At 28.2% G+C, this 71705-nt stretch overlaps 5 protein-coding genes and 2 pseudogenes across 15 annotated transcripts in view; 3 read left to right on the top strand and 4 right to left on the bottom strand.

Annotated features, from left to right (window-relative positions):
* Positions 1-9115, top strand: part of LOC145184875 (uncharacterized) — an 18476-nt gene extending 9361 nt beyond the window's left edge. For 2 of the 4 annotated variants that reach the window (XM_090077487.1, XM_090077488.1), the window contains 10 exons: positions 418-717; positions 859-909; positions 2506-2610; positions 2701-2790; positions 2899-3048; positions 3152-3215; positions 6632-6773; positions 7206-7411; positions 8307-8363; positions 8680-9115. In XM_090077487.1, the coding sequence (XP_089933613.1) occupies positions 418-717; positions 859-909; positions 2506-2610; positions 2701-2790; positions 2899-3048; positions 3152-3215; positions 6632-6773; positions 7206-7411; positions 8307-8363; positions 8680-8854 (1340 nt within the window). In that variant the 3' untranslated portion in view covers positions 8855-9115. Of the gene's footprint in view, positions 1-417; positions 718-858; positions 910-2505; positions 2611-2700; positions 2791-2898; positions 3075-3151; positions 3216-6631; positions 6774-7205; positions 7412-8306; positions 8364-8679 lie in introns of all 4 variants that reach the window. The other 2 variants (XR_016449541.1, XR_016449540.1) reach the window with 2 other exon arrangements.
* A 1418-nt stretch (positions 9116-10533) lies between these two features.
* LOC145188613 (ras-related protein Rab-21-like) lies at positions 10534-15168 on the top strand. The gene is made up of 8 exons (XM_080065092.2): positions 10534-10899; positions 11031-11090; positions 11272-11327; positions 11427-11478; positions 13551-13614; positions 13721-13775; positions 14206-14294; positions 14469-15168. Exons 1-8 carry the CDS (start codon positions 10771-10773, stop codon positions 14615-14617), a joined length of 654 nt encoding a protein of 217 aa, XP_079921218.2. The 5' UTR covers positions 10534-10770; the 3' UTR covers positions 14618-15168.
* A 3280-nt stretch (positions 15169-18448) lies between these two features.
* Positions 18449-21498, top strand: LOC145184954 (lysosomal acid lipase/cholesteryl ester hydrolase-like). Of its 2 annotated transcripts, none has more exons than XM_090078901.1 (7): positions 18449-18577; positions 18871-19184; positions 19871-20114; positions 20327-20482; positions 20639-20710; positions 20812-20880; positions 20985-21498. In XM_090078901.1, the coding sequence occupies exons 1-7, from the start codon at positions 18488-18490 to the stop codon at positions 21228-21230; spliced, it is 1191 nt and encodes a 396-aa protein (XP_089935027.1). In that variant the 5' UTR covers positions 18449-18487; the 3' UTR covers positions 21231-21498. The 2 variants fall into 2 exon arrangements, with proteins under 2 accessions (XP_089935027.1, XP_089935028.1); XM_090078902.1 differs by having other exon boundaries at positions 18468-18577; positions 18871-19282.
* Positions 21499-26745: 5247 nt separating this feature from the next.
* LOC145180997 (A disintegrin and metalloproteinase with thrombospondin motifs 3-like) lies at positions 26746-45064 on the bottom strand. Of its 4 annotated transcripts, none has more exons than XM_080055977.2 (32): positions 44879-45064; positions 44549-44588; positions 44091-44191; positions 42060-42251; positions 41744-41906; positions 41150-41250; positions 40755-40962; positions 40264-40412; positions 39676-39759; positions 39413-39537; positions 39138-39157; positions 38805-38910; positions 38466-38615; positions 35515-35650; positions 35304-35414; positions 34808-34986; positions 34580-34643; positions 34348-34453; positions 32621-32779; positions 32261-32526; positions 31959-32055; positions 31675-31805; positions 31441-31561; positions 30591-30823; positions 29435-29564; positions 29185-29308; positions 28389-29090; positions 28127-28299; positions 27894-28037; positions 27517-27770; positions 27287-27401; positions 26746-27110 (listed from the first exon to the last, which is right to left on the bottom strand). In XM_080055977.2, exons 1-32 carry the CDS (start codon positions 44945-44947, stop codon positions 26998-27000), a joined length of 4866 nt encoding a protein of 1621 aa, XP_079912103.2. In that variant the 5' UTR covers positions 44948-45064; the 3' UTR covers positions 26746-26997. The 4 variants fall into 4 exon arrangements, 3 of the variants coding, with proteins under 3 accessions (XP_079912103.2, XP_089934484.1, XP_089934485.1); XM_090078358.1 differs by having other exon boundaries at positions 40755-40973; positions 44879-45051; XR_016449740.1 differs by lacking the exons at positions 26746-27110; positions 27287-27401; positions 27517-27770; positions 27894-28037; positions 28127-28299 and having other exon boundaries at positions 28775-29090; positions 31675-31801.
* Positions 45065-47238: 2174 nt separating this feature from the next.
* LOC145190398 (G-patch domain and KOW motifs-containing protein-like) lies at positions 47239-55884 on the bottom strand. 2 transcript variants are annotated; one of them, XR_016449822.1, is made up of 13 exons: positions 55383-55884; positions 52491-52603; positions 52096-52220; positions 51577-51815; positions 51300-51381; positions 50251-50312; positions 49138-49197; positions 48824-48887; positions 48693-48747; positions 48432-48534; positions 48162-48231; positions 47936-48021; positions 47239-47840 (listed from the first exon to the last, which is right to left on the bottom strand). XR_016449822.1 is itself a non-coding variant. In XM_090078798.1 (13 exons), exons 1-13 carry the CDS (start codon positions 55559-55561, stop codon positions 47703-47705), a joined length of 1368 nt encoding a protein of 455 aa, XP_089934924.1. In that variant the 5' UTR covers positions 55562-55884; the 3' UTR covers positions 47239-47702. The 2 variants fall into 2 exon arrangements, 1 of the variants encoding a protein (XP_089934924.1); XM_090078798.1 differs by having other exon boundaries at positions 51585-51815.
* Positions 55885-67638: 11754 nt separating this feature from the next.
* LOC149891817 (uncharacterized) lies at positions 67639-70038 on the bottom strand (annotated as a pseudogene). The gene is made up of 4 exons (XR_016449673.1): positions 69593-70038; positions 69247-69428; positions 68619-69036; positions 67639-68473 (listed from the first exon to the last, which is right to left on the bottom strand). The product of XR_016449673.1 is annotated as an uncharacterized LOC149891817 (transcript).
* A 1127-nt stretch (positions 70039-71165) lies between these two features.
* Positions 71166-71705, bottom strand: part of LOC149891816 (52 kDa repressor of the inhibitor of the protein kinase-like) — a 3711-nt pseudogene continuing 3171 nt past the window's right edge. Inside the window, exon 2 of the transcript XR_016450285.1 lies at positions 71166-71705. This exon is cut by the window's right edge and continues 2489 nt beyond it. The product of XR_016450285.1 is annotated as a 52 kDa repressor of the inhibitor of the protein kinase-like (transcript).

The following is a 71705-nucleotide window of genomic DNA, read 5'->3' as shown; positions in this document are numbered from 1 at the left end:
TAGTAGCTGTATTGTCTGTTTGATGTAAGGTTTTTATTGCAATGGGTATGTTTTTGCCGAAACTGAACATATTACTTAAAAAAGTCACCATGAAAATCTATAAAAGGAAAATTATTTTTAATTAACTTTGTTAATAGATGATCATTGAGATCCTTTTTAACAAATTTATTTAACAAATTAAAACTGTCATATGAAAGTATAACCTTATCAAGTTTAGTAACGAAATTAACAATAATGCTTAAATGTAAATATTACTCCATATATTACTATATATTGTTATATATTACTATATATTGTTCCAAATATTCAAATACTAAATTAATACTTTTACCCCCTTTTTTAAAATATAAGTGTTGATATTTTAATAAACATTTTTGAATTTTTTTTTTTTTTTTTTTTTTTTTTTTTTGAATTTAGTTTCACTTACAATGCAAAAGAAAGATGTTTCTTATAAAGTAGAGGAAGATTGTGTTATGTCCAAAATGAATGATTATGATAAAAAACCAAATGGTGTTTGGTCTGAAAAATCTGTAGTAAAGCTCAAAAGCTTAATTTTAACTGGTGAACCTTTAATGGCTTCTCTGAAATCTTCCAATAAAAATTCAGAGGGTCTTTATGAAGTTTATATTTATGACACAAAAGGTGACAAAGATATTTTTATCAATCAATGTCTTGTAGATGATGGCCTTGTTACTTCAAATGTACTACATAGGAATGGTAATAGATTTTCTTGTATATTTTCTATGCCTACATTTCCATGCCTGAAGAGTTTTTAAAATTTTTTCTGTTAATAATTTTTCTTTATCCTTTTTATTTTTTTATTCATTAATGTTTTTTTTGATGCTTTTTATGTTTTAGCTCCTCAAAATACTTTACAAACTGACACTGGTAGCATTTCAGAAAATTCAGGTGTGCTTTACAGTTTTATAAAATCTTTTAAATTTTCTGCATGCTGTACTATAGTGTGATTTAGATGGTAGCATTAGATGGAGTTTTATTTATTGGTATGAAATGTAAAAACATCTCCATTACCATTTTAAATAATTTCCACCATGAATTAATATTTTCATCCACAGACCTCTGCTACAGGCTGAAGGAAATAATATTTCCTGCAAATTTAGTATCTATTGCATAAAATACTTTTCTAAGCTATACGAGCTATAAAAAATATAAAATTTAGATATATTTTTATTTTCTATTCTATAGTATAGGAAATAAAAATATATCTAAGTTTTATACTTTTATTTCCTAGGATAGGAGATAATTCTCTTTCTACAGGTGTTCTCTTTTTTTTTTAAATATTCTTGTTTATTTTGGTTTTATTTCATTATTTTGATCACTGATTGAAAAAAAAGTGTGATCAGTTTGCACCTGTTTTACTCTATGTAGCTAGTATAGATAAGATTAATATAAATAAGAAGAAAAAAAATTGAAAAATAGATTTCAAAGAATTTTGAAAAATCACTTATTTTCTGCCACCCTGAAAAATCTTCCTATTTCTAAATATTTATATTTTATGAATTTATATTTTTACAATTTTCTCTTGATATTTTGATGTTTTACTGTACAAATTGTTACCATATAAATATCTTATTTATATTACTTTTCAATGTATATGTATCTTATTTATATTACTTTTTAGTAAATAATTTTACATTTTCATATTTTCTTTAAAACAAATAGTATTATTTCATTCAAAAAAATTAACATCAGCAAATGTAAAAGAAATTTAGTTCATTTTGAGAAATCAAAACTGAAAAGAATTTCTTTCTTAAAATAAATAAATCGTTGTCCAAATTGGTCAGAATTCTAAAAAGCCTCTATAGTGCTTAGGAAATTTAGCCAAATTTGAAACAATGATAAATGCCAGATGTAAGATAATTGCAAAAGAATTGATTAATACTTGATTAAAGCTGAGCATTCCTTCTATAATAAACAAGTCAGCCATTTTTTTCAGTTACAGCAAATTTTACACAAACCTTGATGCTATTGCATCTTGTTTTAATTGTTAAATACTATGTTGGCTATAGCAATGTAATATATGTATATTCATAATCTTTGATATTTCTTTTATACTTAACATGATGATCATCTTATTACAAAGTTACTAAAAATATATATACAAAAAACGCCTTTCAGCATAAAAAGTGATAATAAATTATTAGGCTAAAGTGTAATAAGTTAGAAAAGTTAGTCATTAGCTTATATACCAAATTGATTTTTGCACTTCCATAAATAGTGTATTGTTATTAGTATTATAGGTCCTAATTTTATTATAATTTTATTGGTGATTTTTTAAATTTAATGTTTCTTAAAATGTGTTTAGTTAATATAGTACTAAAAAGTTTGGTAGTTAAGTTAGTTAGTACTAAAAAGTTAGTGAACATTATAAAACTAATTGACTTCCTTGGAAGTTTAAATGATGGTTGGTTACATTTTATTTAGATTAATTTCTATTGTTAGCTATTTCTATCATCTCTATTTACTTAAATTTTATCTTTTTAGATGAAGGCATGATAAAATGGGACCCTATGAAAGAGCAATTTAATTCAAACAAAAATGCATATTCTGTTGACACAGATGACCCTGAAGTAGCTATACTTGGTTTTGGTTAGAAAAAAAAATTCTCTTCTATTTTGTAAATGTCTGATATTTTTGTTCCTTGCAAACTGTTACAAGATTTATGTATTTTGGTTTCAGTTAACAAAGGGAAGAAAATGTGCTGTAATTTCTTTAAGTATGGTGACTGCTATCGTGGTAAAGGCTGCCACTACCTTCATGTTGCTCCAGGTAAATTTTTTTTTTTTTGCTATAGTCTTTTTTTCCATCTTTTCACTTTAGATTTTAAATTTTATAGTTTTGCTTAAAGTGTAATTTAATTTTGTTAATTATTTATAGATGACCCAAAACTGAATCAAACTGAGGTGTTTTCCCTTGATAATATTGTTGATCTCCCTGACATTGGTGAATGGGTTGCAATTACTGTGACATCAATTTTTGATCCAACACATTTTTGGGTAACATTCCCATATGGGCTTGATTTGGATGGTTTGTTTTTCCATTTTGTGAAAAAGGTTTTTTTTTTTTACAATATTAATATGTTTGTATTCAGTTTTGAATAACATTTATAAGAAAAAATTTTTACCTTTAGGTGTTCCAAAAACTAAAACTTCTGGTAACCTGGAAGCTCTAAATGCTCTCAATAAAGATATGAAGTATTACTTGTATTTACACTTGTTAAATATTTTTTCTGAAGTATATATATAAACATCAGAAGAAATATTTAAAACTATATAGCACATAGATGTTTATAAGTAAATGCTAATATGTGTGTGTCTCTCCCCATCAATATCTTTATCTTAAGATTTTATGCAAAAATCTTGCTGCATAGTGAAATTGGTTTAAACTTAATATGTTTTGCCAGTTTATCACAGTTCTATACTTTTAAACTTTAAACTAAAGTTTAAGGACTTGAATCCAAACAATTAGAGGAAATAACTCAAATAAAGTAATTCTACAATAAATTCATCCAGATGAAATACTCAGCGTTTTGTGAACAGCAACATTAGATATTCCTCTTTCTTTCAAATTTTTACCTAATTCTTCAGTAGTAAAGTTTTTACAACTTAAAATAGCAAGTTTATAACCATTTTGCTTGAAATTTCACAAGTTGTAGGTTCTGGGATTGGCAAATCAGTAAATGGGTAGATGGTGTAAATGACTGCACATTCAGATATTTTCAAGTTTCAGGTATAAAATATTGCCTGAATGGTTTAAGAAATGTAGTCTCAATATTTATTTTTGCAGGCCCACTTTTGTTGATACATTTTGTCCACACTTCCTTACTCTTCCAAACTGGTGAGAAGTCTATGACATCAAAGAAAAATCCAGAAAAAAAGAACGTTTCAAGCTTATAGACTGGACACATTTTTTTGAGCTGATTTTTACCTTGCTTTAACAACAGAAGAAGTAAAACAGATAATAGTTGAATCTTTAAAATTCCAAGCTAACCTTTTCTTAGAACCAAGAGACAAAGCAATAAACAAAGTTTACTCACAAAAAAGGGAAGATTTTATCAGAGGTCAAAAAAAAAGGTTATCAAGAAAGTTATTGTAATTTTTCAAGCTAAGATTTTATTAAGATGATAAAAATGGTAAAAATGTAGGCATCACAGGTCTGACAAAGCAAACCTTATAGTTGTGCTTGCTATAGACATTTAAAAGTATTTTGTTTTTGTTAGGAAATAATAGTAAAATAAAAATTTTGGTTCTCAAAATTAAAAAAGTGCTTGAAAGATTCAGCTGGTTGATACAACACTTAAGCCAGCAGACTAATATCCATAAATCAAAAATGGTAACTTTTAAGTAAAAGGAAAAACAAAAAACTTGAACAAATCTAAAGTCGATCAGAAGTAAAAACTTACTTTCTTATCCTATTTACCCCACTTTATGATTATATTACCTCCTTTCAAAAAAAAAAATTTTTATAAATTATTCTTTCATTACCATCCTTAAAACAATACCTACTTTTTTTACAAATCTTAAATTGAAGTGATTTAAACTCCTTTTACACCATTGTAGCAATAATTAAAAGAAAAAAAGTCAGTAAATGCAACAAAAATAGCACAACTATTTTTATATTAAAATATTTACATCTTTTCTAAGCAAAAAGCGGCAGTAGCAGATTTCAATCGTTTAGTATAATCTTTATATTCAATCCTTCAATTGTATTGAGAACAATTTGTTTTAAAGGCATAATAAACAACTTCTCAATTCTGTTCAGCATACAATCCCAGAGAACAATAGTTAACCTTCACAAATGGGAGAATATGACAGACAACTATATGGACTTTCCAGGTAACTTTCAGCTCTGCATTTAAATGTATCCTTGCACAATGCTGTAGGTCACAAAATGATACTTTGAACTCTTCAATAACTGAAGAAAAATTCGTATCCAAAGGTGCATTCTCTAAACTGCAAAAAATTTCTTTGGAAACTTTCAAAAACTTTCTGAGGCAATGAACTACTGGTATTAATCTGTTTGAGATGCTAACACATCTCTCTTTAAAATATCTACTTTTGTAATAATTTAATTAGTATGATGTCATCATACTAATTACATAATTCTCCACAGCAGACTTGATATCAATTTTTTTGTTTTATTTTTTTTGTCAATTCCAGTATAGAAGTTAATTCCATCGCTGTTTGAAATAATATCCGATTAAAAACCTTTCTAGAAGATTTACTGTCTTTAGTTCTAACAGTTAAAGTTAACGGATTTCCACCTTAAAGATAAAGTATAATTAATTTTACGTCTCTTTAATCTACTCCTACTTTAAGTTTAGAATGCAAACATTTTGAAAAAGTTGGTAGCAACCTAAAGAATTGCTTAGTTAAAAGCCTCATATCCACTGAGTGTTTTATGTGCATTTAAGTTTTATATGAACATATAAACCCTTTTTTAATTATTTAAAAATGACAATAAAAACTGACATACCTCAAGATATTTTAGACATACCTTTAGATATTTTAGAGAGCTGGCCTCTCTGGATGCCTTCTTGTTCTATCTTGTTTTTTATTATGCCTGAAGCAACTTACTCACATGATGTGGTATCAAGGGATACTGACAAATTAACTAAATTCAAAACAGCCTGACTAGAATAACATTTGTTATGACATCCTGAAAAATAAGATTTACTCTTGAATTAATATACACCTTAAAGTTTTCTATAGAAGTTTAAAATGAATATTCGATAGCTTTTAATTTCTTATCAAGTAACTTATTTTTTATTCTTTAAGCTTTTGCAAGGAGAGTAAAGCAGCAGCACATATTGTTTTTCAGAGATTTAGCATCTTTGTTTTAACATGAGATAATTGTATAATATCACAGTTCAGTTCTACATCTAATTCTTGGTCTGTTTACCTAATTCAAAAAAAGTACTTTATAAAAAATTTATACTTTTATCTCTATTAATCATTTATCTCTATTAATCATTTATCTCTATTAATCATTTATCTCTATTAATCATTTAACTTAAGTAAATTTTAACTCATATACTTCAGAAATTTTACTCCAGCTTGAAAGATAAGTGGTTGATCCCATCTTTTCTAGCAAAAAAACATCTTTTCCAGCAAAAAGATGTTTCTTCTACAACTTGAACAAACCAGCCATCTTTACCTTATGATGTTTTTTTTACTTTAATCATTTCAAAACTATTAAAGAAAAAGAAGCCAAGTATGGTGGATTGCATTATTTTTGAGACTAAATTTTTAGGTTTTTTTATTTTTTTAAAACTTAAAATACTGATCAACTTTAGATTTGTTCTGCACTTGAAAAAGACTTGCACAAACTGCATTTACTTTTTAAAAAAAATTAATTCAGAGTTGGGGAGAAGTCAAACCTGGCAGTCTTTATGGTCTACAGTGGCACATTAGTTGTGTATTTACAAAATTTAAATAATTGCAATTATAATAAAAGTCTGCTAATCCTAGATATATATTCTTTAAAAACCCTAGATGTATGCTTTTTACAATAACAGATATATATACAGGCCTTGTATTTGCAATGAAAGGCCTGTATTATGATATTAAAATCATCTTTAGAAATATCATCATATTATAATTTTCTGTAGAGAATACTATTCACACATGAAACGCAATGATAAAACAGATCTTGTTGCACTTGCTGAATGTGAATTAATTGCTTCAAAATTTTATGAAGATGATTGTTGGTATAGGTCAAAAGTGTTAAATTATGCCGATGGCTTGGTGCAGGTAGAAAATTACAAAGTTTTTATATTATAGTGAATTTTGTAAAGGATTCCATAGGCATTATGTTTTTAGCATTAGTAAGTCAAAAGTGGATAATCAACTTTATTAACAATTTTTTCCAAGGGAAGAATTTGTTTTGTGTAATTTGCAATATTCAAAAGATAAATTGTAGCATAAATGATTTAAATTATTGAGGTTTCTCCAACTTGATCATCCTGTTAGATAGAACTAGGCAAGAATATGTGTGTATTGTTACATAAGTATTAACTCTAAAGGTGTGTCTGTTAAACTAAAATTTAAAAAAAAAAATACATTTTTTCTACATTGTGTTCAGTCAATAAAATTGTTTTATGAAAGTCTTAAGTTTTTCCTATTCTTTTCTAATTTTATGCTTACTGAACACAGTTACATAGTTTATGTTTTTTTATGTTTAAGGTTTTTTTTGTTGATTATGGTAATACTGCTGTTGTGAAGGAGCAAGATACTCGCAAACTTTCTCCAGCTTTTTTGCATTTACCATTTCAAGCTGTTGAATGTTTTCTTAACGATGCAATGGTATCCTATGAAAACTTTACCCAACCATTTGAAAGTATGCAGCATGAGAATACGTTATGTGAAGACACAAAGTTAAAACAGTTAATGTATGATCCGTTTTTGCTAATTATTTTTTATTAACTTGTTCTATTAATAGAAAAATTTATTAGAAATAATCGTAATAAGTTTTTATCTACAAAAATTTGAAGTACATCATCATGAAGTACATCATCTGTTATATTTCTAAAACCATTACCATTTTAGCACTTAGCTCATTAAAAAGATTTTTTTCTTTTAAATTTTGTGTGCAAAATGTAGAAATAATTCACTTTAAAAAGTCATTGCTAACACCCTACAATGGACCAAAGTAACAAGACTGTGAACCTGGTGTTATTGAATAATACCTTTTTTCTATAAGAATTCTAGTCATCTTTTTACACAGACAGACAGACAGACAGACAGACAGACAGACAGACAGACAGACAGACAGACAGACAGACAGACAGACAGACAGACAGACAGACACCACACACATATACACATTCAAAAAAAATTTATGCATAATTATTATAAATAATTATAATAATGATTATTTAAGAATTATAACTGTCACTATTTAATCCAATAATTCTAAGATTTTTACGTCTGATTAATCTGTGGCTAAATCTAGAAATTATGTTAATGAAACTTGCACATAAGAGGAAAAATTGTTTTTGATGAGTCAGGTTCTTTTTTCATACAATATCTTTTATACAACTTGATTCTAATGGGCAAACCATAAAATTTTTAAACTAAAACATTCAAGTTTAAATAACTTCATTATTAAATATGATTACTACACAACGATAAAAACTATTATAGGTTACAAGTAGTGAAGGTGAAGTTTTTACACAAATTCTTGTCAAAATGTCCCTAAAGTTGTGTAAATCTTTAGAGTTTTTACTAAAAGTTGTTCAAAGCATTTGCGAACTTGTGATTGGTGTAAAAACTATTTTATTGTAGAGAAAAGTTTCAAACTTTGTATGCTGATAAAGTTCTAATGGCACGAGTACTTTCTAGGTAAGTGATGCTTTCTGGCGACCTATTTATGCTACATATGGTACTTGTGAAAGCTGAAACAAATTATACCTTTTTTAAAAACAGAATGTAGTTTTAAGTTTTTGTAGACATACAATTAAGTTCAATGTATTTTGATGGAAATTTGTGCCATTTTGTATTGTCATTTTTTAATTTGTTTTAAAAGGTGTTCCAAGTGCCCAAATTCTTAAAATACAGCTTAAAATGTTCTACAAACATCAACTTCGTCAAGTTTTATTTTTCCTTTTTTTTTAATCGTCATATTCATCTAAAGCAAATTCATCATTTTTTTATTTAGGTATCCAAATAGCATTATTGTAGTTGATCTATATGATACCTCCACACAACCACACACGCATGTTAATGAATTTATACGCAAGTGGGAAGGTATCGTTCCTGCTAAACGAAAAAGTAGTAAACTAAATCTTGATAGAATTAAGGAAGAAGCAGAAATTAACTATATACCAGGATAAATTTCTTCTGCGAAACTTCCAATGGCAACGAAAGCAGGGTTTCTATCCCAGTTCTAAAAATCCACAATTCTGTTATAAAATCCTTGTGTTACTTTATTATTTTAACCTAAAAGTTAGTTTTTCGATATGTACAAAAATAGCAGATTGTTCTTTTTTGCTAAATCTTGTTCTGTGCTTTACTGCTTAACTAGCCGTAACATCAGTTGCATTGTTTACATTGTATTGTGTTAAAACGTTTTATAAATAAACTTGCAAATAATCGATGTTATCATTTCATGTTCTAAAATTAACGTGGAACATTTATATTTCATAAAGGTGTGAAAAAAGACCAACAAAGACTAAAAATTTTGGCTTATAGCAAAATTGAATCACAACTTTCCATCACCAATATTAATGATCCTTTTAAGATTGGATTTTTATTAACTTTATTTTAGACTTGATCTTGTTAAATTTACTTGAAACTTGATTTTTTTAAAGAATTCATGTAACTAAAATGATAGAAATGCATCATTTCAAATCATTATCCGCATGTCACTCACAGTCACGAAATAACGCTTGGTTAATCTCTATTGGTTACAAAGACCGCTCGATGTTTTGTTTGGATTACCAAAATCCGCCCTTATTTTATTTAATTACAAATAATACTAAGATAATATTTCTGTTAAGGAGTCTTAGAATTGGTATCACTAGTTTTGGTGTCGAGAAATCCATGTTGAGCTCACATTCAAAACCTATGAAATGTGTTTCTTTAACATTACGTGCCAATGGGAGAAAAAGCCCATGCGAGAATTAGTTAAAAGAATTAAATGATATAATTCATTTTTGAATAATGCAACTGTATTCCACTTGAAAACCTGGTTCTTTATATAAATTGTAGTAACTATGTAAGTTATATAAATAATTACATTTAGGCGAAAATATTGAAGAGGCGGGATTATTTTCATTTAACCGCAATACTCTCGCAGCAAAAACTGACACAATAAGAAAAACGTAGAAAGTTTAAAGTAAATGCGGTAGGGACTTAATTATTAGAAATCGCTGATTTTAACAAAAAAAACTAAGCGAGAGAAAAAACTAGTGGAAAATTTTAGATAATACCAGACTTAAATATAGAATTTTTCTTCGCTCATTTTAATTCTTAAAAAGTGACTTACACAAAAATCTTGTGAGATCTTAAAAGACTTTGACAATAAAGCAGCCAAATGGATGAAAGGAAAACCTGTGAATAGACAGAAAAGTTAAGAAAAAACAACCCAATACTTAAATGAAGTTCTCTTACAGGACACCTTATACTGTTATCAAAAAATTGACAGAAATAAATCTGTAGATAACAGGTTCTACTCATAATGTTTTTAAACATAGTTAAGCATATATTTTTTGTATAACATGTAGAAGCAAAAGTCAATACAAGTCTTTAAAAAATGATGAATTGAATATGGTAGGCATATTTACACCCTTAACTAGCAAAAAATATACGATTTGGTGAATTCCAGGAACTAGGTTAGGATTAGGGTTAGGACGAAAAAAATCTTTTTCCATTGTCTATCATTAAATATCTGTCCGCAACTTTGCGGACTTATGAGAAATTATAAAACTTCTTTTTAAGTTCGACCATCGTTCCTACCAGCAATCACCGGTACCGGAACATCAATGTTTAGGTTTTGCAAGCATACTTTTTTACAAATAACGGATAGGTTCTCTTAAGTTGCGTGCTTCTGATTAAATTGAAACATAATATACAGTTTGTACAATTCAAGATTTTTAAACCCGTTAAGAAATATCTGGAATATGTTTTTTAACGAATAGTTTATTTCATATGAAAATACGGAATAGTTAATTTCTAGCTATTTCTTAATAGGTTTTGAATTAATTCAAATTTTAAGCAGTAATATGAAAATACTTAAATAGTTGCCTGTATGGCTTCAGCAAATCGAAAAAATCATTTCAAGGTTGTATTACTGGGAGAGGGTTGTGTTGGAAAAACAAGTCTTGTATTACGTTACTGCCAAGATAAATTCAATGACAAACATTTAACTACTTTACAGGTAAGTTTTATTAGACTAGGTATTTATTCATTTAAATGTAGCTAAAAATACTTACATGCATAGTAACAGGTATTTTTTTCTATTTGTGATATTGTTAATAGTATTGTTAATATTTTTCTATTTATTTTAAGGCTGCATTTTTAAATCGGCGATTGAATATCGATTCAAAAAGAATAAATCTATCTATTTGGGTAAATGTAGTTATATCTTTATAGTGTGTGCATTCTATTTTTCAGATAAAAAATAAATTGAAATTGCAAGTTTATCACTTACATAAATTGTGTTTAGAATAATAAAAAAGCCATGAAAAAGCCATCTTTTTAAGCTAATTATATTTGGTTATTGTTTAAATAGCATTATTCTTCCTAATAGGACACTGCTGGTCAGGAGCGTTTTCATGCTCTTGGTCCTATCTACTATAGAGATAGGTAAATAGGGTAAATTTTTCAGTTTAAATATTTAATTCTTTCTAATTTATAACTAATTCTTAAGTCTTAGAAATTAATTTAAAAGATTTTAAATTATAGTCATGGCGCTATCTTAGTTTACGATATTACTGATGAGGACTCTTTTCAAAAGGTAATATTTTTATTAGAGTTTATTACCTTATAATAGTTGTTTACCTTGTATAAAAACTCACCCATATTTTTTTAATAGTTTTCTTTCTGGCATCTATTATTGTTTGCAGTATAGCTTCCTTAGATCCAAACTGCATCTTTTTATTTACTATACTTTTGGTAAAGTTTTCATATTCTCTTTCTCAATCAATCTTTACACACTATTGATACTATGTCATCAATCACCAATCAATTATTGACCAATAGCAATACAAAATCTTTTATTGATATTAAGAAGTTAACATATCTTAACATAATAAGCTGATATTATCAGGTGTTGAGATATTATCTTAATTTTGAACAAAATTTGATTGGCGACAGGGTCATGTAAGTTCCTCATCTAGTATTTTTTTTGTCCAATTGAGTGGTTTTAGCTAACTCCTTTTTTAATTCTTGGTAAATAAAAAAAAAATTAAAACATTAGGTTTTAAATATACAACTTTTAATGTTTTTACATTTATTTAGTACTACTTAAGATAGCACATTTGGCAACTTTCTCCTATTTAAATTGCCTGTAAACTCATTAATGTTTTCTGTTTCCAATGTATTATCGTAATATTGAATCATGCAGATATGCAAAACTTTAAAAGAAAAACAGACAGGGTTTTACATCCTTAAAATTTTACAAAATATCCTCTTGATACATAAGGGTGTCTCATTCTTAACACTTTAATTAATGTTGATTAAAGAAAGAACTGTCTTGTTGCTATTCAAAAATTTTGATTCCCACTTCTCAATAAAACCTTTTAACTATTTCAAGTAAAATGGTGTGTCAGTTTGTTCAATTACACCTGTATTTGGTCTTTTTTTAAAGATACACAACTATAGCTTGCAATTCATGGATAACAATGCATCCTGGTTCAACAAATCACAAATTTGCAATATAATAGGCATTGTGAGTAATTGATTTCCACTGGCATGTACTTTAAACAATATCAAAGCTAGAAAAGTTTAGTGTTAAGTGTAAATAATGTTACTCATGTTGACTTTAGAATATCATAGAAAAACAAGTCAGAAGCAAATTGCTCAAAAGATTTAGAGCTATATTGCCATATTTTGTCTTGAACTTAGCGCAGATGAGCTAACTGCAATTCTAACTCCCAATAGGGTTTAAGAATGTTAAAAAAGGCTGAAGTACTTTTTTTTAAAAAAAACAAGGGCAACAATTTTAAATAAAAAGGGGAAGCACAATAATATTAACAATTCGCCATGAGTTTTTTTAAAAGTAGACAAAGAATCTGCAAAGAAGAAAAAGGTAGATATAGAAGAAAAAACAAGAGAGAAAAGTTTGATAAATTTAAAATTGAGATGATTAAAAAGCCAACTAGTAAAAAAAGTATATAACTAATGAAAAAGTCTAAATCAAAAAGATACCTTTAATAATGAGGAATTTTTTTTTCGGTATGTTTTGGAACCTTTTCTAAAAGTAAACCTCAGGAAATCTGGGCTCAGTGCACTAAATGTCACTTTAGGGCTCAATCCTGTATAATTGGAAGTGCATTTTACATTCATGACAACTGTAATGATGATGACTAGTAGTATAATTGTTACTATTCTTGTTATGTAACAAATACGTTTGCTTTAAATTTTGTTTTGTGCTTACTTTTTTTTCTTTATATTTACTTTTTTGTTCTAAATATTTCATTGGCTAAAGTGCAAAAAAATGTTATCTTTCCCTAAGGGTATAGAAAACTTACCTTTGGATGGGTAAGTTTGCACACTTTTTTTCTTTTTCAGAGATCATTTTCTCCAAAATACTTTTCATAATGGTTAATACTTGAACATGCTTGCAAAATTCATATCCTATTAAACTGCAGTTTGATTAAAAAAAAATCCCCTAAAAATGCACAGAGCTCTAAAACTAGTGCCTCTCTCTCTCCTCTCTCTCCTCTCTCTCTCTCTCTCTCTCTCTCTCTCTCTCTCTTTCTCTGTATATATATATATATATATATATATATATATATATATATATATATATATATATACCTGTGTGTAAATTGTATTTAGTTTTATATACACTATGTATATATGTAGGTAAAGAATTGGGTGAAAGAATTACGTAAAATGTTGGGTGAAGAAATTTGCTTGTGTATAGCAGGTATTTTATGTTTCCTGAAGATATTTATTGTTAGCTGATAATTTCTGTTTTGTTGATAATATATCTGTAAATGTTAATTTTTTTTTTTTTTTTTTTTTTTTTTTAGGAAATAAAATTGATTTAGAAAAGGACAGACATGTACAGGTTACAGAAGCAGAAGAGTAGGTTTATATCAAAGTTGTTATTGTTTTTATGAATTTAAATTAATTCACTTTTCTACTGCATTAAATAGTTGAACCAAATTTTTAAAAACTTAGAGAAAGAAGGCTTTTGTCAGTCTTTTACTGTTTTCCTAACTAAAAAATAAACTTTTCCTAACTTTTTCTAAACTTAAAAAATTCATTTATTTATTTTGGATCTTTGTTTAACCTATTTTTTTTTTTAATTAAAGAATTAAAATAGATAATTGGTCAAAAAGATATTATTAGTAAAATTATCAGCCAATGTATCTTATTTCATAAGTTAATTGTTTGTTATCTTTCAAAATATTAAAAAACATTTAATATTCCAAAACTCATGAATTGATTCTTTTGATGAGTTTTATTGTATTGTTTTCTAGTTTCTAAAAAGTTACTAATCTTCTTTTAAAAGGTATGCTAGATCTGTTGGTGCTAAGCACTATCACACTTCAGCAAAACTAAATCGTGGAATCGAAGATCTGTTCCTTGACCTAACAAAGCGTATGTATTTTAACTTTGTTAAGTATTAATTTAACTTGTAAGTTAACTTGAGTATACATAAATATGTAATATAAATTTTTTATTTTATATTTTATTTTGAATAAAAATGAAAAAAATTGAAGTTGCAATCTGATTTTTAGTCCTGAAATCAAACACTCATTTTTCATTTTTCAGGGATGATCGAAAAGCAAACTCTGGAAGAGGCTGAAATACAATCGAATCCAAACTCTGCGAAAGCTAGAGAGCAGTCGTTGCGTAAAAAAAACGTTGTAATAGTTGAAGAGGAGCCTCAAAAAAAGACTGGATGTTGCTCATCAAGTTAGAAAAAATTCTAGAATATACTATCTAGATTATTATAAATCTAGAATGAGCCGTCTATGTAAGGGTTATTCTATGTAAAGTGCAATAAACCCTTGTGATGATGATTTAAGATCTGCGTTAAAGGAAATCAAATGAATTGCTTGGTAGCAAAGTTATTCTACTCTTGATGGTTGTGTTATTTGTTAATGTGATGTTAAGTGTTGCTGTGCAACAGCATAAAAAGGTATAATGTCTTTTAAAAATATGATTTTTAACCAAATGTGTTCCAGTGCTTTTCTGAAATGGGAAATTGTGCTTCGTATTCAACCAGTTACAACACCATTTTTGAGTTCCTTTTCTTGTTTTGTTGTTTATTGCACATCCTTTGAAAAAAATTGCAAACGATTCTTTGGTTCTTATTTTGTTAAATATTTGTTTTTTGTTATCGTTTTTGTTATTTTTTAGATAGCAATCAAATCTCTGTATAATAATTTTACAACATTAATGGGAATGACATTTATATTAGAATTTGATGCGATTGTGTTGCATTTGAAAAGTTTTGGGATGTAGAAAATGTTGCCGGTTCTTCTAGTCTCTTATTAAAAGAAAAGCAACCTTCACAAAACTTAGTGATATCATTTGGCTTAAGCTCATCTTAAGCTTTCAAACGCTTTTAATAGAGTGTTTCAAATTAACTGGAAATCATTTTCATTTTAGTTAACTACAATTCCTCATTTCTACAGCAAAAGTTTTTGAACTAAAGTTTGTCAACTAAGAAACCAAATAAATGCTCCATAGCGAAATATGGTCTAACCTGTCATTTGCGGTAGGAAGTGTGTTTACATATAACATGATTACAGACAAATTAATTCCACTCATTAACTAAATAAGCTCAGGTTTATTCAGTTTTATTTGTGTGATTTTTCCCCCACAACTCGCGTTATGATGAAAGTTTCCGTTCCGTGTAAATATTAACAAAACCTTTTGATTTTGCCAGGGTTTTATTTTACCATAAAGATACAAGCTTTATATATCTCAAATATCTATGAGAATAAAAATTAAAGCAGCAGCATGTAAAAAGCTTTTTAAAATTACAATTTAGAATAAACTTTAACTTCTGCAAAATTTAGCAACACAACAACAATATTTAGCAACAATATTTAGTATGTAATAACTAGATCCACTCCTGATAATAAAAAATATATAAAAAAATAAAGTAGGTTAAAAACTGATTGAATAAAATGACTAAACAGTTTTAATGATAAACTTAAAGAATTAAAAACATTTAAAGACACAACTGTAAAAGTAACATTAACTTCAATTTCCAAACGTGTCAGTAAATTTTCCATTACAACTCAGTTTTAACCTTGTATCTCCTGTGAGAGACGTTACAAGTCTCAGTAGGTTTCGTCCGTTTGTTCCCATCAGTGTAATAGTACAATATAAAAGTGTAATATATTTGTAACTTTCTCAATTTATTTTTGCATAAAACTTCCTCTGAAATGCAGTCTGTAAAAATCGATTTGTCTTGTGCTACGAAACTACTGGATATCCCATATAACGAACTACTATCACATTATAACGAACTAGAGTTTTTACGTGGCTCTTGTGCTACGAAACTACTATCCCATTATAACGAACTACTATCACGTTATAACGAACTACTATCACATTATAACGAACTACTATCACGTTATAACGAACTACTATCACGTTATAACGAACTACTACCACGTTATAACGAACTATTATCACGTTATAACGAACTACTATCACATTATAACGAGTTTTTAACGTGTTTAACGAGTTTTGACGTGGCTCTTGGCAAAGTGTGCGATTAACCTCGAAAGCCCTATCAGAACAATCCAACATAGACTCAATGTTTACTGCAATCCAAATAAAAACAACAATAAAAGTTTTTAATGAACTTGCTTCCGATGAACGATTGTATAAGCTAGAAAAATAATTTCAAACAAATATTTTCAATGTTATGACGGCTTTGAAGAAATTGAAGGTCGGTTTTGAGGGACAGAAGTTTTAGACTCAGTTTCATGTTTATTTCCAAACTATATGTAGTTATATTGATAATGTATTGTCCAGTTTTCTGAATGATATTTTCAAATTGTTATCATAATGATGTAAGTGAAGGCCTGATATTTGAAGTAAGATCGTTTCATCATGAATTTTCAAATGAACTTCAACAGTTTCATGCATTTGTTATTATCTTGAAATTCTCTGCTAGAGAAAAAATGATATTATCTTTTTCAGAATTAGAAACTGCTTGGGTGCTATAACTTTTCCTGTAACCATGTGTAGAACGGACATTTTCAGAACTAAAAATGATAACAACTTACCTCTAATCGTCACAGCACAAATGGATTATAATTATTTGCCTATTGAAAGTAACGAAGCCAAAAAAATGGAAACTGAAAAACTTATCATGAATTTTGCCAATTTAAAAGAAAAAAAAAAATGAACAGTTTTTTTCCCAAACATTATGTTTGTTTTTTGTTGTACTTAATGATGTAGCATCAGTTTCAAAGAAAACATCATATTAAAATATTAAAAAAAAGTTCTTAAGTAATCGTTTAGATAAGACAAATTGAATAAATTGCGACTCATTTTTGTAAACTGGTGAAAATGTTTCAAGCATATAAAAATCGTAAACTTTTGTTAATAAATTTTTAAATATGAAAAAGGTTTAAAACTTAAATTCAAATATTAACAATCAAGTTATCTGTTTTCAAAAGAAAACAGATAACTTGGATTTGTGTCGCGTTTTTAAGTTGAAAATGGAGTATCTTAAAAATTTAATTCGCCAACGCGAAATTAAATCATGGCAAAGTTATGTTAATTTGGTTGAAAAAGAAATTCACCACTCTCAGAAGAAATTTTCTTACTTGTATATTCGGTCAAAAAGCTTTACCATGTCTAATTATTTCAATATATTTAGATTAGGATCTGTATAATTATGTCGAGTTCTTCTTTAGAATCTGCAAAAACGAAAATGTTTTTCTATAGATAAAAAACTTAAATTGCATTTTTAAAAGGATTTTGGCACCTTGCAAATACAACATTTAGAATAAGTTTATCGAAGAGTTTTGTTTTGCTTAGATATTATCCGCCAAATGAGAAAACGTAAAAAAAGTTCTATTTACTGATAAATGAGCCTTTTTTAACGTCGAAGGTTGAACCGAACGCTGCAATTACTTTGCTGTAGACGCAACATTATAACTTTCATCTATTTTCACAGATTGTTTTAAAAAAGAACTTGAGAACAAAGAAACTCATTACTGGTAAGCCCTTCTAAAAATTTTTTTTTTTTTAGATATACTTGATACCTTTCCCTTAGAGGAATGAGTCTATTTCACCTATATAGTCTATTGTTGTCCTTCCCACGGCCAATTCCTGTTTATCTCCATATTTTTAATATTATTTTGTCTGAAAGGAATCCTTTTACTTGTAATGATCAAAATAATAAAATATTTAGAATGAAAGAAATATTTAGAAAAATTATTTCTCAAAGATACGCACTTTTTTCTCTTAAAACAACGCATTAAGAACTTCGTCACGCATTAAGAACTTCGAACTTGAAAAAACGAAGTGGCACCATTAAAAAATTAAACGTACCATGTTGTACCAAAGTGGTACCATAGGGACATAAATTCCATTCTATTAAACTATGAGATTTATTTATTTCTGTGATATAGAACAATTAAGTCCTTCTATCTTACAAATATCGTTATAGTTAAAGCCATAAGTGTAATAGTATATAAACATATATAATATTTTGTAATAATAATTATATATATATATATATGTAATGATAAATAAAAAAAAATAGGTCATTATTTGTTTCCACTTTCTTTTTTTAGACTCGGGAATATTATATAATGATTCTTGGTTTAAATCTAGGTGTCTTTTTTGTTTTGACTTGGACTTTTTGTAACGCAAAGAATAATCCGGAAATAGATTTTTCAGTGGTAAGTTTATATAATGGTTAGAAATAAAATTACTTAGAAAAGCTTATTACTGTCTATATCATTTCGCATTAAAAGCTTACTTATAGTAAACATTTTAAATAAAATGTGCAAACTAATAAGAACATACAAATGATTAGGCATATGAGACTTTTATCAGTCATTAATTATTAATCAAAACGTGAAGTTTGTTTAGTGTTTCTCAATGTTGTTTTGCACTTTTGAAATGATAAATCTTTTTTTTTGGAAAATAAAAAAAATTTACATTTTATAATAAATATTCATTTTTTTTAAAGCCAGAAATTATCTCCTATTATGGATATCCATCTGAGTCCCATTTAGTTACAACAGAGGATGGATATATTTTAACACTTCATCGTATCCCTCATGGTAGAAAGGTTCAGCCATCTTATAAGCAACCTGTAATATTTCTTCAGCATGGTCTCTTGTGCTCCAGTGCAGATTGGGTTATGAATATGCCAAATGGGAGTTTGGGGTTCCTGCTAGCTGACGCTGGTTTTGATGTATGGTTGGGTAACAGTAGAGGAAACAAATACTCCACAATGCATAAAGTACTAAGTGTAAAATCTGATGATTATTGGAAGTTCAGGTGCACCAGTTATACTTATGAGAAATGCTACTAATAGTTACACTGCAAATATAGAAAATATTTACAAGATTATAACATGTTCATGCCAACTTACAAAAGTATGCCATAAAATTATATAATCTGAAATATAAATCTTAAAGTTATAAAAAGTATACAATCTGAAAAAAAGACAAAAAAAAAACAAAAAAAAAAACAACTCCTTTCCACTTCATTAGATAATTTTATATTAATCTGAATTTAAATTTCCCTCACAATCAGTTAACTGTTCAATTGTTTATACTAAAATCAAATGCTAGTTTATTTATGCACAACATAGATTAAAATTCTTATTCTAAAATATTTCTTTTCTAATTGAAAAGCTATGTTTGTAGTTTTAGTGTATTATCTGTCATTAAAAAAATGATTTTTTTCCCCCCTTTTCATTCTGCTCTAAACATCACCAAAAAACTTATATATAGTTTTCTTGGTTAATGTTAAAAAGTAATATTTGAAAGAAAGTAAAAAAAAAGATAAAACACTTCTTGAACAAATTGATTTTACAGTGTTGTTTGTTTCAATTTGCTAAACTACTTTTAAACCTCTGTTTGATTTGACCAGGTTTTTCGTTTTTCTTTTCAGCATTTTATCTAATTTTATGCATGCTACTTTTTTAGCATTTTATCTAATTTTGCATGCTACTTTTTTAGCTGGGATGAAATGGCCAGCCAGGATTTGCCTGCATTTGTAAACTACATCACAAATATTACTAAACAGCAACAAATTTATTATGCTGGACATTCTCAAGGGACCATGATGGCATTTGCTGAATTTTCACACAATGAACTTCTAGCCAGAAAAATTAAAAGATTTTATGCTCTCGCACCAGTAGCATTTCTAGGTTCAATGACAAGTCCTTTGAAATATTTAGCTCCTTTTGTTCCAGAAATTGAGGTTGATTAAAACTTGTTTCAAGTTTTAATATTTTATCAATCCTAACCAGAGATAATAATCATACAATAAATTGTTAATTAATTGTTAAATTAGCTCTTATTATCTAGTTAGAAGTTTTAAATAATTTAAAGTAACACAATAATGTAAAAGTAATATAGATGTTAATAGTTTAGTTTCATGCTCATTTAAAGAAAAATAATTTAACTATTCAGTGGCTGTTCAAGGCAATAGGAGTGCATGATTTTTTGCCACAATCTCGGATTATATCATGGCTAGGTTCACATATGTGTACCAAATCACTTATTGATGATGTTTGTGAAAATATTGTTTTTGTAATTTGTGGTTTTGATGTGCCACAGATGAATAAGGTAAGGCTTTTTTTTCTTGAGGTTAATATATAATTTGTCATTTCCTTACAAAGTACATATATTTTTAGCAACAAAAGTTTATTTTTTAGTTTTATCTTTTTTTTTAATAGTATTTAGTATTTTTTATGCATTCTTAAAAATATATTCTATAATTAGTCACGACTTGATGTTTATATTACACATACTCCAGCTGGCACATCAGTACAAAACATTATTCATTTTGAACAGGTTTTTTTTTTTTTTTTTTTAAGTTACTCAAGTGATATTTTTTCACAAATATGTAAAAGTTTTCTAAATGCTGCCCTACCTCTCATTTTTCCATGTTTCAGTTGTATATGACAAAAAAGTTCCAAATGTATGACTGGGGAAATACAGTAAATATGAAGAAATATAATCAAGTAAATAGTTTTACAATTAAATAATACTTTCTATAGAAGGGAATAAATTTATTAAATTCAAAAAAATTTTTTGTTGAGATCTTTTTTTAAACACATTTTTTCAGTCTACTCCGCCAACTTACAACATTTCAAACTTTCATGTACCTACTGTCATGTACTCAGGCGGCCAAGATTGGTTGGCAGATTCTGCCGATGTGGAAGAACTACTGCGTCATTTGCCCAAAGAAGTAGTAGTATCTCACAAAGTCATCGAATCTTGGATGCACCTTGATTTTATTTGGGGAATGGATGCACCTAGGGAAGTGTATTATGATTTGATAGCCGATGCACTAAAACAAGAAGTTTCGTAAAAAATGACTGGAAACTAAATTTTTTTAATTTAAAGGTTAAGTAAGTTACTTTGTCTTTATAATTGATTCGAATCAAATTTTAAGTTAAAAGTACTTTAGTGGCCTAACTCTAAAAGCAAGTTTTTGAGCGTCAAAATACGCAGTTTTTCATTAATAAAAGTTTTATAGTTGAAATTTTTATAAAAGTTATTTACATAGTATTTTCTCAGAAATTGTATGTTTTATGTATTTTATATATGAATTTAAAAAGAAGTCTAAGTTTCCGAAAGATCTGTTTACATGAAAAGTTGCAAAAACATATTACTTAAGATAAAGCGAGGTTGCGTTTCTAGCAAAATTTCTTTTAGGGTACAAGTAAATACAAAAGCGATATTAGTGCTAATGTCGTTACAATCTTTTAAAGATCGGCATAAATTTCAAAAGATCAGAACGATCAAGAAAAGATGTGATATTGATCATAGGTCACAATAGAGCAATTCCACGACCGTCACAGCGTGACAACCGCCTTTTTTTTTTTTTCTTTAGCCTTCAATATTTTATTATTAAATAGATATAAAAATAATTTTTTTTGCTATTTTGTTAGCTCATAAAAGGTGCTACAAAAAACAAGAAAAAAAAAATCAGGGTGGATATATCAGCCTCTTATTCATGCGAGAAAATATAAAACGTCACAGCGTGACCAAAATTCTCTCGCTGTTTTTTAGTTTTTAGATCAACATCGCGATTCAGCTAATATAGATGAACTGAATTATTAACTTGGCATTAAACAATAGTTTAGACATTACTCTTACAAGTTTTATAACTAAATAACATTTATTTAATTAAATTTCAAACAGGTGCACCTTTAATTAACTAGTGGTAAACGTCACAGCGTGACCAGACACATTTGGATAATTATAAACCAGGTAAATGGGCTGTTTTTAATAAATTCAAAACTAAGTAGAGAAGTATTAGACAAATATATAATTACATCTTCATAAAAGTAGTTCTTACATAGTAATCTTCCGAACACGCCCATACTATATCAGTGTCAAATCGCGTCCATATTATATTGCTGTCATATATACAACGTTTTAAAGTTTTTTGGTGATTTCGTCTGAAGACGTAAGTTGTTTCACTAAATACTTGGCACTTGAATAGGGTCGCATTTCTATTTTACCATTATTGTTTTGAATTAGGTGCGCTGCAAATATTCCTGGTTTTGCTGGTGCTTATGTAAATAACTCATCAATTTTAAATTTTTTTATTGTATTTATAATATCTTCCATAGAAACAAAATAGACATTGAAATTAGTCTCATTTTTAACAGCTTCATGAAAAGTTATGGCATCAGTTATCATACATTTTCTTTGGATTATTTTTTGCGTTGCTATTCTTTTAACGGTCCCACCAATAGCATCTACTGGTCCTTTCCCATGAGAAGCAGCGAAAAAGTTCCAGAATAATTTTAAACCATGCTGTTCTTCCAACCAGGGTATTGCTGATGCAATAAAACGATTTTTAAATTGATTGCTTGGCCCGTCTGTCCAAACCTGTAGTATTTTAACACTTGATTCAATATGCTTAGATAATAAACTATGAACAAATACAAGAATAGATTCTTTTGAATGGTTTAAATCATCTGAAACTATGACAGCTGATGAGCATGAATTTTGGTACCAAAATTCAGCAGTAAAAATAGTAACTTGCTTCTTGTGCCAATGTGCTGACTACACTTCATCTTGCCACAAAGTTGAAAAACTTTCAGCAAAATCCACTTGAAGAACGGCTGTGTCTGAATTACTTTGAAGTTGGATCTTATGATCACGATATGTAATTGATTGTTTCTGTTTAATAAAATAATGCCAAAGAAATGAAGGTAAAGATTTTGAAAAGCTACTGTAAAGATCATCAACTCTTCCCTTTCTTTCAATTTTTTTAATATATTCCTTTCCATTACCTTCTGCAACTTTTTCCCATTGGTACCATGTAATGCATTTATTCTTGTCAATTTCATTCAAAACAAATAGATTATGAAACTTTGCTGCATCTTTACATGTTGTACACATATTATTATAACAAATGTCTTTTTCACTATCACATACAATGCTTGGAGGAAACTTATGTGAATACAATGGAAAATTTGAATCAAACTTGTGCAAGGCTTCAAGGATAAGAATTATATTTTGATACTGTTGACAACAACAAACGTTTCTTGACATTGAACTAGACAAAAGCACATGTGGTAGGCGTAAACTAGCAAACTTTGATTTTCCGACTGATTCTTCAGGATAATCACATTTAAAAACAGCATAAGCTTCATTAACATTCAACATACAAATGACGTTTTTGCACAGTTTCTTTCTTGTTCTTTAATCTCACCACAATGGTGTCTTTTTTACCGGGTGCTTGACGGGATATATCATCACGCTGGTAAAAATCAAGAACCAATTTTACAGTTAAAGCATCTAATGCATTTTTACTAAGTATTTTTTCTGGGCTTGGGATTTCATTTATTTTTGTTAAAAGTTTTTGTACAACTTTAGCCCTCTTTCTGGGTGATTTTGATAGTGCTGACTCGGCTCTCTTAACAGCTTTTCCAAGAGTGCTTGCAGATTTGTAAGGGGGTGATGTAACAGCTACAGATTTTGATTCTGCTATTTTTTGTTTGCTCTTTCTCTTTCGCTGCCTTTCTTTTTCTCGTTCAGCCTCCAAATTAGCGAGCCTTCTTTCTTTTCTTTTTTTTGATTCTTTTTCTTTAACTACTTTTTTTGCCAAACTTTTCTAACTGTTTTTCACGATATTTCTTTTGACGCTCAGCATGAGTAAGAGGCATGTTAAACCCTTGAAAGATTAAAAGAAAGGCAACACATTAGTTATGGAGATGCACGTATTACATCTAAGGCTCAATGGAGTTACAGTTATCCCTTAGAGAGGTTCTATGTATCTCAAAAGAAAGCCTCAAGAATAGCTGAGCATTCATCCTCCAAATGTTGTCTATGCAAAACATACCTATAATTTGTAGTTTTTGTAGATAATGTAAAAGAAAGTAGGCTGCTCAGTAATCTGGGTCCTTAAAGTTGATAAAAACTCAATTGTGGTTTCAGTTTAGCAGTTTTAAATTTTGTTTTAAATGTTAAAAAGTTGTCACGGCATGACGTCACGGCGTGACATAAAAAGATTCTAAAAATAACTTGAGCTAATTATTTTTTTAAACATGTTAGTATTTTTTTAGATGTACTAGATTGAGTTCTCATTGCGCTGGATTTTTGAAACCCTAAGTTTTACTGGTTGTCTAAGAAATAAAACGATTGGTACCCTAATTGTCACAGCGTGACAATAGTGGAAATAGCATTTGATTAAAACAAATGGTATTCTGAATTTGTCTGGCAATAAGTATGTTTTTATCATAAGTAGGAATGATTAGTGCAGCTAAAAACCTGATTGCAATGAGCAAGACAGTTTTTGAATTTTTTATAGGTTCAATTTAACTTTGGTGATTAAAAATGAATTAAATTATTGCAAAAACGCCTACTTTTACCTTCTGTTTCAGCCCATGTTATTTTTTATAATAGCGGCATACTATAATAAGCTATATATTTTCTGAAAGAGAAGTAGAGCTTTCTACTGATATATAGTATTATCTATATTGGGTTGGTTTAATTTTATCATTTTTTGTGAGACGGTCGTGGAATTGCTCAATATTAATTTATTTTAGAACATTTTTTACAACCTAAGATGTAAGTTATTTTCCAGTCGCCTGAAAACTTTTAAAATTTTAACATTTTTTTTTAAAAAAAAGCAATTAAAAGCTGAAGTTGTGAAGTCTGCCTTGAACAGCATTTTTGTGGCTTAATCTTCTAAGTTAAAAGGAGTGCTTGGAACATTTTGGCATTTTATTTCCTCCAAGCGTTACACAGGTTTTCAAAATCCATTTACATTAGAATTATTCACTCAATATAAAAACTCAATAAGAAAATAAGAAATCATACAGCATCTGTATTGTAGAAAAACGGCGATACGGATAACGTTCAGCAGTTCCATGATTGTTTGGCGGTGAATAACGACATTTTAATATATCTTCAAAATTTGAAATTGAAACGTAAAATTTCTTCATTTTTCGAAGTAAACTATTTCAAAGTTCACTTCCTTATAAAAATAATAAGGACTGAAATATAAAGTATACGATAAAAAGTTCACTTCCTAATAAAAATAATGAGGACTGAAATATAAAGAATACGATAAAAAGTTTACAGAGCTTTTTATGAATATATCAAATCGGATTTAACAAAGCATCGTGACAAATTATCAAATGAAGTTCAATCGTTTCGGATTTCTAATGTGCGAGAAAAATGAGGAAAGCGTCAAGAATTCTGAAAGAAAAAGTTATGCTGAAGAAAAGTTGTTTAATCATACGTTAGAGGCGAATTTCAGAATGGTGATTTTATCAATCGAGAGATATTTAACTTGTGGAAGAATAGTTTTTTACTTTGCTTGTACATTTTCAATGTACAGTCAAAATTTTCTAGAACCAGTTTTTTGATCACTGAAAACTTCAAAATACTTTACCAGAGCATGACACCCTCTAGTCGCCGAAAATAAATAGCTCTGGTTGCACAATTTCTACACGCAGAATTGTTGCTGTTGCAAACTTCTTTTCGACTTTCTTCCAACTCGATTATCATCAAACCTATCATGGACATGATAGCAGTTATAATTGTGATATTCAAAACAGTCTTGTACACCTCTTCTCTCATCTTCAATTCTATCACGCTTATCTTTGACACGCCTATCCCGTTCTTCCTCTTCTCGTCTACGGTCTACTCCAAGGTGCCTGTAATCATCTAGATCTTCTCTTGGACTTTGGTTGAAGCTAGAAATAAAGTTGCGCAAATGATGTGGAGCAATCTTAAAAGGATGAACCTCCTTGTTTTAGGTCTGAACTTGAAGCTGTTTAAGATTAGTAATCTGACCTAATGCAGGATGGAATCCTGGACAATCCCTAAATGACAACAAAATCGGTTTAAAAACCACTGCGATGTGTAATAATGACAGTATGTAGACAACAGTATGCATATTGTAAAATAGGGGTATTCAAGAAATGTTATTGTGTAAATGTAGCCACATACAAACTATACCTGGTATGTTAAATTGTACAATAGAGATACATAATTGTTCGTATAATAAAGATAATTCTATTATGTAGCAATTTTAGAGGAGATTGATAAAATTTCTTATTGAGCCGATGAAACATTTAGAAAACTAAAAATTTTCGAACAGTCATTTTTTTAAATTGTTAAATGCGATTTCGAAATACCAGACAAACTACCTCTATTAATATAATTTGGTTGATGCATTTTCTTTGGGTGTAAATTTTCACCAGTAAAATTTAACTAAAACTATTTATACAAACTACGAATACAGTATTATATAATTATATAATTCTTATGTATATATAAAAAATATCTAAAGCGTGAAAAATACGTTAACTATGAAAAATATTTACACTGAGTTTTAGTTTTAGAAAGAAAGTAATAAATAGAAACTTCAAAAATATAAATCTTTAGATGAATAAAAGATAAGACACGAGAGCAAATTTCAATTCAAGTTGTTGACAAAGTTGATTCAATTAATAACGAGTCTTGATTTATAACCATTTCAATAATTGGTAGACATTTGATTGAACCCGAATTATATTGATGACTTCCAAATGATCGTAACATTCTTTAGTTGTACACACATGCACGATATTTTCAATTTTAACAATCCGAGAAATTAATGAAGACGACTACAGGAACTCAGCACATGATTTGCAGCACAGAGCTCGATATACTGAACTGTCCAAACAATAGATTCTTTTTTCAGGATGACTGCAGTATGGAGAAACCTCTTTACAATTATCTAATATATTGAAAAAAGTACGGAGAATTACTTTATGTAAAATGTTTCTCTAATACATTTTTAAAGAACTTTATAAAATAATTAAAAATATGTTCTTAATCAAAAAGTACATGAAAATTGATTTAAAAATGAATTAAATCATTGCAGCCTAAAAACAGATTTTTTTAACAGCTCACCATTTATTTTTTGAGAAGGAAGAGGTATATCTTGACATCTGTCTGCGTAAAACGAAATCTCGTCTAACGCTAGTTCGCCGTATATTCCCTCACCTACGCTAGCCTCAATAACAAACTGAAAAAAAGTCGAATTTATCTTATGAATTCAGCCATTGGTTTTAAGTACAAACAAAACTAACACCCATTTAAAAGGTTGCTCGAGTAAAAAACCACATGATCTATTCGCTTACCTTTACTGGATTTTCTGCTGCCTGTATATCAACCTCTCCTCTTCTCCAATCGTTGCCTTGTTGTCCTTCTTTTAAAAAAACTAATTTGCGATCATTTTGAGAAGTTAAATAAACTTTAAAATCGCCAACGCTCGGTCCCGTCATGTGGTACCATAATGTAAGACAACCGCCATTTTGTTGGATGGCAGGAGAAACTAACATAGCCTTGCCAGCGGCATGGCGCAAATTCGAAAACTCGATGGACGCAAATAGACCTAACATTATAATGAGTAGAAAAACCGGATAAGATGATTTCTACTTTTTGAAAGGTTATTGAAGTAAAACAAGGAGCAAATAAAAATGCTGACATTTTAAATATTAAAATCATAACTAAAAACCTGAAGGTTTCTCAGCAGTATGACTTCTCAAAAGACGTGTATTTGATGGCGGTGTTTTGTTACTTATAATCCAGTCGAAATGATCGCTTTGTTCGTTGAACCAATTGCAAAAGTTCTGATCATCAAAATCACAATGGAGATCGTCTAAAATTGCCGAGAAAATAATACAATTTATTTGAGCCCTATTGTAAAAGCAAAACAGTTATGGAAATTTTTTAACGCCCTCATCAAACCTGGAGTCCCACAGACTGATGTCTGACAACTTCTTTCAAAAGTGACATTTTTTGTACTACAGAACTCTAAATGAACGTCGATATCGTTACTCATGCAAGAATAAGACCTTTTCTGATTACCGAGCCCACAAAGAGCCGAACAAGGCTGCCAATCTCCGTACTTTATAACAAAGCTACAAAAATGATAAGTTTAATAAAAGTTTTGTATATTTAATTTGAACTTTTTTGAGGTTTTTTTTAACAAAGCGAAACTTAATCTTACTTGTCACATGGTCTGACGTTACATTCTTCTATGTCATTTGGTTTTTTTGTCAGGCAGTTCTCATCTTTTACTTTTTTCATAGTTTGTTTACTAGTACAATTCACCTCTTTATGTACTATTCCACGACCACAAGTAGCTGAGCATGAACTAACATTATACACTTGCCAAACATATTCTTGACATTGATGTTCATTGCATTGAATAATTCTTGGAGGAGATGGACCATTGCAGTAACTATTGGGCACTATACTTTTGGTGCGAAGATTTACACAGTAAACTATTCTCAACTTCAGACCTCCTCCACAAGTTTTTGAACATTGCCCTTCCATTCTTACCTCCCAAATAAATGCATCACATTCAAACTCGTTGCATGGTTCTACAGTTTCGGGTCGGGTCGTTTGAACACATTTTTCAGCATTATGAGTAAGATTTGTGAGCTCATCAATACATTCGATAGATCGTGTCCTCACGCCACCTCCACAAGTAACAGTACAAGCAGACCATTGGTCAACACTCCATGAGAAAACAGGAGGGCAAACTGCAACGTTACACTTCTCAGTGCTTAATGGAGCAGGGGGTGAGCAAAGATTGTTTGGATAATGAATATTACGATCATTTTTTATGCAAGCAACGATTCGCAATTTTGAACCTTCCCCACAAGTTCTTGAACAACTGCTCCATTCATGTGTGAACCATTTATAACTAAATAGTTTTTTCTCATTGATTAACATTTTTTCTCATCACTTACAAATTATTCTTTTAAAAAAAATTGAAAAAATTTACAATTCGCTCTAACCTTTCAGGGCAAGGATCAAGATAGCAGGCTTTAAAATAAACAGGTTTTTTAACATGTTCACACTTGCTGGTATTAGCAACCTCTCCTTGTGAGTTTTTGCAAGCCAGTATAGATTGTTGTTGACCTAAAGTAAAATACTAGGATTGTTAGAAAGACAGCACTGTTAAAGCGAACTATTAAAGAATATCGTGTTTGAAAAGTAATTAATAATATAATTCTTAAAAAGGAATTACAACAAAACATTAATCACCTGTTCCGCAACTTTTTGAGCAACTGGTCCAACCAACAACAACATACTCATAAGATGGAGTATCCTTTGGTTGGAAGAACTCATATATTAATCTAACATAGTTAGCAGGTTGTCGAGCAGTTGTGTAAACCTTTAAATTACAAATTTTTAATAGTTTTTAAAACAAACCTTTAAATTTCAAGTTTTTTATAAACTTAATACAACTCAATTGAAAAAAACCTGCTTTATGTAAATAAAAGCAGCTTGTAAAATTTTAGCAATAGAAAAATATGAATATATTTTAGCAATAAAAAAACTAATTATGTTTATATTTTGTTAACAAAAAAAATGTGTTATATAATAAATTCGAGTAATAGATTTTTTTTTATCTTCTTAATTTCCTACTGTTACTGTTTAAACCAAAACATTTATTTTATTTTTAAAAGTTCACAATTTTTAGTAATTTCTAAATCTGGTTCTTCTTTTTGGGAGGTTTATGACTCTTGCACATTCAAACAATAGCTCTGACCTATCCAATCAGAAAAATTGAAGACCCTAATGCTTCATCAAAAACTAGCTGTTTTGGGAAGACCTAATTTAAAAATATTTCTAGTTTTTAGAAAGTTTTTTTTTAAAAAAGCTTGGTTATAAAAACCATAGTGATATTTTTAAATGTGTTTTTAGTTATTCACTACAGAGAAAAACTGGATAATTGTAAACCACAAAATAATTTTGAATTGACATAAATGTGACTTTTTCACTTTTATCACTAAGGCTTCAATTTATGAGTTAAGTATTAAAGTTTTAACTTTAATTTAAAGTGAAATTTGTGGGGGATAAAGACACAACATTATGGAGACTTGATTCGCAGATCTTTAAAGACAAATCCTTGGATAAATCATTTTAATGTAAAAAACAACAACAGTAAAACAACATGAAGATTAACAAATAAAAGATAAATGCAAACTTGACAACTTTTTGAATTTTTTACTCTGATGTTATTTTTTTGCAAGTTGAAATTTTTTAAGTCAACTTTTATATTTACCTTAAATTTAAAAGTTAAATAAAAAAAAGGACAATTTTCAAATTCACTTTTAAATTTAAGTCAAATAAAATAAACAACCTAATTATATATTTTACAAAACAAACTTTGTACCCAGTAAAACTACAAACTCACAACAACATGAAGTACTTCAAGAGTTGGTCCATCAGAAAAAATTTTTTGCATCCCATCTTCTTTTAAAAAGCGAAAAGTAGATCCTCCCATCACAATTAAATCCTCTATATTTGTGCTTAGATAAGCACCTACTGAATCAGGTTTTTTCAAGCCAAAATAATATATATGAGATAAATTGACAGTCATATTGACAAAGGTGACACCTTTAGGAAGCAACTGCATTATTTCATAGTCTAAAATAGAATTAACTTCTTAAATAAAACCTGAAATGAATCAAAAATAAAAATCAAAATTAGTTTAACACTTTTTATCCAATAAATATCCTTTATTAATACTTAATTATAAGAAAAAAAATATTTCTAAAGGATACATCTAATTATTCTTTTTAACCTTTTGAGTTAAAAAGAAAAAAAAACTTGTATTAAAATGAAATATAACAATAATAAAACTTTTTTGTCAGCTCAATTTATGTTTGTATTTAATTTCTAAAGTAATTCTGCACTTGTAGGTCAGGTGATCAAGAAAACAAATTTCAACATAATATTAGAAAAAAGCAAAATAGAAAGTCAAATTGTAAATTATCTTAAAATTATCTTAAAATATTGTCACTTAAATATAACCTATTCAACTAATTATTTGACAAATAGCTTAACAAATGAAAATATATTCATTTAGAATGTGATTTTGACTAGCTAATAACATTTGAATAAATCTTTATGGTAACCTGCTATATAACATCTTTAGATTTTAAAATTCAAATTAGAAGACATACAGTAAAAGTAAAACTCCTTAACGGACTTATAAAAAGTTGACAAAAAACATGAAATAAAGGGAATGAGTATAAAGTTACCATCTTTAGGGAATACATCTTTCACACCATCTACTTTTACACAAGAAGAATTATTTCCATTACAAACACCACAGTTGTCTGTTTTTAATGTTGAGTTGAATTTATTGTCACAGCCAAATGACTAAATATCACTTTTAAAAGTCAAACAAATAAATACAAATGGAAAATGTTAATAAAAAAAACCAGTTGAAATTTGAAGGTTTCTCACTGGCAATTTAATTTTAAAATATCTACCAAACATTCGCCATTAAAACAGATATCGTGACTTCTTCCATCAATGCATTTTATTCCATTTGTAACATTTATATTCATTTTAAATTGACGAGCATCTCGTGAACGGCAAGATAGTTTACAAGGACTTCTAGCTAAACAGAAATTCTCATGTCAGTTGACTATCATATCACACATAGCACAAGCACAGAAACCATTGTAAAAATGCTGCAAGTAAATTAGTCTAAGTAAAATAAAAGATCTCAAGTTATATAGATTTATTCTAACAACTTGTATAATATCAAGACCTTCCTTTTCTGCTTGACAAAGTCCAGAAATACCAGCTAAATCATCAACAGCAATATCTGAGGACCAATGAATACCTCTAACTGCTTCTATAAAAATCTAGACAACAAAAAACTTTAATACTTTTCACACTCCAGACAAAAGTTAAAGAAATCTGTACAACTTGGAAAAAAACATTAGGAATGTAAGAGGAAAAGTAAAAAATTTGTATTAAACCTAATCACACACATTCATTCAATAAAATTATTTTCTAAACAATCAAAAATATTATTCATAACAATCTCTAAAAAATCTATTGTTTTACCTTAAAATTGTCTTCTGATTCAAATGAAACTTCAGCTCTCTGCCATTCTTGGCCCATGTTTCCAGTTTTTTTCCACGTAATTACTTCTGAGTTGTTTTCATATAGTATACCAACTCTTAATTGACCCATGTCTTTTCCAAACATGTTATAATGCATAGAAAAACACAAACGGGGAATTCTTATCATTGGACTAATTAAACGTGCTATGTCACCCTCATTCTTTGTATCATTACGCACACTTGAAGCCTCCATATATAAGTAAGTCCCTTTTGAAAGAAATTAAACAAATTCTGAAGTTTTAAAAAATACTTTAACAGAGAGTAAAATATTAAAGCAAGATAAGCAGCATTCTTTTTATACCTTTTTCAGTTTTAGTTGTATGGTCAAATTCAGGACCAGTGCCAAAACTTGGTGTTGCTCCTTGATGAGTTTGCCAAAAAATTTTATTTTTGCTGTAATTTTCCCAATTGCAAAAACCTGATTCAAATGAGCAATTTAAATTTGCTCTTGAAAGCAGCACTAAAAATTAAAACATCATTTATATTACAAATATAGGACTTCATGTGATGTAAAGTAAAAATACTGAGTGGGTTAGCAAGACAACAAGTAAAGCGATCAGAAATAACCCGGATATTTACAACCAATGATATATTGAAATGTAGAATTTTTTTCTTAGGAAAAATACTAGCATGAGAGAATAAAGAATAGCTAACAATTAGAAAAATTAAAATATGGCTTTAATTTGGTTTATACATTCATATAAAAAGCATACTATCAGAAAAATAGTAAAACGTAAAGAACACAAAAATATACTACGAAAACTTATAATCTCTAAATTCTAAAAAATTATTCTAATGAAAACATCTTCATTGAACAATATCAGAGTATGATGAATTAGGCAAATGATTGCTCTAAATATACCTAAATAATACATAAACTGTATTAGATATTACTAATACAGTCTTCCTAATATATATGTTTTAGATATTACACACCGAGTGTGTAATATATTAAAACATATATATTAGGAAGATTCATATTTATATAAAAGTGATTAATGTTTTAATGACTTTAAAATTTTAAATACAATACACCTAGGATGGTTAATAGACTTGCAAATAAAAAGACATTTTAAAGGTTCCACCAGCTCTAATTCTGTCTAATTCTATAAACATAGTGTATTTCATGGATATAATGAAACCTTAAAACTAAAATCCCAAGTGGTTACACTGAAGTATGTAATGACTATTTACAATCATAAAAATGACATAAAAAAAAAAAATTAACAAATGACTTTTTTGGTACCTTAGACAGAATAGAAGTTGAAAACATTTGGACAGAGCATATACATACATACATACATACATACATACATACCATACATACATACATACATACATACACTACATACATACATACATACATACATATATATATATATATATATATATATATATATATATATATATATATATATATATATATATATATATATAATCTCGCGCAGAATTACCGAAAATTGACTCTAAATCTGACTTCTTGAGCCATAGCATTAGCAAATAACTGAAACAAATTGCTGTTATGTGTTGCCTACTACAATCTGACTATTTGTCCTTTAACAACTGCTTACGTTTTTAAATTTAATGTAGCAAGATATCGAGTAATGAAATATAGCATTAAATCACGTCTATTTAGATTATACGATTATAGAGTAATTTTAATTCCCAAAAGTTGCGGATCCAAGACACGCTTCAATTTTATTTCAAAAGGAGTTTTTTTTATAAGTAGACTGTAATGCAACATTTTAATACTGTTTCACAGCCCCAACTTAACATTTACATCATAATGACCCACCCTAATATATATATATATATATATATATATATATATATATATATATATATATATATATATATATATATATATATATATATATATATATATATATATATATATATATATATACACACACACACACATACATATATATACATATATATATATATATGTATATATATAATGTTAATTTAACTTATAGAAATGATTTTATAGAATTAATTAAACTCTTTAATGAATTGTTTGCTTACATCTTCTCTGAAGATGCTCATCACTGTAGGTTGTCCAACCTTTTTCAATCATGGATTCACATACCTCTTTTCTTAATCCATCAAAGGACTTAGCAACAGTACATTCCTAAACAAAAGCAAAACTTATGTTAATGTCAGTGCTACTTTACGCAAAAATTACTTTTGATTAAAAACTATTGATACATGCACCAACATTTATCATATAAACTTTGAAATATTTTTGAAAAATTACCGCTGTGCTACAAACATCTTTCTCCCAAGATTCACCAATACATGTTTTTCCTTTAGGTCCTGGTCTAAGATAGAGAACAATTATAAAGTTAAAAAGTTAAGGGAGAAGTTTTGAAATCTCATAATGTTGAAGAACATTAACAAAACCATTGCAAAACAACTCAAAATTTTTAAAAAAGTTAAAATATCATCAACAAACTAAAAATTTGATACTTCAAACAAACTTTACCTAGGATTTGAACAGCTGCGTCCTCGGATATGTATTCCTATACCACAGGTTCTAGAGCATGCAGACCATGACTCCCATGATCCCCAGTTTCCATTAATAATTGGTTGTTCTGTTGAGTAAAACATAGCTGAGGAATTTGACAAAGAGTCATCTCTTACACATTGACCTTTCAAACAATGCTACCGCAAATAAAATTTTTAAATAAAATTTCAGCATCAAAAGTTCAGCTTAAAAACTGTTTACTCTTACAGTCATTACATTATTAGCCATTACATTAGGGTGCAACTCTTCTCTTGATATATTATTTGAATGCAATCTTTTTAATAACAATATTAGTGTTAACTTTAACCTAGCAATTACTTAGAACCCAAAATGAAGCGATATTAAAATATACCAATCACAGAAATAACCAGAGATTAAAACATAATCTTAAACAAAATATTGCTGGCTTGTTTCTTAAAAAATAAAAAAATTTAAAAAAAACTAATCTTCCTACTTTGCCAACATTGCAGTTTGATCCATCTAAACCAGGACCTCTTAATGTTTTGCAGTATAAAGGCTTATCTGGTTCAGCACACCAAAGAGTTTGACAGGGGTCAAACTTAAACTAGAACATGACATAGTAAAGAGAAAAAAGTATAAGAAAGTTTAAGAAAGAAAAAAATTTTAGTTAAAAGAAAAAAACAAAAATCTTTGTAAAAGCTTACAGATCTACAAAGTGAATATTGTCGATTAAAATTGAACTGGCACTGTTCATCCAAAGTGTACATTTTTCCAGGTAGACCATCTTGTAATTGATGTATTAGTTTTTGCTTGGGTTCATTAAGAAGACATTGGAAGTACCTATTAATAAATTTCTGAAAATCTTAAAAAAATTTGAAATGATTTAAGCATCACCACAACCATAAAATTAAAAATAATGTATCTAAAAAAAAATAACATTAAAAGTAAAAAAAAAATAAAAAAATACACTACTAAATATATTATTATTTTTTTAAATTTAACTGTAAGCGATAAAATATAGATAATTTTCAACAAAATGAACAAAATGGTTTTTTAACAATTATTGAAGATTTTTTTGCATTTTATCAGCATTTTACCAGGCCATAAAAAAGCATGCAAAATTTTTAACACATGGACAATAATTAGACACAGCTGGACAACTTTTTTATTTTCTCTCTCTCTCCCTCTCAACAATAAAAATTAACTTGCATATAGAATAACTTTCACTCATTATTTACATAAAATTATTTAAAACTGCTAAACTTATGAGGAACACTTTACATACAGTACTTCCATTCCAGCATTGGAGATTTATAATATATCTCATAGGAAATGTGCTTCCAAATGAGGAGTCCAAATTCTTACAGATATTTTGAAAGTTCTAATGTTTTAGATGTGTGGGAGACATATACAATGATGTGTAGGAGACACACATACATCTCAGAATCTGGCTGCTCTTACTGGAAAGAGTACTAATTGTCCAAGTCTTTATGTCAAGCTTAAGAAGAAAACAACAAAACGAAAATTTTATGCAAGTTGGACTGGCAAAGGGATGATTTAAAGAATGGCTCTGCTCTTAGACTGTTACAGAGGAATCAAAGTTTTTGACAAATAAGGCACCGGCTTTAGCAGATGCTATCTACACCCTCACTCTCTATATAACAAAAGATATTAGTAATATCTTGAAAGACAAAGAGACACTGCATCTGAAAGATGCAATTCTTTTCATTACAATTTGCTATGTTCCATAGTTCTTGAAAAATCTTTTAGGGTTCCAGGCCCCCAGCAATAATTAGAAAGCTATTAAGACAGCCTACACTTTGAGAAAGGTCAATAAGAAAGTTGGAAGTGATTTGTTTTTAAATATAGGATGCTATACCTGGTACTTAACTCACCACATCTGTGTGTTATCCTTAGAGGATGAAAACAATCAAGCTGAAACAAAGCTTCAAATGATAGAAGTCTGGTCGAGATTCAGCATTGTAAACTAGGAAATGAAGAAATTAGAGAGACCATAGAGCTAGTTGAGTTGATTTCTGACTCTTCCTTTAAAAAAATTTCAACACATCAAGGGTAATTGATATAGTTTTAAAAACAACTAATAAAAGCAATCCAAACCCCATAGGAATTAGATGATCTTTTTTGTCTGATTTTGCTACTTTATATGAAATGCTTTAATTTGTTGTTGAACTTTAAAGACATAACCTAACCTAACTTGTCCTTTAGAATATTTCAGGTTCAGATCATTAAATATTTTGAGAGGATCAATTAAAAAATTACATTGTTTTTAAGGGTAGGTCAAGAGTCTAAAAAATGTACATCTGCCCTAATTCAATCATTAAAGCTTTTTCAATCATTATGGGGCTAGCTTTTCCTCTAAAGAAGAGTTCTTTTTATGAGTTTCTAATTTAAACTGCAAAAAATATATTAAAGGTTGTAAAAAGATACAGAAACTGAAATATGAGGTTGCATGATTAACAATGCATAAAAATGTTGATAACATTATTTTAAACCCTTTCCAAACTAATAAGATTATTTTCCCAACTTAGTTACATGTTTGAATAAGAAAAATTAAGTCTTTTTTCATTTTTTATATACAAACATTTATGTGTTATGTATTCAAATAAGATCTATGGTACCCTTGAGAAATTTAATATTTGATAGTACAGCATCACACAGGCTGCAGAAACTCTTCCCATTGCACAAAAATCATCAAGTTAAGGACATCAAGTTAAGGACATCAAGTTAAGGACATCAAGTTAAGGACATCAAGTTAAGGACATTAATATACTGAGTGATCTGAACTTCTCTAAGGACAAGCCTCTCTAACTTGTTTTCCCTTGTCAACCTACAGTCCTGGTTAGTCTTCAATAATCTGAACCACCAGAGAACAGAAATTCAATGGATAAAAACTCCACCAGACTGCTGGGGTTTCAATGACTATTACTGTGAGTTTGAGAAATTTTTGAAGAACTTGCAATTAGTCAATGGCTGCAGGAAAAGAACTTATAAGCTGGCAAAAGTACATAAATATGGATTATGATTAGATTTGCTTCAAGTATTTATATTTTGATTTAGTAATGAAACATAAATTTAACTGTATGGTTAAACTGGTTATAATAATTATATTTAATTACAACATTTAGTCTTTAATACTTAAGGATCTAGTCAAGAAAGTCTACAAGGAAGAGTATAGATAAGACACATTCATGTGTACAAAAACATAGAAGAGGAATAAGGCAGGAAAAAGGAAGGAGGATTCTCAGAAGGCTGTCCTGCATAACATGTGTAAGAAATGAAAAATGCATATTTTGCTAAAATTTTTCAAAAATAAAGGGTTTAAAACAGCTTTATCAAATTTTAATGAATTGTAAGCTATGCAACTCTTAAAAGCGATCCAATTTTTTTTAAAAGAAAATCTATTTAATGTATCTTGGTACAGATTATCCCAAGGTGATCCTCTCGAAATATTTTCATGACCTGAATCTCACTATCCATGAAAGAATGAATCATGGGCAATCAACAACAGTCCTGGAGGCTATTAAAAAATATTATAATAAACAAAACCATGTTTTCATAGAAACAAGGTGTTTTGCATTTAAACTCATAATCTACACATGACACTTAATGCAATTAAAAATAAAAAGTATTATACTCAATATTTTCTTTTAAGACATCACTACTACAAGTTGACCAATGAAAACGATCATATCTAGCAACAATGACTGGGGCCATCAAAGAGCCACGTGCTGTTTCTCCACCACATTTAACAGATTCTCCCTCACCATCATGGTCTAAACCTAACCTAGTAAATACAAATTTAACTGTAGAATAATACAATAAAGAATATATAGAGTCTATGTTAGTAGCCACCAACCTTTTTTAAATCAGTTATTTAAAAGGTATTTACCAAAAAAAGCTTAATGCAGGCTAAAAGTAATTATTATCTTTTGATGGCAATAATCTTCTTAAAATTGTAACAACTGCAACTTACAAGTGTCCTACTTCATGAGCAATAATAAATGCTGAAGTAAGCCCTTCATCTCTAACCAGAACACAACTTCTTCCCTTTGAGCACATACTATATAACTGGGCATAACCTAGATTTAGCAATACAATTAAATATAAACTGCCATGTTAAGCACTTTGTAAAACAATAAAAAAAACCCAGTTAAAACATGTTATTTACAAATCTTTTTGGTTTTTCAACTTTAAACAAATCTTGTCTAAATCAAACTAGAACAAAAGCCAATGGTATAAAGCAAGAACTACTGAAATTATAAATTTAAGAAAGTAATTATGAATAACAAAATATAGAAAATTTTACCTGAAGGTCCAAAATCTTCTCTACAAAGAAGAAAAAATAGGGTGAGTAGGTGGGGGAGAGGGGATTTAAAAAAACTATACACAAATTTTATTTAAGAGTAGATATAGATTTATTCATATTTTTTTTAGGATGTTGCAATATAAAACACAATACCAAATTAGTTATAATTGGTTAGTGACTTTATCAAAATATAACTATGTAAAAACTTAGTACTCATAAAAATTATATTTGTTAAATATTTTTTATAAAACACAAATTTTTCAAAATCATAGTACCTTGTCAAAATAACTGCAAAGTCAAAATGTTCAAAATCATTGTCAGCCCCATGCAGTGTAGATACAAATTTGCATGCTGATGTTAATGATCTTGAAGGATTTTTTTTATATACAGAAAATGAATTCTAAAAATGAGACAAGAAAGTATGAAAACATTAAGTAAAAAATAAGACACAATTATAAACTAAAATTTAAAGCAAATATTTTTTCTGAAACAAAAAACCTTTATTGTTTCCCTATTTTCTTTATTATAAATCAAATACTTGTTTGTCTTCAATGATAACAATCTTGACAAGATGCATGTTAAGCCTGATCCCAAATGATTTGTCTTTGAATACAATATCAGCCTAAAGATTAAAAAATAAAACATAAAAAAAAAAACATTGTAAAGCAACCTATTGAATATAACTGAAGTTATATATGCTTATCAGTCTCTTGCATCAAATATTTATTATTGTTGCTATTTTAGTATTTTTAAAAAATATTTTTAATTTTGTTCTTTTTACAACATTTTTCAAGGTTGCTTTCTTATAGATGCTTTCAATTTATCAGTTTGAACTATTTTTTTTCTTATTCTGTAACCAAACAATAAATAAAAGATACTGTATTTTTATTTTATTATTGAGAAAATTTTTTTGTCAATTTTAAAACAAATGAAAACTAAGAAACTAAAAGTATTCTTTAAAAACACTTTCTATTGAAATAAAAATTCTTAAGATCAATCAACTGTTTAAAACAAAGCAATTATGTGCTTTTGTAGAGTTTTATTTTAGGATAAAAAATGTTTATTAAAAATTGTTTATTGCACACAAATACAGTAGACAACAATTTTAAAACAAATAGGTGCTTACAATATTAAACATTGTTAGTATGTATTTCTCAAGTGCATTTTTCCCATGAAATTGAGTCAATGATTGATCAGCAATAACTAATACTTCTGCAAAATAGTCAGATGTTCCAACATTATTGTTTTCAGTGGTATCTTCAAATGTCATACCAGCTAAAATAAAAAGAATACATAAATTTGTAACATTTATGTTGATGGTTAATACATGAGTATCTAATGCTTTTTAAAGACTATCATCAGTTTGAAACATAATCACCATCATATTTATATACTGCTCATTTCATTATTACAGATGCAAATTGTCAACTAACTATGTATCAACCTTATATATTACATACTCTAAATTTTAATTTCAGTCTAATTGACTTTAATCAAATTAAATTATACCAATCAATTATCATTTTGTGGTATCAGTTATTATATCAATAAAGATTAGCATTTTAAGTTAAATAAAACACCTCAAAACAAAATAAACTCTGCTGATAACATACTGACCTGGAGTAGTAATTACAAGAGTAAATCGTTGATTTGGTTGGTTTTGTCGAGCTTTATAAAACTTTGCTCCATCAATAAGAAGTGTTTGACTTGTTTTCTCATCTTTTACTGACCATTTTGTTCCAAGAAATGTATTCACACTTCTCCGTTCATTTACCAAAAACATCATAAAAGGCAACTCTTTGCCATAAGAATCAAAGTAAAAGAGCTAAAAAAAATCTGTTAACTTTTATTCCATCTGATTTTTAATACAAAACATAAACAAATAGCTTATGGCAACAATTAATGCATTTTAAATACCAGAACAAGTTAACTAAACAAAACATATAAAAGTCAGAATTTATAAAAAACATTTCAAGCTTCAAATAGATTTAAGTAAAATATAAATTCATTACTTGAACTCTGCGACCAGATCTATTGATAAAGGTTAAAAAACTTTCATAACCATTTCTACGAAACCGATGCCTTTTCTCCCCAGCAATTCTCACATTATGCACTTAAATGAAATTTTAAAACTAAAGATACCCCTATATAGACTTGTTTATTAGAAAACCATATTAAAGAATTTCAAAGCACAAGAACCAAAGAGTCAAACAAATTTTCGGTAAAAATAAATTTCGAAAGAACTAATTCATAAAACATAAAGAACACTAAAAAAAATTAAATGTTTTGAGATTGTTATTAGTTTCTTTTTGAGCATCATAAGATAGTTAAACATTTTTTATGCAATTAAAATCATTAAAAAAATATTGCAATCTAAGAGTATGAAAAAAAAATAGAACAACAAGTATTAAAAAAAAGTTTGTCAATCACAAGTATGAAAAAAAGTTTTTGAATCACAAATATAAAAAAAAGTATTTTTACAATAAAAATTTTTGTTTTTATTACTGTTGATGCTATTTTTATTACTGCTTTAAATTTAAATATAGTAAAAATTATTTGCTACAACTTGATTGTGTATGTAAATATATTAGCACTATTATATGTACCATTATCAGCTTCTTCAAACATGATCCCACCATCAGAGATATTAATGTAAATATCTTTTGCATGATAAATTATGTGTCTTTTGGGCATCCAATCATTGTTAGAAATATCAGTTTTTATGGGTTGAATTAAGAACTCATCTGATTGAGTCTTAATGAATCCTTCCTGAAAATATTTGTTTCCATAACATTAAATAACAAAAAGAACTAATTTTGTTAATAATAAAAATAATAATAATAAAACTTAAATATGTCCTTACTAACACATTAACAAAATTATTATGATAATAATTGTTCTATTGAAGTTTTCTGAACTTACTAAACCATCACAATAACTAAGAGCAATTATCAGACTTGAGTTTCCATTTGATGGTCCAGTGTAAAAACAAGTTTGGTTTGTTAAAATTTTGTGCTGGAAAAAGCTATTTGAATTCACGTATTGCACAGCGACCCCCTCAAAGTACAGTTGTGGTAGAATAACAATTATGTAAATACTTCCAAATGCTGGTATCTAAATAAGTAAAAGAAAACCTCAAGATACCAACATAAAAATGTCTAGCCCACAAGTCTTTTGATGAATAGCATAACATTTTTATAGGGTCCACAGCATTTTTATTCCAATTTTATCGATTTTTAAAACCTTGTTTTTTCAGGCTGAAAAATATATCATTTTAAGTAGTGAAATAGAAAAACAGCTTATTTTTTCAACTTAAAACTATTGTAGGTTTAAAATATGCGCACTATTTCTGTAACAACCTTTTATTTCTTATAGGTCAGGAAATTATGATCTTTTATCAATGAATTCATAAAAATCATAACTTATTTTTGATAAAACCCTAACCTTCTAATATTACATATCTTTACACTTTTTTTAAAAAAGCAAATGTAGAAATTTCTCCAAAAATTGAAAAGGTACAAAATTTCTTTTCCAGCTTTTCCAAACAGTATGGAAACTATGATATTTTGATAAAACATAACCCTTCTATATATTTTCTTTAACTTTACACAGACCTTAACTTTATTGTCAAAATTTTTAGACAAGAAATTTAAGAAGTTGTAATAAAATATTTGTAGTAAAACAAACTCTTATGTTAGGATTCTCATATAAATTTATGAAAGAAAAAAAACCTTTAAAAAAACTGATAACAAGAAAGAAAAGCTGTAACTATTTTAGATTTTCTTTAAGATACTTTTTTATAATACCAACTTAACTGGGTGCAATTGAAAAATTAGGAATTCCTTCTGTTTTAAAGTCAAATACAAAAAACAATTCTGAAACATTTTTGGGAAGAAAGAAAAAAGGAATAAAAGTTATAAAACTATTCTAATTTATGTTCTGGTAAAAGACCTGGGCTAAATATTCATGACAACCTTCTGAATTGTAAATTCACTTCTATTGAAAATTTTATTCATTTTCGTTTGCCAAGCTTCACAGATCTGATGACTTTTCTCTTGATGCTTGCTTTATTAAGCCAAAACTCTCTAATCATTTCCCCAGTCATTTCCCCAGTCTTTTAATCTTTTTTTTTTTTTTACTGAAAAGATAGAACTGGAAAATCTCTGTGAATAGTAACCACAAGAGTGCCATTTTTTTCATTGATGAAAGATTTTTATAGTTTTTTTGTTTATCAATTTTTTTTTACCCCAGTTTTTATTAATAAATTAGGAAAAATTAGAATAAAAATTCTGCAAACTATCAAAATTTGATCAATAGTATCAACTTTTCAATTGAATATGGTGTATTAGCAGTTTATTTTACATAGACAATATTCCCCCCTTGTTAGTTGTCCAAATAGTATAAACTGACAATAGTATACAGAATAAAATTAAACAGCTGAACCATGAGCACAACTAGAAAGAGGAAAGCTTTAGTTCCCTAAATATTTATACAATAAAACTCAGTACAAGATGCCCTAAAAATTTTTATTTCCTAAAAGAAATTAGAAGACCTTATTTTAGGGGAACATTTTTCTTTTACTTACTATAAGCTCTTTTTTGACAAAACATTGCCTGGCTTAAAAAATTCATGGTTGTGTCTGTGACCTATGTGAAAAATGTTCACATGTTCACTTAAAGCCCATAAAACACTTTCATAGTTCAAATAAAAAATTAAAAGTTGAAAGTCCAGTGAAACAATTATTGTAAAATGAATTTACTTACTAGGGTATAGAATCTTATAAAAACAAACATAGCGCATTAAAAAAAAAAAATTTACATGATATTTATAAAATATTTAGCTAATTTTATGATATAACATAATTACACAAAAAAAAAGACTTATAATTATACAAAAAACTAAATTATACAGTAATTTATGGTTATAAATAACATTTACAGATACAACTTTTACCTGGAATGCTCTGCTACCAGCAGGTAATCCTTTAAGATTCTCACCATATAACTCAATAGGTAAGATTATTTCATACTGTTGTAAAACATTTGAACTATCACCTAAAAATAGTGAGATTGTGGTTACCACTAATTCATCTTCAATTAGTTCTTAAATGTTTGTGATACAAAAAAAAATAAACAAACGATATGTGCGCCTGAGGGTGTGAGTGTGTGTAGAACATTTTTTTAATCCTTAACACATCAAAATATAGTTCTTTATGACAAATGAAGGAAAAAAAAAAAATCCATACAAATATATGGTATCAAGTTAATATAAACAGATCAGTTATTTCTCTGCTTTGTCTTACATAACCATACAACGCTAATTATGGCGTAAACAAACATTCTACACGTGGGTTCCCTTTAATTTTTTAAATAAGATTGAACTTTTATGAAAACTAGACCAAAAAAACTCACGAAATTCTTCACTTGGCGAGAATTTAAAGCCCTCATATACCTGAAATAAAATATTAATATTGCATAAGCAAAACGTCCCAATCGCTTGAGACAAATATCATCGCATTATGATTTATGAGACAATCATGATGTGATGATACCCTTCATGACACAATTACCGTCGTTAAAAAACATGCTCTTATTGTTATTGCCGTCTTATCGTTATTGAAATCGTCACTGTTGTCGCCGTCATTTTTTTTCTCTTCTTCCTCTTTTTCATTTTAGTTTCTCATTTTTCATCATTATTACTACCGTCATCATCTTATTTCTTAGATTTATTTAACCAGTTACCTGACTTGTAGCTGCTTTTTTTATGAAAGTGTCTAGCAAAACTAGAGTATATACAAAGCAGAGCTTCATAGCATTCAGTTGCGTTTTTTTTATTCCATCCAATATGATTTACACGTCAAACAGTACAAAAAATTTTGGCCGTTAAGTTATAGGCAAAACTAACGCAATTGTATTTCTATGTTAACAGACAAACAGCTTAAGTAAAAAAATGATAATACCCCCTATGATCACATCCGGTATTAAATAAACATACACGAAAAAAGAAGCCCAGTTTTCGTACGAAAATCCTACTGCTGGTTCACTCTCTATGTAAAACAAATGGAACATTTGACAGTGATGATAATCGTTCTCCGATAAGAATTTTTTTTAAATTTGGCCTTAAACATTTTCCCCCGTTTTCATAGCCTGGAATCTTTCATATTTAAATTCACTTTACGTTGGCGGAATGATGCGGATATTTTATATGCTTGTAACTATTATAATGCTTTAGATCAATAAATGATGTGCATATTAAATCATAGATGACAGACGAAATGAACTTGTTTGTTTTTCCGTTGCTTTGATTTACAGTTTCGAGTTCTTATAACGAAAATATTTTTGTAAGGTTATTAGATTATTAAATATTTTTGTAAGGTTATTAGATTTTTATTAGATTACCGGTATTTTCTTTATGTAACATAACGGATTTGTTATCTTAAAAGTGTTTCAACTGATCAGTCTGTGTTTAACGTTTTCTCTTGCTAAATCTTTAAAAAATTTCTAAAGGAAAGGTGAATGCATCATAAAAGATATTATGTAATGATTAAAAAATTGACAGAAATATTTCTTTTTGAGAATGCTTTTAGGGATATATTATAGATGTAAATATATTTTAAAACTTTTGATAATTTTTTTGTATTAGGGCTAAAAACTATTTGTATAACTTAAAATATGCACATTCAAAACTATTTACATTAGAGATCAGTATAAAAATTTGATTACACGATATTTTTTAAAAGTTTTGTAAATCGAAGATTACATATATATATATATATATATATATATATATATATATATATATATATATATATATATATATATATATATATATATATATATATATATATATATATATATATATATTTAATTAACGTATAGATCTCTTCGTGTGAATAAACTAGAGCTGTTAATTCAAATATCAGTATAAAAAATTATTCTACTTTCAAAAATTAACAAGGAATTCTGTTAACAAGCAGGAAAAATTGCTTTGAAATTGATATTAGGAAAGTTAGATTTCTCTCTAAAAACTCAGTAACAAAAAAATATCTTCCAAAAGTAACGAATATAAAAAAAAAAACTTGAAGAGCTTGATTTATCAACATTTGAGGGTGTATGATTTACATTAGTGTAATTTATAAACATAAAAATGTTTTAAAAATGTCAACATTTAACCATATCGATGATAATCTGAATACCACAAGATTTATTGCTGAACTTTTGGTGCAAGTGAAAAAAAGAATTATTTTTTTTTACTCTACTTAATGTTTAAAATATAAATAGACAACTTTTTTTCTATAAAGTAACGCTGATACATGGGATTCATTATAAGAAATCTTTTTTTGTCAAAGAATAAAGGGTAATTCATAAAATCATTATTGCACAATGATGGTTGTATTTTCATTATGGTTATTTATATTATCTTTGATGAATATCCAGCTCGTTATTCACTTACATCCGATTCATCTTTGTATGACTAAACATCAGTGTAATAATAATAAAAAACAGTGTAATAATAAAAATCAGTGTAATAATAAAACTGATTATCATTCTGTCAATACAAAAAGAAAAGAAAGTAATAATAATACGTTTTACTTTTTTTATAACTTTTTTTCCAAATTGAGTTATTTTAAGTCTTAAAAGAAAAAAACACGTTCAATGTTTTCGAGTTTCCAGGGCGACACTGTTTTTGAAAAACTATTTTCATTACAATTTTAATTTACCAATTAACCGAAAGAAAAAAAAAGAGAATATTTGCTTTGTTTGCCATTTCTAACTTGTCTAAACCAAACCCCAAAGGCAGTATGTTCTTTTCACTTAATCCCCTTAAAGCGTGTTGATAGGATAACAATAACGGTGATCGAAGGAATAAAAACAAACACACACACACACACAAAGAATCGAAAACCAATGAGAAATAGCAAAAACATTTATGTATAAAGCAACGAGTTCAATTTTTAGAGCCCAAATAAAGAAAAGGAAAAAAAATGAAAAAAGACAAAAAGAGGAGTTAAATCTTAAATCTAGAAGCATTTTCCTTACTAACAGACCGTTGATAATGATTACTCTATTATAATACATATACGATGAACGATGCAACAAAATTGGTTTGAAAAATTTGTAATAAATAAAAAGAGCATTTTACTTATTTCATTAAATTCATTTACACACAAATCGTAGTTAGTCAACTGTCTATTCATTTAGTTCAGACACAGGGCATCAAATGGCTCTAGCAAGATATTAGAGCAACACAAATTGCTTAGGAGAAATAGGTGTCTTTAAGACCAGCTTCGGTGTGATGCCAAAACGGACGGTAATAGCGTTCTTATAATCAGTCATGTTCATGGAGAGCCCCCCACTACGACGTCCTCTGATAACACTGTCTCTTTCAAATAGAGATAATTTATTTAGCGTTAATTAGCTAGACAAGTGTTAAAATGCTTTTACGATTAACTGCTTATGAATCACCTAAAAACTAGTCATTTGAATGTTCTCTGAGGTATATAGACAGGTAATCGTAAGAAATTTTTATCTTGTAACGCTTTTACGATGAATTAAATATGAACTATTACAAAAACTCGTCATCCGGTAGTTCTCCGAGGTATTCGGACAGGTAATCATAAGATAATTTTATTACGTGTTTATCAGATGTCATTTGAACAAGCGCATTGCAATCTTTACTATTACGTTCCAGAAGCTTCGCAAGCTGAAAATAGAAAATAAATATAAAAAAACTCGCCAGATAATTGACACATTTTAATAATATACTAATATGAAGATAAATTGTTAATAAAGATTTACCCTTCCTCTGTATTTCCCCAAAACGATCATTACATATGAACCTTTCACTCGGGGTATAACAGTCTCCAGATACTTTTGACGGACATCTAGATGGATTAAAAAAAAAAAAAAGAAAATCATGTAGTTAAGTAGACAATTATGGGAATGGGATGATGAATAGTGAAGGAAAGACAACTGCATTCATATATTAAAAAATTTGCATAAATTAAAGTTCATGCAGAAAAACCTTCTAAATGCTTTTTGTCGTCAGTCGTACAAGTGCATACATTGTGACTAATAACATCAAGTACTATAACCTATGGAAAAAAACATTCAAAAAGTTATAATTTCTGTTAACTTCCCAAACATGCATTTTATTAACAAATTTTCAGTTACTTATTGCTATTGCCTGTAAATAACACTTACAGGAAACATAAAGCATGTAAATTATACCTTGTAGTACCAAACTGTGTACAAACTTATAAAATTAAAAATTAAAAAAAAATTCAACCATAACCTTTTTATTATAGAACTTCCCATTCTTATATTTCTGACTAATTATGCGAGCACGAATGTTAGGGACTAACCAACTGGGTTTAGTATCACTTTCCTCATTATCACTAAAAATGTTTTAAATTAATTTATTGCTATAAAATATTAACAGGGAAAATCTATTGCAATAAAATGGAATAAACCAAAGTACCAGTAAGTGTTATTAATTGACAACATCTAACTTTAATAATATTTAGGAAAACAATTTAAGAAAACAAGAAAATACCTGATATTTTGTTTCTTATTGCAAGTTTTGCTATTAGTTCCTTTTGAAGATTTACCTTAATAACAATAATTCTAGTAAACTGTAATGCAAAAAGATAAAAGTAAATTTTACAATAAAAGAAAATATGTTACTTGTTGAAATTTTATATGTTTCTAGGTCTATGAGCTCTGCATTGTATTGACTCATTTGGATCACCTAAAAAGATAACAAATAATTCTTTTTTTTTGAACTATGAAAACAATTAGAAATATTACAAGGGTAAATAAATTACAGGCAGCTTTTAGATTACAATTGCTCTTATAAGCTACTTTAAAAAAAAAAGTTATTGGTTGTTTACTGAGCATAAAATATATTCAAACTAAATAAATACTTACGATTAGTAAACAGACAACATAATTACATACATGAAAGATATTTGTCTACTACAAAGAATGTAAATACACACCTCTTGACTAAGACCAAGCTGAATGGAAATTCGTGTTGTATCCTCATCTACTGAAATAATCTAAAGATGCATACTTACAGATTGCAAGACTTGTTAATTATAGTTGTACAGAGTGTGGTATTATTTTTTTAGTTAAATAAATATAAAAGTTTGATGAAGCTTAAGTTGATACAAATAAAACTATCTACAACTATATCTGATGTATATATCTGATGTATAGATCAATCCTCAATTTTCAATATATCTGATGTATAAGTCAATCATCAATTTTCAATATAAAAGTAACTTAATGAAATATAATTGTGCGAACTGTGGTTGATTTCTACATGTCATTTTTAGTCTACTTTCTTTTATCTCATACAAGGATTTTATTGATTCTACCAAAGAAAATTTATGTAGTTCTTTAAATACTTTACAACTTTAAACTGATTTGTATAAAAGAATTACTTTCTTTGAAATTTTTTTCAGTTATATTGTCTGAGTTATTCAGAAAGATTTCTCAATTAGTATATATAAGTAAAGTGTGTAAGTAAAAAATTTAAGTCATTTAGAAGCGGTTAAAGAAGTAACCTTAATTTTACACAACAAATCAACTCATATACTAATCATTCTCGTATGTAACACCAAACCCCATAAAAGCCTCACATCACAATATGAAAAAACTGATGCTATCACAATTAAAAAAAAAAAAATTATTATTACTTGTTTTCACAATGATGAAAGTTTTTTTATGATTTTTTGCTCAACATAGCGAAAGCACTCCTTTAACTTTTTAATAATAAAATCGTTTTATCCACATAGATTTTCTTTGGTCCATTACTTTTTACTAGCACCTTTTACAAAAAAAGTTCTACAGTAAACTAAAAAATCTAGTGACATCATTATGTGATCAAATTAAACCACATTCTAAAAGATAAGTGTATTTATTAAAATCATAATGGCACAAGATCTTTGTTGTACATTGCCCCAGTTATTGTGTGTAATAACTTGGGATATTGTTGGCAGCTAAGTACACAGTTCAATGTCAGGCAAAACTAATAAAATTAAGTTAGGTTGTAATAACAGAGCTGTACTTTTAAATATGAAAAAAGGAACATTTAACAAAACACTTACTTTTCCAGACAAATCTTTATGTGGGCCTTTTAGAATATATACATAACAGCCAGGGAAATAGCCTGAAATTCAATTTTCAAACTAAATAAATTTATTTACAAATTTGATCTTGTAAAAAAAAAATTGAAGTAAATTTAACAAGAAATGTTTTAAATGGAAAATGTAGGATTTTTTGTAAACATTATTAGTGGTAGTCATAGCTACTAGTGGTAATGGTAGCTACTAGTGATAGTCTTGTGGTAGTGTTTACAAAAAACCTAGATCACATATTTTTCATTTAAAATATTGCTTAATTAGTCAAATATTTAAAAAAAAAAATTGCTTATTAACTACTTTACTTAGTTTACTTATAACTCTATTCTTAAAAATTTGGGAATTTTTCTCAAACTGAAATCAATGAATATGTTGATTTTGGTTTGAGTATTGAAGAGAAAAAATGAATTAGTCTTCTTAAAAATATAATTTTACGATTTAACATTTTAAAATCATTTCAACTATCATGGAACATTTTTCTAGTTAATTTTTCAGCATTTTGGAGTATAATAGTTAATAAAAGGACTGCAGAGATTTTTTGGTCCTTTAACTAATTTTTAACACATCTGAAATGGTTACATAGCTCAAGGAGAATGTAACCAGTTGTAATAAGTTTATTATGAAACATCATAAAGCCTGTATAGTAGACTGCCTATACTATAGCCTTCCCATTTCTTTTGTTGCAATTTGATTAATCATTAGATTGTGGAATACAATTTTTGTATTCCACAATCTAATAATCAAATAGTAACAAAAGAAATGGGAGAGGATTGATTGCTTGTGGAATACAATGTTCAAAATCTCACCATTAACCCAACAATAGAAAAATAGACCTTTAAGTTAAAATTATTTTAATTTAAAGGTCAAATAGCAATAATGTAATAAAATACTGAAGCGAAAAGTTAAAAAGCTTTCTGGAATACTAGAAACTTAATAAGAGAAATAAGAATTAAGAGCCCATTCTGTAATCTCACTTTTCACCATAATTCTACTTTTTCCCTTCTACAAAATAATACCTAAAGAGTTGTCTTTCACTTCCTCACTCAACCCTTTGATATGCCTTACTCGTCCATCTTTTTCAATAATCGGAGTAAAATCCTTAAAAAAAAGTTTTTATCATGAAGATTTATATTACTTTTAAAACCAACTATATATTACAAAAGTTTAAAAAAGTACAATCAAAAGCTTCATCAGCAATGCAGAATTCTTTATTATTACAAACTCTATCAACACTTGGAAATTTAGACAACAAATTAATTTTTTTAGATAAATAAATTTACAAAAAATACTAACTGACTCACTTTCTTTTTTAAATCATCATCACCTAACTTTCTTTTGCGAGTTGAATCACTTGGCTCATTTCGTTTTTCAGCCCCCAATCCAAGACCTTTATGCCTAGGAATATACTCAATAGGCTCCACTAAACCTGTATTATTTAAACCAATTGGTTTTCCTTCACTCCATCCCATTCCTTTAAGCATTGCCACACCAAAAGCAGTAATAGGAATGCTATCATAATCTTCTAAAGTACTCTAAATGTAGCAAAAAAAGTGTAAATATCTGTCATAAGGATTTTTTTCTACAACTTCAAAAAACTTTAAAGAAGTTGTTGAAAGCGAACCAGAGTTGTGAGACTACCACATATTCTTATTTTGAGTTGCAACTCAAACTTTTTTTAAACTTATTTTCCTAGTAAAAACTATACGAAACAAATTTTTAGTTAAAATTTTTACTTTGTTTTGATTAAAGTTTCTTGTTAGGAAACTGTTGTCAAGGTAATCGAAGTTAATTTATTTCAGACACCTAACTTACTGGCTCAGGTCGAACAGATATGTCATACTTTTCATTTACTTCTTCACCATTGCGTGGAGCAGGCAGTCGGTTCTGCATGAGTATAGGCCCAACTTGAACAGCATTATCATTTCCTTCTCTAAGTTCTGGAGAATAAAATAAGAAAATTTACTATACAGGTTTTCTTTCCTAACTAATATATTGACTTTCAAAAAACATTTTTGATACAAGAATTAGATAGTACCACCTTCTTTCACTTTTTGATAACAAAAATTAGAAAATATGCAACTAATGCAGTCAACCTGTGCTATCACAAATAATTTTAAATTTTATATTTGCAATGTTGCCTGTAAAAAACCTTAACTAATTTCATGAAAAGTAATTATATACAAAAAAGTAATTTGATAACAAATAACCTTTAAGAATTTCATCAACAGCTTCCTTCTCAAGTTCATCACCTTCAACTCTCCATTTGTTCTTTATAATTAATGGAATAACGAGTTCTGATTTTTTTTTTTTTGGTTTAACACTAAAATAAGAAAGGATGAATAATAATTGGTAAAGATAATCAATAAAAACAATTCGTAATACTCAAATTACTGAGCTTTAAATGAGTAACAAAATTAACAAAATAAAATCTGTTTAAATTGAATGCATTTGTATTTGTTTAAGAATATAAGTCAATTTTTTTTTATCCAAAGCCCAATATCATTTTGATCATTCCTCTGGTAAACAATACTTGGTAATATTAGGTAAATAATTTACCAGGATAGAAACTTGATGCTATACTATTAGAAGCTTAAAACATTCTTGTTTAGAGTTAAACTTGTTTTATATCACTTTTTAAGTATCTTAACTGAATTTGAACCAGTAAGGTATCAAATAAAACTGTAGATATTTTCACAACATAAGCATTTTGTGATCTAAAGAATAAAAAGAAGGTAATTTTTACATTCTTTAGATCTTAATACAATTTTGAATGATCTTGTTTTCATTTTTGGGACATCTCATTTGTCTATATTAATGGAATAATATCTACATTTATAAGTAGAAATCTAAAAAAAAGCCAAAAATTATCCCCACAATTTAAATGTATAGTAACTCACATTTTGTCTATTTCAGTAAAAAACGTTTCTGTCAGTAAAAAATAATTTATTTCCAGTAAGTAAATAAACTGGCAATAATTAAATAAATTTTGTGTAGATAATACTTTTTTCAGTAACTAAATACTGCTTCATTAATTTAAAATTTACATACATTACATACATTACATATATTACATACATTACATTACATTACATTACATACATACATACATGCATGCATGCATGCATGCATGCATACATACATACATACATACATACATACATACATACATACATACATACATACATACATACATATATATATTATGTGTGTTTATGTGCATTATTGAAAACAATTTTTAAGTCACTAACTCAGCTTATTAAAAACTCCTTAGTGCCATAATGAAGATATTGCATTTATATTGTTGCATTCAGTGATAAATGCTGAAGAACTCATCTTCAGATTATTTGGTTCAACCAAATATTTGGTTGTAGCAAAGAGTCTGAAAATGGAGATTTTGGTCTCTGATGCTATTCACTCAATTTAAAATGCTTTTTCAGACTAGTTTTTTGAGAAGAACAAAAAATTATGATGTGTTGAGCACACATGTACTGAAATGTTATAAACTCGAGAAAATTCAGTCCAGAATTTTTTTTTTTTAATTGCCATTAGTTTTTATTTTAAAATAATCTTTTTTTTCCCTTTACTTCAAAACAGAATGGGTCAATTCTAACTCTAATCAATATAAGGGCTACAGGCATTTCACTAAAACTACTAAAAACTTTTTTGAGTTACGCAGCTAAGCAATTAACGCAGAGCTAACATTTCATGAGTGATTTCAGCAAAAAAAAAAACAACAAAAAAAAACGACAGACTTTTGGTTACCAAGACATCATCATACTAATGGGTGAAGTCTGCAAACCTGATATAAATCTATTGTATAAAGTATAAAGTTTATGTGAAGCTTCAATTTATGAATATTCAAAATATCAATCTTTAAAGCAAATGAAACTAAGTCTGCGTGATGTTTGGTATAAATATTTATTTAATTCATAATGGATACTAGCTTCCTATGGAATTATACTGTAAAATCTATATACATATTTGAAGCATTTTTCTGTACTTATCTCAAAATGTTCAAAAAATTACTTTCTACTGGAGCAATGCATGATACAACCAATCAAAGTCTGGTTGTTTTGTAGTACATGTTTTTTTGATAAGTGCCATTTAGATAACATAACTTTTAATAAATAATTTTCTAATAATTGTAGATTAGCCTGATAGTTGTAAACTAACCTGATAACTGTGGTTGACCTGATAACAGTAGATTGAAAACTTTTTACCTTTAACTTACATTTTTTTTAACTGCGCCCATTTTTCCTTGATACACCTTGCACAGTTAACTTTAATAAAATTATTTCAGGTATAATAAATGGGAAATTTTTTACATAAATATATAACATTGTCTTGTACTATTTTGCTGCTAAAATATTATATTTTGACACATATATTTATACTTGTATTTAAATAGATTGGTGCTGTAAGATTTAATTTTATAATTAAATTTTCAAATAAATTAACTTTAATTTTGAAAAAATGCAGCTAATCTCAAAGATGCCTCAATCTTTGAAATTAGCTAGAGAGAATTTGAAGAGCAAAACTTTCATGACATGAAGATCAAAACTTTCAATTAAAATCTCAAACTTTTGGGTAAAATGTTTGAAAAGATGAGGTTTAAACAGAACTTTAGTTTAAAAGATGTAAAACAAATTTAACTAAAAGACTATTCCAAAAGGAAAGCTGTTAATAAAATAATTCAAAAGCTTTAAAGACTTTACTTTTAATCATTTTTAAAATATTCATCTTTGTAAATGAAACTATTTTTTGTTTGAAAAGATGAGGTTTAAACAGAACTTTAGTTTAAAAGATGTAAAACAAATTTAACTAAAAGACTATTCCAAAAGGAAAGCTGTTAATAAAATAATTCAAAAGCTTTAAAGACTTTACTTTTAATCATTTTTAAAATATTCATCTTTGTAAATGAAACTATTTTTTCATATCACCTAATAATAAGCTTTTAAATTAAACTGTTACTAATATTAAATTGATAGCTTGTTAAACACTTAAAAACATCTGATCTAATAATAATAATAGTAACAGCAAAATAATAACGATAACAACAACAATAACAATAGTAAGAGTAATTGTACATCATATTACACCTTTGTAGTTCTTTTCCTTCTGCATAAACTATGTAGTCTTTTTCATCTTCGTTATCTTCTAAATGAAGTTTGAAAGATTTTGAGCTTGGATCAGTGAGTTTTTTATCTTTTTTGTTAGATAAGAACTTGAATGATAAACCTAATGGCTCGGCTTCTTTAATTTGATTCTCCACGGCCATCTTTGATAGAATTTACGGTAGAATTTCTTAAGTTACTAAGAGTATACGAAATTCTTTTATATAAATAGAAATGCGGCTTAAGACCTTGAAACACATTTTTCGCCTAATAAACACTAAGCAACATTTTAAAAAATTTTCAATAACTGTTTTATACTGAGGCGAAGATTTTTACTAGTTAATTACAGTAACTCAGCTTTAGGAGAGTTTTAATTAGTTAATTGTAGTAACTTATATTGTCGACAGTGTCATCGAATACACATGGCATTAACCAATATAAGAATAGTATTACCAAAAACCTACCCTCACAAGTTTATTACTATTTCGTTTAAGTAAAATACTCATCATATTATAAAGCTCAAATCACTTATATCATCTTTTTTATGTTCTTTAATCATATAATCAACTATATTAAATATATGATCTTTTAACTACTTAAATATCAATACTTATAGTAATGTTAAAGTGCAACTTGTGTTTAGAGTTTTATTGTTATGCGGTTGCTGTTAAAGGATGAAACTCTGATACTAAAATGTAGAAGAAACAATACTTGAAGAGATGTTTGCAGGTGAAGAAATATGGTTTGAAATACTTGGCAATAGCAAAGAAGTGACAAAATCTGGAAAGCTATCAATTTTAGCAAGTTCTATACAATATATATATCTTGGTTTTACTTTTCTAAATTCTCTAAAAAACTTGGATAAACGTAATAAACATTTTTTGTTTTGATATGAAGAACAAAATTTACTACAAGTTTAAGAAAATCTTTCATTTCGATTAACGGAGGATGCATAAGTTATCGGACAGAATAAAAACTTTAACATCTTATTTATTAGTAAAAAAAACAACTTACAATGATTTTTTTTCTGAAATAAAGTATTCGCTTTTGAATAAAAATTAGTTATTTTTTATATGAAAAAACTTCATCACCTGCAATAGCTCTCAATTTGACACCTGTTATAAACAACTGTGAAAAAATTCAAACCAATTTCTTTTAGTTTCAATTTGATTTGCTCAATGGAAACTTTTTCTGTTGAAGCTTGCAAGCCTCCCTTGTAAATCTTTTCGGCTAAATGTTCCTTAAAGTTCTCAATTGGTTTGTGCTTGAGGCACATTTGGTGAATCAGATTCCTTAATTTAGAGAGTCTCGTATTTCCAATGCGTGTCCAATTTAGAGATTCTTTAACTATTTATTTTGGCCAGATTTATTTACCTCAAACTCTTCGAGTAGTGAGAATTCGCTAAATCTGGTCATGATAAATAACTAAAGTCGCCATGTTTCTTGTGAATGAATAGAAGTTTTTTTTTCTAAAATTCATTAATGTAGACTAATGTATTGATTGCTCCAGCCTCGGAAGTACGAAACGATGGCTCAAACAAACCACGGTCAGATATGGCTATCCACAATAATAATTTTTGAAATTTCTCTTTTCCTACATAGCTAACACTTTCTAGTCATGTTTTTATGATGTCTGTATAGAGTTTTTTCGTGTTTTCTGTATTAAATATTCACTTTTTTAAATTAACAACCAATTATCGATTAAATCAAGGCTCAATTTTCTCTGACTGACCCCTTTTCGATTGTTGGTAAGTCTCTCTAGTTTAGCTTTCTGTTCTCTAGTCAAAGATATAGGACAACCAGAGCACTTTTTATCAAAAAAAGACTGACCAGTTTCAAGTCTCTTTAAATTATAATGGATTGTATTTTAAGCTATTTGTTCTTTTTCAAAATGATTAAAGATTTTTGTATGAGGGTTTTTTTACAAAAAAAATTCCGAGACGTTTTCGAAAAAATTCTCGTTCTGCTGCATTTAACCTCATTTTAAAAAAATATGTTTTAAATAATGAAATAAACATTCCATAGATTTTTTTATACATGTATCAAATCACATGATAGTTTATGTAGAAAAACTAAATATAAAACTTGTCCGATAACTTATGCATCGCCCGTTTCAAGTTTAATCTGTGTAGAAAACAAAAGTTTACAAGTAAAATAAAACCAAACACAAGACTTTTATATTTTTTTCAGAACAATTGGATAAGATATGCAAAAATCTACTAAAAATAGTTTATTTGTATTGAAATTCAAAATATAAAAATCAGTATAAAAAAAATATTTAAGTATTTAAAATATAAATTCTTTAGAAATAAAAACCCCCCAAAAAATGCATTGATATTTTCTATTCAGCATATCCTTAAAGGCAAAGATATGTTTTGAATAATAAAATATTTTTCAAAAATATTGCAAAACTATAATCTCTTCTTATGGAGAGACTATATCAATGCTTTGTAATTGCCTTACAGACTGTTTACCTAAACTAAAAAAAAAATTTTCCAATCATTTGAAGTTACTTTTTTTTGGGGTACATTTTCAGAAATAGGTAAATATTTACATTACACATCGAGAAATTGAGAACCATCTCTATCTCTTAATTTAACAGACATATATGTAATTGTTAATATCAATCTTTCAGTCAATCAACTAATCAATTAGTTTATAGTTTGTGTTTATTAGAATATTGTAAAGCACAGATCATTGCAAACAGTGGTTCACTGATAAAATGAAACGGCGCAAACATGATGTACTAAATTAGCATCAAAAATTAATTACATGATTAAAAAAGGATTTTAAAAATTTAATTTAGTAACACTCATTAATGAGTCTTTTAAAAGAGATAAAATATAGGTAAAATATAGGTTTATTTTTTTAAATTACACTAAACCTTTTAGGCAAGCTATTAACCAATTATTTAACATGTTGATACCGGAATAAATGCTGTTTATACAAACTCACACAGATCTCTTTTTGTTACGAGTCTTTTATTTTGCTACTTCATCTTTCATAATGTTCTTCAATTTTCTATGTAAATTAACTCTGGGGATTGTCCTGGCCAATCCAATTGCTTTAAATCATTATATTGGAGCCACATTTTAGTCGTATGCTGAAGATTATTATCCGGCTGATATGCCAAGAGCAAAAGCATCATAATTTTTCTCACTTCAGCTTCAGTCTAAATGCTATAGTTATAAACAAGGCCGGAGTTTGGGTGGAGTTTTTATATACAGAAGTTCTTACCTTTTAAAATACAGAAGAAAAATTTTAAATATTATCTTTTAAATATTTGATTGAAAGATTGACATTTATCAATTCTTACTGATAAGTTAAAGATTTTATGAATCAAATTTTATTATCTATAAGCTTTTATTTTACATAAATTACTAACAATGTGTGTTATCTAGCTTGAGGAGTATATAACACCAAATACTAAATTAAAAAAAAAAAAAACAGAAAAATTAAAAACAGAATATAATTATAATATAAGATTCTAAAAATGACCAAATATTTGGTATTTTGTCCGAAAACCCCTTTAAATTGGCCCTAAATTTATCAATAAAAGTCCTAAAACACTCTTGAAAATGGCCCCAAAATCAAAAAACTTTACCCGAGGAGCTGGAGGCCTGTGATTCATCTAGATCTATGGTATTGCTTTTGATTTTGACTAAAGATTTTAAGGTTTCATTTTGAAATATCATTGTGAAATTATAAGGTGAAAAATAAGTAAACAATAACTGAAAAAAGAAAAAAAAAAAAAAAAATTGTGCATAAAAAGATTTTACTGAGGAAATAGCCGATTGTCAGATTCTAATCTGACAATCGGCTATTTCCTCAGTAAAAAGAAATCGCTTATTTAAGTAGAAGGAAATCCGGCTATACATACAAAAGTCTAAAAAGGCTTTTATTCTTTTTAAAAAAAGCTTTGAAAGACTTCGAAAGATATTGCATTAATTGAATTTGAAACTTCGATTTTCAAAATTGAAATTAAGAACTTCGAAACTTTGATAAATTTTTAACTTCAGATTTTTAATTTAGCTTTCTAATAATTGGTTAGATAATTCAGCTTTCTAATGATTGGTTAGATAAGTTGCTAAGAAAAGCCAATCAACTGCCATTTAAATAGAAAGCTTTATAAACACATCTAATTGCATTTATCGCGAATTTAACATTTCTTATAAATACAATATAGTAAAATTATTTTTTTAAATATTTTGAAAGAAAACCAACACACTCAGCTTACCCCCAAAAGAACCACCAGCCAGCCATAGCAAAAAAATGTATTCGCTATATTTTTATAAAGATACGTTGCTTTCTTCGTGTATTACACAAAATAAAAACACAGCCTTCTACAATAAAGTACATTAACACTTGTATATTTTTGTATTTTCTATCTACTACTTTCTGATTGATTCTTAACAATTTAAATAAATAAAAATATTTCAAAGTTATATATCTTATATAATACAAATAAGTTTTAAAGGCTTTTTTTGAAACTTTAAAGCTTTTTTTTCTCCATCCTTCAAAGAGCTTACGGATTCCAGCAGATGAGAGTTGATCAAACTGGAGAGTTTGATATATCGAGTCCTGTTAAACGAAGGTTTTAAATGTTATTAACGTAAGATTTTTTTTGTTGCATATTTTGCTATAAGATTTTGCAATTCAAATTGGACTAAAGAGGCCTAAAACCGAGTATTAGTACTAATATTATCTAGAAGTTTTGGCGAAACCAACAATTAGATGTGTCCGCCAGAAATAGTTTTTTGTAATATTGCATAGACAATTTTTTAAAAATAAAGTTAATAATTGTAGAGCCATACTCTTGTGAACTTAATATTTAACGGATTGTTTTTAATGTCAAATCTTAAATACGAATATTGCAAAGTGTCTAAAGTTTTAACTATTAATAATGTCCTATAGCCAGGGGGTTGACTATGACCAGTACAGTCATTAGTCCTTTCCATACTCCAACTTTGTTGTCATTCTCATTCCCCTATTGATAATTACCCAGTACCTTCCTCTTTCTCCGTTACCGCATCCATCCCAGTAGAACAGTAAGTATGAAGGTGAAATATCACCCGATTTGTAAGAATTAAATCGAATAATTCACTTCTTAAACAGATTTTTCGCGACTTATTAAAGACCAAAATTTCATAAACACAACGTTAAAATCTTGTTGTAATGTTGTTGAGCGCTATTCTAACGCTACGAAAACAAAGATAATATTTTAATATTATAATATAATATTTTTTGATTAAACTTTAAAATGTTAAAAAAAATGGCGGTAGTAGGGGAAGGGGAATCATAAAGAATATGGTATATCACAGGTCAAATAAAGAAAAAATTGATAAGAAAAATATAGATCTTTAATGTACCATTTTATAACAATTAAAAATATAAAATAATTCCATGCAATAAATGCCATGTAAAATAATATGTAAAATACTTACAATACGTATACTAACTCTTATTGATAAACATTTTAGTGCAAGAAAATCAATAATGATTTCTGTGTTTGATGAGTAGCAATATAAAAAACTTGTAAGATAATCAATAGAAAAACTAAAAATCAAATCTAAATTCTTGCAAATCATATTTTGAGCTGTAGTTAAGATTTGCAAAAGTAAATTTAATCAAAATTATTTTGTAAAATTCTTACGGTTATTTAAATTTTGTGACAATGCAAACTTCTTCACCATTTACTTTTTTAATTAGTCACGATAGATTCTTGTATCAAGGCATCAGGCGTGTCTATCGGTTCACTTATTGCAAGAAATAAGGCAGTTTTTTTCTTTTACTTTTTTCCCCTAACTCTTTTAGGAAACATATTTTGGAATATGGAATGTTGGAGACTTCAAAACAATCAATTCATCCAATATTGAAACTTTTGTCTCATTTTCGGTTACAAATGTAGCTACAATTTCATAAACTATGCTAGTTTTTACTGTCACAAAGAACAATGGCAGCAAGTATCTTGTAGTACGACATGTGGCATCAAGTTGAAGAGTTTCTTCTCCATACTGCTTCATTTGTTTTTTTACCAACATGTCTGATAAAGAAAGAGGAATGTTCCAGTATCACTAACCTTAACTATTTGCTCTCATTTAGCTCGAAAAAATATATCAACTAGATCAACTTCTTTCCAAGCATCAATTTTCTTTATAAGGCTTTCTTGATCTATCATAGAAAACCTAAACACAAGTATTTAAATAAGATTTAACATTTGTGCGTAGATATTCTATAGTAGATAAAAATTACCTTTACATGATAGATTTAACTACCTTTCTATAATAGATAAAAACTTAGTTACTCTACTATCAACCTAATCTACAAGGTTTAAAAAAATATTAATTAAAGATATAAAATGTACTTGAATTTTTGTTGTGCTTTTGAAACATGTGATCTTATAGTTTTATTTCTAGGAAAAAGTCTTCTGCTACTCAAAGAGGGGTTTTGATTTTCAAACATTTCTTTTACTTTAATCTGAAGTAATCTTTTAATTTCTTTGTGATTTAAAACTCTTTCCTTCACATATTGTTCAATCTGCATTAAAAGTTGAGAATCGATCATTTGGAAAATAAGCTCAATCTAAAAGCTGTTTAAATTGTTTATCAAAAAATGAAACTTAAAAATTGTACTTTATCCCCAACTGGATGATTTTCATAACAAGACAAATCATCTAGTTGGGGAGTGACAAGAAGTGGCTAACAGATAATATAATTATTGCATTATAAAATATTTTAAAGATGCAATTATCGGTTCCTAGATTTCAAGATCCAATCTTAGGATCGAGTATGAAATTTTCTAAAATGAGAAATGATTTTATCCAAGTACTTCATGATGGATATGGACGCACTGGTTTACAATTAGCAATGTTGGAGCTCAAAAATCAAATAAAGTGCCTATTTATGATACTACGCTGCACTCATTAGATGATCATGGAAGAAAACAGGTAGCAGCTCTTTTAGGGTGTTCCGAAAAAAACATCAGCATTAAAATTATGGATCTTCAACAATAGAAAGGAGGAAAAGACTGAGGTCAACTGAAGACATAATGATCAAGTGTTCCAGATGTAAAGAGAGATACTAGTTGACCTACGTGATAGATATTCCGGATATTTAGATGATTTTAATTATGTGTGGTTTTGCACTTTATGCTAGTCATTAGTTTGATAATAGGAGAAATAAATATCTATAAAAACATATTATTCAAATAAAAACATCTGCAGATGGCTATAATTTTGTTTTGATTTTTTTTATATGTAATTATTTTTTATATTCCTTTTTATTTACATATTTTCTTTACAATGTTTATGTATTTTAATGCAACGTTTTAAAATTAGCTGTCCAGGACATTGTGTGACCTTTTGCAATCAAGTTTGACCCTTTTTACCAGGGCTATCCCAAGATTGAGTATTTTTTTAGTGTGAGATTAAATTGGCATCCCAAAAAAGCTCATTTGAGTATTTGGTGAATGCAAGTAAGAGTGAAATAGCTTAAGTGTACTGAGGTAAACACACGCAATTTATATTCTGAAATTTAAACACATGCAGTTTATGTTCTGAAACGACCATATGCGAAGTTTAGAACATATGAACTGTTAAAAAATCTATCCACACGCGAAATGTACAGTTTTAAACGCCATATATGTTGATGTAAACGTTTTTTACTGTGTGGGATTTTCAAACCATTGTTTAAACAAAATTTTAAGACATTGCTCAAGTACTCCGATTAAATTATACCTCAAAATATAACTGGATAGTCACTGATCTCAAAATATAACTGGAAACTTTATACGGGAAATTTTTTTGAAGCCTCCCAAGATGGTAGCGGAATTAACGAACGGCTATACGAAAATTAAGAAACTGATGATAATCAAGTTTTATATCTTATACTCAAATATTGATAAATATTGGGTTCGGGAATATATTCGTAGCGTTTTTATATTTTATTTTATTTTACAACGATTTGTTTCTGTTTGACAAAGTGTAAATATTCATTCAATAGAGCTCTTTCTGCTCTACAAAACTGTCCTAATCGTCTTTTGGATTAATTTAATTTTTTGTTACTTTTAAGGCTTAAAAATGGAATATCTAGGAGGTAAAAAACAACATTTTCGACACCTACTTTTCTTCGCTTTTCATCGAGGCCAAAAGGCTGCTGAAGCAACCCGGGACATTTGCAACGTATACGGAGACGGTGTAATAGGTGAGTCCACTGCACGAAAATGGTTTGCAAAGTTTAAAAATGGCGATTTTGACGTCGACGACACACCTCGCAGCGGGAGACCTTCTGACGCAGCGGGAGACCGTCCTCCTTTAAAAGTGGTTTGAGACGAAGAGCGTCTCAAAGCACTTTTAAAGGAGGACGGTCAGCAAACAAGTCGTGAATTGGCCGAAAAAATGAACTGTGATTATAAAACGATTCTCAACCATCTTCATTCAATAGGATTTGCTGAAAAATTGGGAGCCTGGGTACCTCACGAGTTAAGCGAAGTAAACAAAGAAAATCGCCTTCAAATTGCTTCTCAACATCTCTTCCGCCATCGAGCAACACGTGGTCATAAACAGTGCTTTTTGTATCGAATCGTCACGGGAGATGAGAAATGGTGTCTATACATTAATATGAAGCAAAGGAAGGAATGGGTGGCACCAGGAGATACGCCAAAGCCCAGAGTCAAGCGTGACCTTCATCCAAAGAAGATCATGATATGTGTTTGATGGAACTGGGAGGGCATGGTGCACTGGGAAATGCTCGATAGGAATGTCACGATCACCAAGGAGCTCTACATAGCCTAGCTACGCCGCGTAAATGAAGCTATTCAACTGAAAAAACCTCATCGACAAGGCCAAACCATACTCCTTCACGACAACGCCAGACCCCATGTTGCACAACTCGTCAAAGCCACACTCCAAGAGCTCGAATGGGAGGTTCTTCAGCATCCGCCGTATTCTCCGGATCTTGCACCCACAGATTACCATCTTTTCCAATCTCTGTCGAACCATGTGAGGGGCGTTACCTTCGATAATGAAGAGGACCTTAAAAACTGGGTCAATAACTTCTTCGATACTAGACCGGGCGATTTTTGGCGGAAAGGCATCGACAAATTGGTCGAGAGGTGGGAGGAGGTCGTAAACAGCGATGGCGAATACATAATCGATTAATTTATTATTATAAGTAAAGATTTACCTTAAATAAAAGTCTTTGATAAAAACGCTACGAATATATTCCCCAACCCAATATATAAGTTCTATTTTCTTGTTTAACGTAAGATCTTTTTAATAAAAATAACGGAATATTACATATTAACATAAACTTAAAATATAAATATTTCTTAATTCAACAAAGCATATTCTTACAGTAACTTGCTGTATATTAACTTTCTGTTTTTCGTTTTTTAGAATAAATATAATAAAATAAAATACAAATTATCAGTAAAACTAAGTACTAGTTTTAATTTTAGTTTGCTTAAATTGAGTTAGTTTAATAGTACTGAAGAAAAAGTATTTAATTGCTTGTGCAGAAATCTCAAATTTCAAATAATTAGCATTTACTATATAATTTATGTACCTTTTAGTTCTTAACTACCCAATGCTGTGTGCTAGAAGGTAAATAACACAACTGTATGGTAGGCAGCTAAGTTTCTTTTTAAGATAAAATATTTTTTATGCATTGCTCTTTCAGGTAGGTACTAAAAAGTTATAAAATTGCATGAACAATTAGCTGGGCACTGTGAGTACACAACTCAGAGGTTCCTTCTTGAGTTACTTGGTTGTATAGAGTTTTACTATATAAATACTTGTTATATATATATATATATATATATATATATATATATATATATATATATATATATATATATATATATATATATATATATATATATATATATATATATATACATATACATATATAATAAAAACATTTTTCATTGATTTTTGAATAGGATAAGTTTTTTAAATGCTTCCTAAGCTTTTTCCCAGTTTGTCAATTTGTTCTTTACCCAGGTGATAAAGACGTATTTTTGCATATTTTTCTGAAATAAGTTTAGTTAATGAAATTAAATGATTATCAGTTATAGCTGAATCAAACATGAGAAGTTTGTTCATTAAATATTTCTACGTTCAAAAATTTATTAATAGATTATGAATTTTTTTTAAAGGTGTTTTTACATGCATTTATATCTTAAACTAGGGGTGATTATCCATAAACTTTAAGGGATAATTAACATTTAAAAATAAATTTATATGGATCATACATTTTTTGATAACAAACATAATGTTGACAATGTTTGATAACATACATAATCTATGTTATCAAAAAAATTCCCTTAATAACTTTTAAAGTCGTTTTGAATAACAACTCAAAAATAATTGACTCAATTATTGAGAGTTTTAATATTTACCAAGAATAATATAAGTTAAATAATATATAATATTTAAAAAACTATACTTTGTATTTAACATTCTTATTAAATATTATACCCATTAATTGCATTCATGTATTAAATAATCCTAGAAGGAGCCCCTGAGTTGGGTTGTATTCACAGTACTCAGCTAATAGTTTATACAGCATGTACATATCTGGTATCTTGCTACAAAAATCGAGAATATAAAATTTGTCAAAATTGTAGGTAGACACCACTGCCACTTACCATTCAGTTATGTTATAAACCTTCTAGCACACTGTATTGGGTAACTAAGAACTAAAAGGTACATAAATTATACATAAATATTAAATTAATTGTAAATTGCATTTTAAAAGTTTATCAAATATTTTGAACTTTAGTATTTAAATTAATAGTTTCTTTAATTATCTAATTTTCTTTAAAATCATTTCATTTCTTTAAATTTTTTAAAACTTTACTTCATAGTCTTGTTTTTCTTTCAAAACTGTTTAATTATTTTCTTTCATATTTCTGTAAAGCTTTATAAAATGTACATCTGTCACCGCTAAGAGTTCTGATCGTTGCCATCTTGAAGCCAATTTTGGCTTCACCTTTTTTGAAAAAAACAAAACAAAACAATAGAACACGCTATCCAGTTATTTTGAGATCAGTGGTTTACTCCAAAATAGGATAGTTTGCTAATTATCCTAAACGGATGGATAGGACAACCTAGGACAACTTTATCTGGAAAATTTACTCTGCGGACAGTTTTCTCCGAGACAGATCTCTCCAGATGTGTACACAGCAGTTTTTTCATTAGTTTTTTCTTTCTCTATTTTGAAAATGATCAAATTTATGCGGCAAACTCGAACAACGTATATGTCTCTGCTGTAGATTGAGAACAATGTTCTCAACGTTATTAACAAAAGTTGGAAAAATTGTTTGCGCGGAAAAAAAAAGGCAACAAAAAAAGTATGTATGTATGTATGTATGTATGTATGTATGTATGTATGTATGTATGTATGTATGTATGTATGTATGTATGTATGTATGTATGTATGTATGTATGTATGTATGTATGTATGTATGTATGTATGTATGTATGTATGTATGTATGTATGTATGTATGTATGTATGTATGTATGTATGTATGTATGTATGTATGTATGTATGTATGTATGTATGTATGTATGTATGTATGTATGTATGTATGTATGTATGTATGTATGTATGTATGTATGTATGTATGTATGTATGTATGTATGTATGTATGTATGTATGTATGTATGTATTAGACACTTGTGATTTTCAACTTTTTTTGGAAAATGAAATTACTTCAAGCTGGAGTACCTTCATTAGACCATAAAAACATTATATGCAAAATATAAAAGCTTCAGGTATTACGGATTCTATCTTATTTGGACTTGTATTTACCAAATTTTATCATTAAAAGTATTAACTTTAGTAGGTAGGACAATAAATACTTGAAAGGGATATTGGGCACAAAACTTTATTTAATGTATTGCTAATATGAAACAAAAATATTTAAAAAATATTTCTAGTTTTTAAAGGTGTGTTTAAGGGTGTTTGTAGGGTGTTAGAAAACAATTGTTATCATAATTTAAACAAGCGGTTTTCAATAAACATTAGCCGTTAACTGAAAAACGAATTTAAACATAAACAACACTGTTGTTATACTATAGCGCTATAACTTAGCACTATTTATCAGGGTTTATTCTAAATTACGGAAGCAAAAGAAAAAAATTGTTATTATGGGTGGCGACTAAATGGCGTGTCAGGTGTTTACAATCCTTCTCTCCTCCTCATTCAAAAAGATAACACTTTATTATGCTTCTTTAGATTAAGTACACATTTTATTTTAAGTAAACTACTAAATATATTAAAATTTTAATGCTTAACCAAATCGATATCAATATCAAAAAAATATATTAACAACTACAACACATAATCTTTTTTTGTTTTAAAAATTTTACCCTTGTTTCGACTTTTGCATTTCGCTATAATAATAGCATTTCTTTTTTTGAGGTTGATGGATTTTCCGCTAGCTTCAGAAGTCAATTTCACTGCTCTTTCAACTGTTTATGAGTGGCACGGAAAGTTGGGAGCCTTCTCCTCGATTAGGAATCATCTTTAAAAGCTCCCCATTTAATATATTTTTGACACAAGGGGGCTCAAAACAGTCTATATCATAGAAATTTATTAATTTTGACCAGTTTTTGCATTTACAATTAATAATTGGAATAGAATTAACCCTAATACCATCTTTTAATCCATTTTTAGGTTTCTTGATAGGAGTTTTTCTTGTTTCTAAAATTTTTGTAACAGCAATTGTTCTATAAACTTGTTCTTTAGAATAAAGTAAAGCAGCAATAAAATTCTCAGGTTGGAGACAGAAAGAGTTTCTATAAATAATAGGCAATGTAATTACTTGAACTTCAGTATCCAGCTTCAAAATTCGCTGAATAAATTTTAAAATTAGTTTAGGTCCCTCGATGAACCTCTTTGACTTTTTGATATTGAACCACATTGGAGATTTTAAGCTCTCTACTGGGATTGATTGTTGTATAATGCCATTATCCGCACTGCTGTTGTCAGCCACCTTGCATGCACAGCATTAACTCTCCCACTTATCCAAGCAAGAGACAATTTTCCAACAAAGGGTTTAACTCCACATGCTAAAGAAGCAATAAAAATACTCAAAAATAAACTTGTAGAAGCTTGTCTAGCCTCCCCTAATTTAAAAGTTCCATTAACAATAGAAACTGATGCCTCCGACTCAGCACTCGGAGGAACACTATTACAACTTGGCAGGCCCGTTGCCAAGTTGTAATAGTGTATTAACATTTGTATTGTCCAAGATTATTGCCTTGATACTTTCATCGCTTTTAAACTCCTTGAGAACATCACAGGTAAATTCAGCAAGATCTTTTACTTTTCCTTTTTCTTTAGGTACATCTAGGTGCTTTAGGTGCTGACCTTGCAAATTGCCTTGATTAAAATAAGATATACTTTTAGTGAAAAAACTAAACACTTGTTCTTTCTCTCTCTTCATTTTACTTGGATCAATAACCTCATTTAGATGGAGAAGACAAATATCTTGAACTAGAGCATTAGCTATGGCGGCCCCCGCTTTATCTGATATTCTATATCTAATTACCTCTAATGCAAATTTGGGATAGTGGGTAGTGTTATAGTGCTTGGATCTAGTGTGACTTAATGATGATAAGGAAGTTTTACTCTACAAAAAAAAAAAAAAAAAAATTAAAGAAATTGAGATTCACAACAATGCAAATTTGACATTTAAATGCATTACCATTTAAGAATTGATTTTATAACATACTTTAAAAAATTATTTATCGGTTATTTATTTTAAATATGCTGTAATTTCTATATAAATAATATACAGTTTGTATCGTACAATCAAAGTTTACACATCACATTTTATTACCTGATCTGAATCCATGATTGTGTCAAACTCTTTAATATAAATTTCTTCATCAGATGCTTTAGTTTGCTTTTTATTTGAGGTAGGTGATAAAATAGAGTTATCAATACCTCCTATTTGAAACTTTCCTTTTTACTAATTTTCTCCCTTTGGTCTTTTATATAGGAGCGCTCTTCTATAGGAATCTAAATAATATTTTGTGGTTCTAAATACTATTTAAAATTCTATAGGAATCTAAATAATATTTTGTGGTTCTAAATACTATAAAAAATAAACAAATCAATTAAATAAAAATTAAATAAGTTATGCAAAGTCCAATTCGGAATTATTTTCAATTTTCATAACTTACTTTTTTACCGCTAACACAACTACAGTAAAGATGCACATCTGAACAACCTAAGCATTTGATATTCCTGTCATCACAGGGAAGAGCTTCAAGCTTGCAGTTACATGCTAGCAGGTCAAACAGTTTGTTTTTATTTTTTTCCAATAACTTTTTTGTAAAAGGTTTAATCTTATTTCCATTCCAAGAAATAAAATTGTTATAAAATCTTAACAGTTTAACAATCAAACTTTTTTCAGGTAATAAAACTAATTTGGAATTACAATTGAACCAAACTTCTTTTAAACTACAAAGTGTTCTTTGAATAATGACATTTTTGTCTTTAATGCCTTCTAAATCTCTCAGTTTGTAGAAAAATCTACATCGCCATAAACTGCTAGGTCTGTAATAGGAAGATCAGAAGGAATACCACCATATAAATTGCACTGTCTAGTTCTTCTTACAGGAGGCATTTTTGTATTATTGTAATAAATTTAGATCGTTTGATAATATAGGTATATATATATATATATATATATATATATATATATATATATATATATATATATATATATATATATATATATATATATATATATATATATATATATATATATATTTTTCCATAAGGACTTTTTCATGGAATATAAAGAACCCTTGTCGGCAGGCCTTAAAGATTATTTATATTATACTTGTAGACTTGCAAAAAATAATATCATTATATCAAGTTCCTAATTATTTATGTAATCCCAGAACACATATTTAAAAATCATTAGAGATAGAATATTTTAATTTTTAGAGGTAAAATATTTCATATATGAGGAGTGGACTGGCAAAACCAGATAAAATTCACTTTTTTAAAAAAACAACTTTTTGCTGTTATTGAAGTCTGTTCACCTAATGTGTTTATTCGATACAATTTTGCTAATGGAATGCTATGCTAAACAGTCGAGTCAAGCTTGGTAAAGTGTTGTTTTGTATTGTTTTTAGTTATCCTATTAATAATAAAGTTATTCAAAATGTTGCCTTGGCTATTTAGTTCATAAATTAGACATGTAATACTTGTCTAACTTATTTAACGAAGTGCACCAACGAGAAGGTAAGCCATAGGACTTTGCACTCCATCTGTAAACTGTCATGTTGCCTAAGGTTAGCCCTCCATTTCTGGATTCTTTCCTTTTCTTGATAGGCAGGTTAAGTGAAGTATTAGTAATGTTGCCTTAGGTTAGCCCTCCATTTCTGGATTCTTTCCTTTTCTTGATAGGCAGGTTAAGTGAAGTATTAGTAATGTTTTCTAAGGTTAACCCTTCATTTCTGGATTCTTTCCTTTTCTTGATAGGCAGGTTAAGTGAAGTATTAGTAATGTTTCCTAAGGTTAGGCCTCTGTTTTTGGATTTTTTATTTTTCTTGATAGGCAGCTATGCCCAAATTTTTTTAATATCTTTTTATAATTTCTTTTTTCTTTTTTTTTAATTTTTAATATATAAATATATAAGACAAAATATAATACAACAAGTTAAGTAAAAACTAAAAAATTTAAAACTAATATAACCTGAAAACACTTTCAACATCAAGAATGAATAGAAATAATTTGCTTATGAAAAATGATTTTTACTGTTTACAAGTTTAAAACATTGAATAGAAGTTTATGTAAGACACTTAAAACTACTACTTACTCATCAATTCTAAATTTACTCATCATTTGAATATTAACTCTAATTTTCTGTCTCCTTTGGATGCAAAAATTTCAATAACTCTGCTAATATCTGGAACTATTTCCTGATGAATAGACATTAATGCAAGTCCATTCAATCTATTTTCAGACATAGTACTCCTGGTGTAAGTTTTTATTCTCCTAAGAGTAGATATTGACCTTTCACACTCACAAGTTGTGATTGGTATTGTAGCAAGTATATGAAAAGCCTCTAAAATGTTTGGAAAGCCTCTGATATCCATGAACTTTAATGTATCAGAAATAGTAGATGGTAATTCTGTCTTTTCTTTCCAAAATTCCTCCCAACTCTAATTCGGCATGAATTGATGAGAAATGAGGAAGATCTGATTTATAAAAATTCAAAAACATTAAGAACTTTTCTTTCCATGGGCAAGATCTAAAATATTGCTTTACTAAGTAAGCAGG

This window comes from Hydra viridissima, unplaced genomic scaffold (genome assembly GCF_058129835.1).
Source record: "Hydra viridissima isolate aposymbiotic clone 2 unplaced genomic scaffold, HvirCarnegie_v1 scaffold_2, whole genome shotgun sequence".
NCBI lineage: Eukaryota > Metazoa > Cnidaria > Hydrozoa > Anthoathecata > Hydridae > Hydra > Hydra viridissima.
The sequence above is the reverse complement of the archived record's forward strand: the minus strand, read 5'-3'. Positions and strand labels throughout refer to the sequence as shown.

Bases quoted from the DNA above. Each gene is read 5' to 3' on its own strand.
- LOC145188613 (XM_080065092.2), top strand. From the start codon at position 10,771: ATGGCTTCAGCAAATCGAAAAAATCATTTCAAGGTTGTATTACTGGGA. The intron at 10,900-11,030 runs GTAAGTTTTATT...ATTTATTTTAAG, and splicing joins AACATTTAACTACTTTACAG to GCTGCATTTTTAAATCGGCG. The intron at 13,776-14,205 runs GTAGGTTTATAT...TTCTTTTAAAAG, and splicing joins CAGGTTACAGAAGCAGAAGA to GTATGCTAGATCTGTTGGTG.
- LOC145184954 (XM_090078901.1), top strand. From the start codon at position 18,488: ATGATTCTTGGTTTAAATCTAGGTGTCTTTTTTGTTTTGACTTGGACT. The intron at 20,115-20,326 runs GTTGATTAAAAC...TTAACTATTCAG, and splicing joins CTTTTGTTCCAGAAATTGAG to TGGCTGTTCAAGGCAATAGG. The intron at 20,711-20,811 runs GTTTTTTTTTTT...TCCATGTTTCAG, and splicing joins ACATTATTCATTTTGAACAG to TTGTATATGACAAAAAAGTT.
- LOC145180997 (XM_080055977.2), bottom strand. From the start codon at position 44,947: ATGAAGCTCTGCTTTGTATATACTCTAGTTTTGCTAGACACTTTCATA. The intron at 40,963-41,149 runs GTAATGAATTTA...GATTTTTTTTAG, and splicing joins GATCTGGTCGCAGAGTTCAA to CTCTTTTACTTTGATTCTTA. The intron at 28,038-28,126 runs GTTTGATGAGGG...CGGCAATTTTAG, and splicing joins ATCAGTCTGTGGGACTCCAG to ACGATCTCCATTGTGATTTT.
- LOC145190398 (XM_090078798.1), bottom strand. From the start codon at position 55,561: ATGGCCGTGGAGAATCAAATTAAAGAAGCCGAGCCATTAGGTTTATCA. The intron at 52,221-52,490 runs GTTATTTGTTAT...TTTATTCTCCAG, and splicing joins TGTTGATGAAATTCTTAAAG to AACTTAGAGAAGGAAATGAT. The intron at 51,816-52,095 runs GTAAGTTAGGTG...TGCTACATTTAG, and splicing joins TATCTGTTCGACCTGAGCCA to AGTACTTTAGAAGATTATGA.